Raw genomic sequence first — 71,921 nt, forward strand, 5'->3', positions numbered from 1 at the left:
TCAATTCCCAGAGAATTCTAATTCTCACTAGAATTCTAATTCCCGTTCTCAAACATACCCTGATATAAGTTGTATAATCTTAAAATACACTAGAGTTGCATGTGACAGCTAACAAAATTGATAAACATTTTGGGTGGTGATATCAGAGATATGGGGCTCAAATCTCTCCGACGCTAAACAATTACTGATTTCATTTAAAACAGACTTGCTAATAAAAAATAATAATAATACACTGCCGTCAAATAATCGAGCTAGTAGAGATTGGCACTCAATAAATCCTTGTCTGCATTGCCGATTAGCATTGTTTGTCACCAAACTAACTAAGCAAACAAAATGGATAATATTGATTTTACTACCAACTGATTGGTTATGATATGATGCATAGTGGGTCAAGTTATGGACCCATCATGAGCTAGGTACAATGACACAACACATGTTCTTGCTTGCTAAAAATAACATACAATAACATCTTTTGTCAATTGCATAATGTATAGTATGCTAGTTTGTAAATTATCAAAATTGTGATGAGAGGTTGTAGCTAGGGCTGTCAATGGATTTCAAACCCCTGATAACCGACTCGAATCAAACCGATAAAAAATAATTTGGGTTTTGGTAATTTGGTTTGTCTTGTACCGATCTTAAACCAAACCAACCCGATAAGATGACATTTTAATAATATTTATGATTAATTTTGTATATATTTATCTACTGTGTAGCTGAAATTAATTGATTTAATTTAGGATTTAATTGATTTTATAGTTTTCAGTTCGGGTCGGTTTGGTTTTGATTTGTAATATATCTTATCGGTTCGGTTCAGTTTTGAGTTCCCAATTTTTTTATCGGTTCGGATTTGGATTTTCTAGAATCCAACCCAAACCGGCCAATCCATTGAGCTCTAAACTAGGGGCGAAACTCGAGCGTGTTGAGGTATAACTTGAGCCCGAGACCAATTCCTAGTCGGTCCTTAAATTTTCAGCCCAAGCCCTAATTCAACCAATTCGGATTGGGTCGGGTTATGTCGGGTTGGTTAAACTTTTCGATTTTTTTTAGAATTATGAATTACAAAACACTGAAATTGAAATCTTTTAATGAAATAAAAAAGATTTGATTGTTTGAAAGTAAAACTAACTCTGTTAATTACATTATTCTCTCTAAAATAGAGATTTCAATATTATTTTTTACAAAAATAGAAGGAATGAAATATATACGTACATATATGCACACGAGCTTGGGTTTTTCAGTTGTTTGATACTCTAATTCGACCCCAACTCAAAACGTACTGAGTCGGATTTTGATTTTACATAACCAAACCCAGACATGTTAGCCCAATACCAACAAAAGTCCGGTTTTGAGCTAGACCCAAATTCCACCCCTACTCTAAACCGTACATATAGTTGAAGAAGGTCTTAAGATACCTAAAACGTGAAACACAGATACAAGTGTTAAGTGTCAACACTAAACAGTGGCCCTGTTTGAAAAGAACGTTCCTCGTTTTAACATTTTTTATTTTCTTTTGTTTCTCTGCAACAAAAGAAGACAAAGACAGCTTCTCCACCCCGCACCAACACCAACATTATTTCCCCCCTCTGCATTGGAAAACTCACTACTCTCTCTCTCTCTCTCATTGGCCGTTTTACTTAAAACATCTTCTGATTCCAGGTTTGATCCATGGGGTGCTATTTCACCATTTTTAACTGGTTACTTGGATAGATTGCATGATCTTGGAGTTTGAATCCGGCCCAAGGTTTCAGATTTGAAGGTGAAGAAGTTATTCATTTGTTTATTTTTATATTGATCTGTCACTGTGAACTGTTTTTTGTTTTATTAATGTTTTATCACTTTTGTTTTTACTGTTTTTACTGTATTTGAGTTACTGGATGAGTGTTTTTGAGTGAAGAATAGGGTTAGATCTTGTTATTTTCCTAGATTTGGACTGTTTATGTGTTGGGGTTTTTTAAGTTGTTTTCTTGTGTTGATTCATTGAATCATCTCTGGAAATATTTGATGAATAAGTAATGGAAAGAGTAACTAGGGTTTTGATTTAGAGATTTATTTGATTTTGGGTATTTGACTCTGCAGATACTTGATTCTTGGTTGGACTACTTGTTTATTTAATGGCATCTGAGAAAGGACTACTTGTCGTTTTGGAGAATGGTAATGGGGTTAGTGAGATAACTCCTTCTGTGGAAGGATTAGTTTTGAATGTTGATAAGGAGAATGAGATAACTGATAATGGAATAGACATTACTGAAACTTTTCCAAATGCTGACGGGCTTAATGCGTCTGGGGTGGAAGGCCAGGCTTTATCAAATGCTTCTGAGACTATGGGCTCGAATCCTCCCAAGGTATATTTGTTTCATTATTCTTTGTCGTTTTTGTGTTCCATATTCTAGATTATCAGAATGTAATGTTTCATGTTTGTTTAGAAACTTGGAGCTGTGAAGAATGGTACAACCGACAAGGATAAGAAGGGAAATAAGAAAGGTTCAACTGTAGTTGCTCAAAGCAAGAAACCAAGCCTTTCTCAGAGTCTTTCCTTTATGTCTCGTGGGGTGGCTAATGGTTTGAAGAAGAGTACTGATGGGAAGCCTGTGAAAACTGATACGAAAGTTGATGGAACAGACTCCAAGTCATCAGTGTATGCTCGTCTGAGTAATCCCACTAGGCGGGTATCCACTGGAGGCAGTTCCATCGAAACAAAACCAACTATTGACGGGAGTACTCCCAAGCGGGCTTCTTTAGCATCTGTGCCTAGCGTGCGACGGTCTGCGGTGAGTGTCTGTTTTCTGTGCCATTTGTATTTCTTCTTCAGTTTCTACTTGTGTTATTTCATCTCTTCTTTTTATACGGTATCTTATGCCGTATCTACTTGAAATTAGCCTGGAAAGAGCGATACTGTGAAGGCATCTGTTGATGGCCCAGCTTCTGAAGTTACTGAGTAAGCCCTTACTTAATAATACTTATTGGACATTTGTACCCACGTGACTGTGATTCATTGTTTGCCTTCTCTTTAGTTTTGAGAAATTATGATAAGTTGATTGAAATTTATCTCTAATTGTTATGAATTCTACAATATTGGCTATAGAAGTTTAAATAAGTATTCAGAAGAATACTTTGGAACTGCCTACCACGTTCAATTATTCATACAAAAAAACACAAATTTGAATTGTAGCTCCTATCTTACACTTCACGCTGGTCCCAATTATTTAATGCTAGCTGTATTCTGTAAGTTCTTGATATATTCTTTCTGTGTCAACTATTATCGGTTTAAATGAGATCATTTGCTTTTACTATAGATTGCATGATCAAAGTTCAATCACAACTAGGCAGTCATTGCCAACCAAAGATGATGAAGATGCTCATTCTGCTACCTCAGTATTTGTCTCCCCATGGACTTTCATTTTCTATTGATTATTTTCTTCATTTCCTATTTTTTTTTTTTTAAGCTAATGATTTCATCAATATTGCCAGAAGTACCACTCCTCATGGGTCAAGGAGGAGTAGTGGATCTGGATTTGCTTTCAGGTTGGATGAGCGTGCTGAAAAACGGAAGGAGGTCTGATCACCTTAGTTTTTCAAAGGATTTTGGACTTTTGATACTCACCAGATTAAGCTTGAAAAACTATTCAAACTGTTTCTTTGTTCTATTGGCCAGTTTTATTCGAAAATAGAAGAGAAAATTCATGCTAAGGAAGTCGAAAAAAATAACTTGCAGGCAAAATCAAAGGTATAAGGAACAGCTCTTAAATTTTATTGTTTTTCGTGGCTTTGATAAGGTATTTTCTAAGTTTCACTTTATCTAACCTTTGTGTTCATCTTTTAGGAGAGCCAGGAAGCAGATCTCAAGCAACTCAGAAAGAATCTGACATTTAAAGCTGCCCCCATGCCTACTTTCTATAAGGAACCTCCTCCTCCAAAGACCGAACTGAAGAAGGTAGACCATTGTATTTCATTTAATTTTGTGAGATGCTTTTAGGAAATAAAAGTCACCGCTTTTTTGTAGTCTGCAAGGTGATTGCATTTCGTTTAGCCTGCAGTATGGGTGATTATCTACTGCTACTCCTAAATAAGTGCCCTTCTCTAGTATTGTGTTTCATTTGTGATGTATCTGAGTATGCCTCTTTTACTATACATAAGTTAGAGCAAAATAGTTTAAGAAAAAGGGGGAAAATACAAATATTCAGATTTGCTTGTAAAGATCCGTGACTTTTGTTATACCAATTAAAAATGTAGTGAAATATTTTGTTGCAATAACAACCTTGTGGTTTTGATTTGTGCTGCTCCTCAAATAAGAGATATAAAGGTTCTTCAAATCATAGTTCGGGATTTCGGAATTCTTGGAATTTCGACAAATCTAAAATCCGAAATTCATCAAATTTCGACCCCTATATATTCGGAATTTCGGTTGATTTCGGAATTATCAAGATTTCGACTCTATATTCGGAATTCTGACGTTTCGTTCGGAATCACGAACACTGCTTCAAATAGGTGCCCACGTTACTTGCAAACATGCCTAGGTACCCTTAGCTCATATCTTGCCATTGGAGGGTAAGAAGAGAACTTGTTAGATGCCCATCAATAAGCTATAGGAAGTATGCAGATATTTGGACATAGCATGTTTTTTGTCCAAGATGATAATCCACTATCTTATTTCGTATTACTTTTTAAGTAATCTATCAACTATTTATTGCCTCTAATTTCTTCTATCTTTTGAGAAAGACCAATATTTTCGATGATATAAATTGAAGAGACCAATGTCAAACTTTTTCGTCTTCACCTCTTGTTTATAAAATGATATTAGTTGGTTGTCATTAAGTTAGCTATTGGGATGAGTATACACCTGTATATATAGCGAACACCTGTATATTCTTTTATTTATTGCACTTAATACATGGTCAGTTTTCAGCATGCAAGCTTCATGTGTGTAAATTTTCTCTTGTAGTGTTTTCTTAAGATTCTGCTTAAGGTTGATTTTGTCAATGTGCAACATGGATATAAGTTTGTAACATTCGAGAATTTGATCATGGATGTAGGTCCAGCTCTGTATCATTTATAATGACAAGACAATACTGAACCTATCTTTTATAAATAAGGAACAATGTATTTGTTCATGCAGTGGCATAAGAGCTGCATCATTAACTGGGATTCAACCAACTATTTAAATAAATGTAGTCTAAACCTTGTGACTGGAGGTCTGATGCTAAACTTATGTTGCTAGCCTAATGATCCAATATAGATACTTCTCATCTCGCTCGGTTGATCCAAAACAGATACTTGTCCAATTCCAAGCAATATAATTTCAAGGTTATCTACTCCAAACCAGAATAAGAATTTTATTCTGTTTAAGCCATCAAACACCCTAGAATTCCTTTCTTGTACTAATCATAGGTTTCACTAAGTGCATTCCAGCCTCCAGGTTATTATTTTTCTTATTCATTGTTTTATTATTTTTATTATACCATGGAGGAACGAACACCGTGTGATACTTAGGCTTGGCGAAGTTATAGAAAGAAACTTTTGACCCTATTCCACTTTTTCATAATCTATGCTTGTACTATATACATACGTCTCGTTGTTCAACTCATGTTTGCTACTACTTGCATATGCTACAGCACTGAGTACGACGCTGCACTTAGTATTAGGACATTGTTTTATTTATTCAATGGTCTGTTGTAGATGTTTAGCATCATATCTTGTATGCATTGTAGCTATTCTTGCTTTTCTTCTTAACGAATACTGTACAGCCCTTTTTAGATGTAGTGGTAAATGTTACAGGATATTGACTTTTGTTCTTCATTTCTTGATCTCTTGTAATAACCAAAATGCAGCAGAAATTATACATCTTAGATTGATGAATTTGTTTGTGTAGCATCACCTTAAGAACTAAATATTAAATTTTTATCCATGTCTTACATCCGTTCAACCACCTTTCAATTTTCTCATTTTTATTGGTCCATAGGCACCTTCAACCCGCCCAATATCACCAAAGCTTGGAAGGCACAAAATCAGTAATGCTGTGGCAGAGAGTTCAACTGAGGGTATTGTATCCTGTAAGAGCCCAGTGTCCAGCTCAAATGGGAACCCAAGCAAGTCGACTGGGAAAGGAAGCCTGGCAAACAGCAATGGAGATTTTGTTTCTGTGAAAAAGACGGTGCGGAAGTCTCTGTCTAAGCTTCCTCCTCAGAAATCAGCCACTACAAAGACTGAAGCAAAGCTCAATTCAAAGCCTAAGAGCAAAGATACAGAACTTGAATCCGAGATAGCACATGATGGCGAAACTGGAAACCCAAGCAGATCCACAGAGAGGGCTTCCGAAGAAACCGAGTGTGGTGAGTTTAAAATTGGCAGGGAACTCAATGAGAATGCTGAGACAAGCGCTAAGGTGTTTGACCCCGAGATTAATTCCGATATAGTTGCTATTGATAATTAAAAATGTTTTGGTGGTTATTTTTTGTACAATGTGCAGGAAGTTTAAGATATTGTGAATAGCGTGTGAATTTTATGTTGTTAATGTTGCTTGAGAAGTATATTGACAGTGTTTTGAGGTAAATACAGCTGTGATTTTGTTATATGTGGGAGAGTATAAATTTGGTTGTGTATTTATCACTTAGCAAACTGTTTACGCTACAGCAGTCATGAAAAGTTGTTTACTGGTGCGTAAGCCTCCTAAAATTGCACTGAGCATGTCTTATAATTAGGTTCGAGGTCGATAAGTTTACTTTATGAATTAAAACAGTAATCTGAGTATTTCAGCAGGTTTATTGAAAGTATATAGAGATCAAGGGCAATTCATCTAGTGAGTTTGAAACTCATTACCGCATCAACAAAAGTCTTTCGATGATGGTTTTTGAGACTGTGAGTCTGTCTTGCCCCAGCTCCCTTTTCCTCTCATTTCCTCTCTCCACCATGCTTCTTCCTCTTTGCAGTTATCTATCCAGTTCTCGGTTGGACCTTTTTGGATATTGGGCCCAACAAGAAGGTTTCGGTTATGGATCGGGCCCACTACTAGTCTCCTAGAATCGTAGTCATGTTAATTGCAGACGTCACCAGTTAATAAGCTTGTCTAGCAATCTTTCAACCAGAAACCCGAATCAATCAAAGAAGAATTTTTTTTCTCTTTCATCAAGTCACAATCTTTACATCTCCCACGTAAATTTCTCACCACATTTCATTCTAATTCCTTTCTACGCTTTACTCAATTTAGTCTTGCATGTTACATTTTTTTTTTGCAGAATTGTGGACATTGACTCAACTTCAACATGGTAAGCTTAGGGTTTCTTGTAATTTACATCGTTATGGAATTAATTAATATAATAATATTGATTTTGGAATATTGAATAATTGTAGTCGGATATACGAAAGTGGTTTATGAAACAACACGACAAGAACAACAATGCTACTAAAACTGATCCACCACCAGAGAAAAATGTAAGCCAAGATAGTTCAAGTAGGAGAAAGACTAGTAAGTATTTTGCTAATGATGGGAAAAAGGTTAAAGATGAAATGGAGGCGGAGAAAACTCCAGTGAAAAGGAAAACACAGAAAAGTAGTGAACAAGTGCACGATGATGTGAAACCCCCGTTGGCGAAGAAGCTTCATAAGGGTGATGATGATGATGATGATGAGGAGGATTTTGTGATGCCTAGTGCGAGTAAAAAGTCGGTTGAGGTCACACCTGCGAAGAAATTAAAGAGCGGGTCAGGAAGAGGGGTTGTTAAGAAAGTTGTAGATATGCAAGAAAATGATGGTGACGATGATGATGATGAAGTGGCTGCTACTCCTGCCAAAGGTGCTGGAAGGGGTAGAGGTGGAAGAGGTTCTACTGCAGCACCAGCTGCTGGAAGAGGAAGGGGTGGTGGCGGGAGGGGTGGATTTATGAACTTTGGCGAAAGAAAAGATCCTCCACATAAAGGAGAAAAGGTGAGAATGCAACTTCTCCAAAGCTTCAATATATTGAAGCAGTTGTTATTTCTTTATATTTTGCTATGTCAAGTGACGCAGCTATTGGATCTCTCGTTGACAATGAAGCATTCTTCTTCCTCTGTAGGAAGTCCCCGATGGTGCTCCTGATTGTTTAGCTGGTCTGACTTTTGTTATGACCGGGACCCTTGACAGGTATATCATTATTTTTAGATAGGTTTTTCTGCATTGTTGGTTTGTTTTCTACTGACAAAGAAATGTTATACATGCTCATGATATTGTGAATTGTCGAGATAACTATAATGCATCTTTAGATAGATCTTTATCTGCTGACAGTCCAATAATTAAATTGCAATTCCTATGTGTGTCAATCATTATGATTGACTTTACCAACTTGGACATGCACAATTAAATTCTGGTATTAATTCCAGTTTAGAAAGGGAAGAAGCGGAAGTTTTAATTAAACGTCATGGTGGTCGGGTTACTGGATCAGTTAGCAAAAAGACGGTGAGTCCTTACAAAATCCTGTCCTTACAACAGGCATATATTTATTGGTATAAGTTGTCAATAACATCTTATATTTGCAGAATTATCTTCTGGTTGACGAAGATATTGGTGGTCGAAAGTCCGAAAAAGCCAAAGAGCTGGGGTTTGTTATCTAAGACCAACTGCTTTTCTGTTGTGGACCTCGTCATTTTTTTCTTCACTAACTTGGGCACTGTTTATTTATCTACAGCACTACCTTCCTTAATGAAGATGGCTTGTTTGATATCATTCGTAAATCAAAGCCCACAAAAACTATTCCACCTGCTGATACGAAGACAAAAACAGTGGAAAAGGCTGCTGCATCACAACCGAAAGGAAGTCCTTTAAAACTAGAAGCGAAGGGTAGAGTCAAATTATTCAAACCTTTTTCATTTATATTATGATCATTTTATTTTTCAGATTGGTTAAGATTATAGTATAGGTAATATGAGTTACTGGCAAACTATAAGAGGGTGAGCTTGTCAAGTCTGAAACACAAAAATAGGAATCTATAGACCTCAAAAAAATTTCTTTGGATTCCAGGCTAAGTATATTTAATATTTCACAGTAATTTTGTGTTAAACTATATATATGAAGTAGAGGGGCATCACTTAGCCAATGAAATCTATTTAAGTCTTTTAATCTCAATCCCGACTAAAATCAAGTCTTTAAAGTGAACTATCTAGAATGGTAACTGACTACATCAGCGAGTAATAATATCCCTTTGATCTTCTATACCACAATGTTGCTGTTCTTGTCACTTTCTATAAAGGACAATTTTTTTCAATTTTGCTATGGCATGTAAGTGAATATACATATCTATGGTGATTTTCATAATGGTGCCCTTATGTTGTAACTCTTCTGACATGTTTGTTTCTCTATTCTTGTTATTTATACTGCTAGAATATGCTTCATATTTTTCTTTGAGTGAGACACCTCGGGAAATAATTCTTTTATGCTCTGATATGAACAATTTGATTGGAGAAGATAGGAAGGAGTTTATTTTTGTTAAGGTGTTGTGATGATATTCACTCTTATTTTTTCTGTGCCCTAGAAGCAAAAAAAGTTGATCCAAAAGGTATGGCATCAGGCGCCTCATATGCTAAGCCCAAAGGCGAAGCCTTAGGTCGTGGTGGTTCGCTGACTTGGACAGAAAAGTATAAACCAAAGGTTCCAAATGACATCATTGGCAATCAGTCGCTTGTATGTGTCTTTAATGCTGTCTTGTGCTTGCATATTTGAGTTCTTTTCTTTCTCTTTTCAGTTTGGTTGAATTGCGTTTAAGATTTTGCTTTGTATTCGTATAGGTTAAGCAGCTCCATGACTGGTTGATGCAATGGAATGAAATTTTTTTGAACGCTGGCCCAAAGGGAAAAGGGAAAAAGCAAAATGATAGTGCAACTAAAAAAGCTGTGCTGCTAAGTGGAACCCCTGGTATTGGGAAGAGTACATCAGCAAAATTGATTAGCCAGATGCTCGGTTTTCAGGCCATTGAGGTTCCTTCTTCTTAAGCATTCGTCTTTATTAAAATGAAGTGTTTGTTATTACTAGCATAGTAGCATGTGGACGTGAGTACTTATCAATTAGTTTTTTTTCCTCATGTTCTCCTTTGTTAATTAGGTAAATGCTAGCGACAGTCGTGGAAAGGCTGATTCCAAAATAATTAAAGGAATTGGTGGAAGCACCGCAAATTCTGTAAAAGAACTTGTCAGCAATGAATCTTTGAATGTTAACATGGATCGGTAGGTGATGCTTAACTGCACTCTTAAACTGGCAGCATGGCATTTATCTTGAGATATGCTCTTTAATATAATATAATTTAAATTTCAGGTCTAAGCATCCAAAGTCTGTACTAATAATGGATGAGGTTGATGGCATGTCTGCTGGAGATAGAGGTGGAGTTGTTGATCTTATTGCTAGCATCAAAATTTCCAAAATTCCTATCATTTGCATCTGTAATGATCGCTACAGTCAGAAACTGAAAAGTCTTGTCAACTACTGTTTACTTCTCAGCTACCGTAAACCTACAAAACAACAGGTAATCTTGCACTAAGTTTATACTTCTTTTAACTTTTACTTTATCTGACTGTATTCAAGAAACATCACACAGTAATTACATGTATGCCATTTATTTCCCAGATTTCCCCCCTCCTGTTATAGTTTTGTACGTTTTGTTATTTTTGTAGTTGTCTTTTTTTCTTGTAGCCATCATGTTATTGTAAAAAAATTTAAGGCCTCATATAAGCTATTGCTAATTACCTAAACTGGGGTACTTGTTTGATCTGGGGTATATGGAGACTTAGCTATTGCTAATTATTCATATGTAATCTTCTCGATTTAAATTCCAAATTATATCAATGATTACCTTTTATCTTCAAAAACAAGGTTCATATAAGCTGGGTAAGTTGCCTGCATGAGCTTGAACCCCATCTAGGTATTGGCTTTTGAGGTTAAATTTCATTTTTGACCACTTAAAAACGTAGATGTGCCTGGTAAGCTGTGTTGCATGGGTACGGGACGGAGTGTCTGGTTTGGACATGGGTACGATGATTTGGACACGGCGAGATCTGAGAATTAGGGTCTGTTTTGCTTGTGTCCGGGTGTCCGTGTCCGTGTCCGCAGGACACGGGTACGCGATACAGAGGAAATTAGGGCGTACCCATGCAACAGAGCTGGTAAGACTCAGTTTTGGCTCAGCTGTCCCCCGTATTTGCTATTGTGGATGAAGCAGGGTTACAGTTTATTAAAGATTTACAAAAGGATAGATTATCCGTTTTCCCTTTAAGTTTCTTTCTTAGTTGCATGATTCTATACAATTTAATCTAGTAGTTTTTTGTCAATGGAGCTCTCATCCATTTGGGAAACTTTTAGTCCCGTGTAGTGATGATAACTGTGGAAGGTTACTGTTAGGCTGTCCAATTCAGAGGATAGAAGAAACTTCCACTTCGGAGGGTTGGGGGCTCATGTAATAGGGGGTTATTTCTTTGTTCTCTTGTTTTGTTTCTTTCTAGTCGTACTGATACAATTGAGGTACTCACTCACAATTGTACTTCTTTTGCTTTTGCACCCCATTCTAATAAAGTTTACTTATCCAGAAAAAAGAAAAAAGACTATGGTTCGTTTGTTTAATTGATATTCTATATTTATAATGTATTTCTGTGTATGAGCTTTATAACGGCAGCATTATGCTATTAAGGTTGGATTTAAACATGCGGACTTTGAGTCAACTAATCTACACTTGACAGATGGCAAAAAGGTTAATGCAAGTTGCAAATGCAGAAGGTCTTCAAGTTAACGAGGTACATATTGAGTCGAAATAATTGTTTTTCCTTTTTTTGTCCTTTTTTGAGATTGTGTATCTGCCAAAATTTATACATTAGTTATTATGTCACCTGAAATAATATATCTGTTGTATTCTCTTTAGAGCCTAGGGTGAACTTCAAGGTTATGCATTGAGTGGCCTTACAGTATATTGTTTGGGCTTAGGGAAGATGTTTACCTTATGCACACAATGTTTTCATTTGTTCAATTTCTGTTTCAACCTACAGTAACAACACTAAATGACAAAAATTGAAATTCTAAATTATCGAAGAAAGTGATAACTTCTTTCTATATTTTTCTATTTTAGATTCTTTGGTTCATTCTCGTTCCTGCTCGATTTTCATGTTTAAAGAACTGAAAGCAAACTTTGTCAGCCCACCTCCTCTCTCTTTTAGCTATTATTATATACCTGGTTTGGGCATGCACGTCATTTAACATTCTAATTCTCGATCATCCATAGATTGCACTGGAGGAACTTGCAGAGAGAGTGAATGGAGATATGCGTATGGCTATAAATCAATTGCATTACATGAGCCTCTCATCATCTGTTATAAAATATGATGATATGCGACAACGCCTTCTCAGCAGTTCCAAGGATGAAGATATTTCACCTTTTACAGCTGTAGATAAGTATGATTACTTTACCCTTCTTTCTTATGTCTGCTGATTTACATTTTTTCTGTTGTTTTTGGATATTTCTACCTTAGTGAAATTATTACTTCCCTATTAATGCAACAGGAGGTCATGTTTGATGAGAAACAAAACATGAATATCGTTTTGTTGTGGTTAAAAATCTCTAGGTCTACAAACCACAAGTTGCTTACATGTAAACACATATCTAATCTGTGCTAAACACCCCTAGAACCTTCGACAACCTAGCTTGTTGGTCACAAACTTTTGTGGTTGATGAAAGTTGTGGTCTTAGATCAACTGTTTTCATGGTACTGTCATCTGTGTTGTTGAGTTGGTTGTTTTTTATCTTTTGTTTGTATTAAGAAACATTGTGTAGCACCCCACAAATTGGACTGGAATATACATGTTGAGGGATTTTGAGTTTTGCGGCTCACTTTTTGCTGCCCCTCCTGTTGCTTGTTAGTCCTTAGCAAGTTTAAATGGATTGGGACAATTTATTGTAATAGTCACAAAGTGGGATAATACATTGTGATTCAACATGCTCATTACCTAAACTTTGGATTGGGTATTGTTGGTAAAAAGCGAGAATATAAGGCTGTGATGTTGGGTGCTGATACTTGCATTTTTAAATGCAGGTTTTAAGTTTAATCTCCCCCATCGGTCAATTAGTTACACAAAAAACCCTCGCATGCAAACAAACCCACAAAACCTCCCTATTTTCAAAAACAATAAACTAAAACAGAAAATTGACTTAAATACCTCCGTCATCTTCACCCGCCTTTCTTTATTTCAGATTTGAAAACTTAACAAAAAAAAAAAAACAAACTAAGAACTATGCAGTTTTAAATATGCTGGAAACATCTCATTTTTTAGATATGAGACACTGATTTCATTTTCCAAAACACCACAGAAAAAATGGTTCTAAAAAAAGATATAAACTATAACTCATCAAACAATTGCAGACTTTTAAAAAAAAAATGATCTTGCAAATTAAGAGACATATCTAAGAGTTGCTCTTCTAATAAGCAAAAAAGACTTGCGTTTTATGCAAAAATAACTTTTCATAGTAGAATATGTATGAAAAATATATTTACATAGAAAAATTTCGTAGGAAAAAATAAATTTGCATAGTAGAATACCTATGAAAAATTATATTTACATATGAAAAAAAAATATTTACAAATAAAAATTTTGTATGCAAAAATAAATTCGCATAGTAAAATCCTATGAAAAATTATATTTACATAGAAAAATTTTATATGCAAAAATAAATTTGCATAGTGGAATTTCGATGTAAAAGAAAATTTGCACACAGAAATTCCCATTTTAACACATAAAATAGAGCACCAAAATTTGGGAAACAAAGAAACGAAATGTAGAAGAAGATAACCAATTGAAGAATACGCGTTCACACATTCAATTACAAATAAAAAATCCTCTCTTGCATGCAGATCAAAGTTGATCCCTAATCAAAACTATCGAAACTAATTTTCAAGTGGAATCAAAGAGGATTGGAGGAGTTAAATCAAAGAGATTCTATCTAGTTTCCTCAAAAGGATATTTTTGGAAACAAAAAGAAAAGAAATATGAAAAACAGACCCTTGATTGGTTATAACCGGGTCAAAAAGAGGGGGGTTTCATTATACGGCCCGAAGAGAGGGGGTTTACATGTAACCCAATAGCAAATAGGGGTTCAGGGCCCATCTCTTGTTTTTAAATGATTATTCAAAATTGTGACTTGGATTTTAAGCTCTTTAGATCCAATTTAGAATTGAAGAAATGGCTGAAGATCTCTTGCGAACTGCAATGTAGATGTGTGGTTAGTAGTTGGTAAAATAAATCTTGTCAGATGTATCAGTAAGGTGTTTGGGATTGGGACTTGGTAAAACGATAAAAGAGTGCATTTTTATTTGGAAAATCTTGTGAATTTGGATAGTTTTTCTGAAAAATTACTTAATGTTGTGAATATGTTCATGATAATGTTGAACTCAGGAATGTGCCAGCCTGTTGTGCATGCTTCCTGAATCCTTCTATTGTATAGCACTCGTTTTAACTTGTTCTATTTTTGCAGGCTATTTGGCTATAATGGTGGGAAGTTGCGGATGGATGAGAGGATTGACTTGAGCATGAGTGACATGGACTTAGTCCCTCTTCTTATTCAGGTTCTCTATTGTTTACGGTTTCTGTTTTTACCCAACTCTAGGATCTTCACCTTCAAACTGCGCTTACCATTTAAATTTATTTGTTTGAGGAAATCTAAAGATATACCTGATTTATTCTAATAACAGAGTGGTTCATGTTGATATATCAGTCTTACTTGAATCTAAAAGTCAAAATGCAACAGAAATATCCTTTTGGGAACAGTCAATTTAGACATGTTATTCTCCTAAAAACATAAGCTGGTTGTGTGGCATGTAAGAACCTGACAATATGTTCTGGTCTTTTGGAATTTGCAGAAACGACATGAAGATTGCGCTAGTGGTTAGTCCCAATTGGTTAGGTTCCATACGTCTAAGATCGGTAGTTTTTGCATGATAATTGAATTCTACTTTTGTACAGAGGACTTTTGAGGAAAACCTCACCTCTGATTGGGGGTGGCTAAATGGGAGGGATTTTTTGGTATAGTTGAGCAGGTTATCCATAAAGTGGTCCCAGAGCTGAGAATGGCCCATCCTGAAGGTCCTCCATTCCGACTGTGATACCCCATGGATGAACTCTTTGGTCCCTCTTTTAGGTTTCGTCCAAGACATGAGTTCTGATCTGCCGATCAATCTCTAATAAGTAATGAGGCCTCTTGAGGACTCATGGGTGGTGGTTGAGTTGGGGACATATCTGTTGTAGAGTGAGTGAGTCGTCATATGGTGAATGCTGGTGATAATGATAAATATAAATCGTTTGCTTAAGGCATGATGAAAAGTAAATGTCCAGAGGAACATAACTTGATTTTAGAAGAGTTTATTATTAGTTAAGTTATTTCTTAGTATGTGTCTAATTAGGTTTAGATTTAGTTTCTATTTGCAATTGATTAGAGTCCAAGAAACCATATCTATAAATATAGCTTTCATTTCATTTTGTAATCAACCATTTACTATGATTATTATAAATTGAGTTATATCCTAGAAGTCTCAGTGGAATTGTCTTTCTTATTATCTCTCGTTCTACTCTAATTTTTTATTTTATTCTTAGTCAATTGTCCTACATAATATGTGCCCACACCAACAATATATATGGTGTCTTGGCTTTCATATCGTTTTGTAATCAATAATATATAATATGTATACACCTGAAAATGGAATTTACTATTTTCAGAAAAAAAAGGGGAAGCTATTGAAACAATGTCAACCGTAACTCCTACATGTCACCGTGATATAGGTTCCTTGGCTTCTTTTAGGATGTGTTACTAAATTTCGAATACTAAGCTCTTCCGCCTTTCTTCTCTTAATGGTATACCTTTATTCTATCACTAGATATTTAAAGAAATAAATTGTTATTTCCAGGAAAATTATCTGAATTATCGACCAAGTTCTGCTGGTAAAGACGACAGTGGAGTTAAAAGAATGAACTTAATTGCCCGTGCTGCAGAGTCCATTGGAAGTGGAGATATCTTTAATGTACAGATTCGGAGATATCGTCAGTGGCAACTTTCCCCAGCTGGTTCTTTATGTTCATGCATAATTCCGTATGTTTCCTGATATTAGTAGTCATGAATGCTGTCTGTTATGCTAAAAGATAATTGCCCTTCTCTGTTCTGCTTTTTCATTTACATTTTAACTTTTTAAGAGCTGATCATTTTTCTTTCTTTCATTAGTGCTGCTCTGTTACATGGACAAAGGGAGACCCTTGAACAGGTAATGGAATACTTGCATCTCACAACTTGTTTCAGACCATGTTTACAACATTACGGGTGGCTCATTTAGTTGTATAAAATCTATTCCTCTGTAAAGTTTGAACCATCTAAAATGGGCTATCAGTCCATCTCAGAATTGATTCTGGATAGGTATTGATAATTCTCGTGAGTCAATTGGAAGTCACCATGTTATTTTATGTGTGGAACTGCATATGCTTTGGCCGGATATCTGGCAAATTCTCATTTTTATGAAAATTGATTTCTTTTTAGGGAGAGCGCAATTTCAACCGATTTGGTGGGTGGCTGGGGAAAAACTCAACCATGGGAAAGAATTTTAGGCTTTTGGAGGATGTTCATGTTCATTTACTTGCTTCTCGTGAAATTATCTCAAACAGGTATCTCAACTTCCAATTTCATTTACTTGGATTCTTATCTTGGTCAGCGGCTTTAGATGCTTATGGTACAGTACTACTAGTCACTTTTTTGAGGTTTAAGCTTACTCCAATTCAGATTTCCCCCATTCCTGTCCATGATCTTTGATTTCTAAGAACAATGCCTTTACGGTCTGCTTAATCTGTTTTTGTATTTTCGAGACTGGGCTTTGTCTCCTGTGCTTGATTGTGCAGTAACCAATTAATCTTTAGTCTTCTAAAGTTGTATTCATCAACATTAGTACAAGTTTCTTTATTCATCAAGAATGAAAAGCTTGGACTAAAAGCAGCCCTAAATTCGTTGTGTAGGTTAGTCATTTTAAAATCAACACAGAAGTATAAAGAGATGCTCAGATATCCTTTACCTAAATTTTGTATTGTAGCAATTCTCTTAGTAATAGCTTTCTATTACATTTATAATTACATATAAGAGGATGATCAGCATAGTAAGCTGTGTAAAGCATCATTTGAAACATTTAAAGAGATACCGTTGATTGCATCCATTTAGTTTGGCTTCCTATCTCTCGTCTCCTTCAACAAACCAAAACTAGATTTGAATATTTGAAAGTCATCAATCATATCAGTAGCATATATCTTCTATTTGTAGCTTATAGCTACTAGCCTTATAAATGATTCTGTCTAAGTTGCAAGATGCTTAATGCTCCTTTCCTACTAATTTCTTCAGGCAAACAGTTCGAGTTGATTATTTATCTCTTATTTTGAAGCAATTAATTGATCCACTTCGAGTGTTACCTAAGGTAAGAAGGATCTCACTTTTATTCAAAATTTACAAGACGGGTATAATTGAAATGAGCACTTGTTTATTTAACGTGGGAAAATATTCTAGGATGAAGCAGTTCAGAAGGTTGTAGAATTCATGGATGCTTACTCTATTAGTCAGGAGGATTTTGACACAATTGTGGAGTTATCGAAGTTTCAGGTATCTCATTCTACCCATGCACGGAATGAATTTAGAAGATTTAAACTATATTCAGTATCAATATTATGAGTTTGATGTACATTAGGGACACCGAAATCCGCTAGATGGCATCCAACCAGCTGTAAAGGCTGCACTAACAAAAGCATACAAGCAAGGAAGCAACTTGCGCGTTGTTCGAGCAGCAGATATGATCACAGTTCCTGGAATTAAAAAGGCTCCAAAGAAACGGATAGCAGCAATGTTAGAACCAGTTGATGAAGCTTTGGCGGAGGAGAACGGTGACATATTAGCAGAAAATGAAGAAGAGTCTTCAGACACAGAAGATACTGGTTAGTTTCTCATGCGATGAAAATTTGCTTATTGAGTTATTGTAGAAATGAGGCCATTTTTGCAGTTGTGTAAGGTAATATATGAAACAAAATTGGAAGCTAAATACATTAGTGTATATGTGATTGTTTGTCTTATTCATGTAGTGGTGTTTTCTGTTCTTTTGCTACTCCCTTTGTAGACTTGTGTTTCTCATTTGTTCATTTTTTTATCCTGCAAGTGGGAAGGCACTCCTTGTGGGCAGATCTAATATTTTGATTGGTTTTCCTGTTTACTCGCTTTTCTTATTACATATTCATCCCTCAGCCCTAACTTACCACTGAAATATTTTCTTGTAGATGGCATTGATAACGTTGAGAGAAAACCGCAGCTGGATCTCCAGAGTAGCAGCTCTAAAGGTAGTATATTAATAGCATTCGGCATGCATTGGAATTATATGTATACTAATTTGCTGATTCTTGTCATCCTTTCTGGTGGCTAATATTGTAGGAATTCAAGTACAGCTGGACCTGAAAAACAACGGGAGTTCTAGTGCCAAGAAGACTCCAGCTGCCAAATCAAGGAAAGCTTCTGAATCTGTTGAGAAGAAAGGGGGTCGAGGATCAGGGACTGCTTCGAAGAGGAAAAGATGAGTGCAGCGGAGATGTTTTTAATTTAACCTTTTCAGTGAGGGTGAAGGCGTACTCCCAAATTTTGATGTGTTAATAGTCAGCCGTCGTGGCCCACTTGTGTAGTCTGTATGAGGGGGTTGGGCCAGCTGTTTCCCAAGGTTGGCATCCGGCCTACACACGTTATGTGGAAAGTTACCCTTTAGAATTGACTGAAATAGCCACGAGATGGTGCACCCAAAAATATTCGATTGTGTACAGCTCGTTTCTAAGAAATAGATATCGGCATGCTAATGTATTTGCTTGGTGATATGATTTTGATAAATTACTTGCTATTCCTCGAGCAAAATCTTCTGTTCTTAAATTACTTCCTGTTATTCTTTTCTTATTTGGTGGCAGTAGCATATTTACTTCATCTAGTACTGCTTTTGAATATTTATTTGGGTTTAGCTGGGTGTTATGTCGCGCTCATTTTGGTGCACTACACTTCGTGGATTACAGACTTACAGTGGACGAGGTATATGATCATCACATTTCTGGCAACATCGTTTGCAGAAAACAATTTTAGTTTAAGGTATTCTTCCTTTTCTTCCTCAACCAAAACGTCCGAAGTAAAAAAATGACTGAACTAAAATACCTGGATCAACAAAGTTACCTGTTGAAAATGGAGCGTCCCCTACGTTCCTCTAGTGTTCATAAAGGTAAAACACTCTCTTGCACTTTCCGTTTCTGTGTTGATATTATCCGTGTTGCATTCTCATTACCAGTTGTAGCTCACTGAATAACAATGCTGTGTAGTTCAAGAGTAAGTCCGAGAGACAAGCTGAAATGAAGTTGAAGTCTGAACACGTTCTACTAATTGAAGAGTGTAAGAATGCACCACTTTTCGTTCATGTTGTGCACTTGTGCACGGGTATTTTCGAGGACTTTTCTCTTGGTCACGCTTATGTCGAGTACAAATGCTCAGACGATGGTATGTCTGCAAATTTTGATTTTATTTATTTTATTATTGATTTGCTTATTCGATTGCATATTTTTACGTGTCTTTTTATAGGTAAATCTGATTTCTTTTTAAGCATGCCAATATTGGAAGTACTTTAGTTCTGGCCTACTGCCTGATATTTGTGTACCCTCTCTCTGTATATTAGTTTTATTGTGGATTTATTCATTTATCCATTTGATGAGTAGGGGTTGTAGTTATTTACTTCTTTATTTCTCATTTCAATAGTTTAGACGTTAGAATGGTTCGTTACAAAGTTCGCTAAGTTAGCAAAAAAATTATTAATAGTGGAAATAGAAGAAAAAAAAACCGAAAAATAAAGTACGGAGTTGACAACGGATTGAAAATAAAAAACTAAATTGTTAACGAAGTATATAATCTCGTGATAAAATACTAAATTAAAAAATAAAATAAAAAATTGGTGTTGATTACTTGTCTTGCATAGCATAAGAAACTGGTCATTTTTCGACGATCAAGGGTGGTTTTGGCTGTTCCTCGTTTTGTGGAGGAATTATTAAAGTCCTAGTTCTTGAGGATTCATTCTCCTGGAGGATGTAAGCTATAGAGAATATTACCCCTTCCGTGGTAGGTCTTTAGTTGGTGTAAAGGCGTGATTAAGCTTTTCTTTACATACACAGTTGAATGGGAACTGGAATGGATGATAGAAAGGACTGAGTTCGGTTTGGTAGCGAACTGCCTACGTATCTTGCTCTCGATTCTGAGGGGAGAGAAGAATCAGGTCTGGCGTAGTTCATAGGAGGGGTATTTATAGATGTTGAGAGTGAATCCTCGCCCACCACGTGTAAAGTGTATCACAAACGTGGGGTCTTAGATTAAGGAGGTGTGCGAGAACTGTCTTTATAGGTCTGCTGTGATGATGGGGATTAGTAGTCTGGGCAAGTAGCTTGTGGCAGTGGTCAGTAGTTGGTGGCAGTGATTTGTGCATGTGTATCTCTGTTCATGATTGCTTCTAGAAGATAAGCTGAGTCACGTTATAGCCTGGTTCGCGTGCATCGAACTGTGCTGGAGCGTTTTCTTAGCTTGTAGACGCGATCTGGTTCCACAGGTCGGTGTGGTATTTCCGTCATGCTGAGTATGCGTCTAATATTCCTAAAGGAGGATATCACTCCCTTACACAGCCCCCTCTCAGTAGGGCGTGCTGGTCATGGAAGCGACCTGCTGAGAGAAAATAGTAGCGCGTGTGGATCATGCTAGATGTGGAAATATCCAAAGAGCTGGGGAGAACGATCTGTGGTATCCTGTGAGCTGGTGGGCGTAGATGTTCGACACGTGTTTGGCACGTGAGAGGATTTGAGCAGTTGCAGAGAAAACGTGCCGCCTCATTATTTTGGGATTTGAAAAGACAGGATAGTTTGTTGGAAGTCGTGTGCAGCTAGGGCTAGGGTGTAGTCATGATACCTTGGAAACTGGAGGGGCGGTTGTTGCGGTAGTGAAGTGTTTTCTACAAGGCTAGGGCTAGGGTGCTTGCATTTTTTGAAACATCACTTTGCTGCTTCGCCTTGTAGAAAACACTTCACTACCGCAACAACCTTCAGGTTAGTTTTCTGTCATTGTTGAACTCCTGTTTCTTGCTTCGTGCTTAGTCTTTGTTCTAGAGTTGTTAGGACGTTCGATTAGTGACTAGTGGCTAGAACTGTTAGGGCGAAAGGAGAGATGTCTGACTCAGATGATACGCGATCTCATGAGGTTCTCGAAGTTTCTCTTGGTTATGATGATGAGGAGGAAGAGAGAGAGGAGTCGGTGTGTGGGGTGAGTGAGGGTGGTGATGAAGATGAAGCAATTGAGGAGGCTGGAAGTGGGGAAGATGAGGCTCAATCTGCGTCTGTGGGTGCTGACGCGAGTACTTCAGGTCGCTGTGAGGGGTCGGCGTCCAGAGGTTGCCGCCTAGGGCTATGGACAGACACGCTTTGAGGGTGTTCCCTTATTTAAGGAAAAAATATGGGATAACCGTAAGCGGTCTGGAGATCCATGAGCCCGAACAGAATGCTCTGGTCTATAGCAATAGGTATACCCCACCGAACTATAGGGTTATCATCTGTGAGGGGCAGCTGAGGGCGCATATGACGATACCGTTCTCGAAGCTGGTTTGTGAGTTCTTGAACCGTTGTGGCAAAGCGCCTGTTCAGTTTGTGGGTAACACATGGCGGTTGTTCAAGGTGTTTGACCTACTGAACGCCAGCGGTGAATACCGGATAGAGGTCACTGACATTATTGAACATTATTCATTAAAGCGATCTCGGTCGCTTAACTTTAGCTTGGAGCTAAGTTGTCGAGCGTTCTGGATGGTGTGAGTAACGAGTCTTGGGTCTTTCTGCTTGTTGGAAACTATTGCGCGAGTGGGTTCAGTGTGGAAAATAAAATATGTGACTTTACTGGTGGGTACCAGTACGCTCTCTGAGAATATTGATCTTGCGTTAGCTGAGCTTGTACTGATATTACTGTTTTGTTGTCTGTGTAGATATCCCCCTAGAAAAGGAGACGAGCCGAAAGGTGATTGAGAAGTTTGCTAGGTTGACTCGAGCTGAGAAACAAGCGAAGCTTCCGGAAGTCGCGCATTTCTTTAAAGAACTGGGAGAACCTGCGATTAGGGAGAAGAGGGAGGTGCAAAAGAGCAGGGCGCGGGGTAAGGTGAGCGGGAGAATGTCGAGGAAGCATGTGATGGAAAAGCGCAGGAGTGATTTGTTCACTAGGGAAGATAAGAACCGAGGTCGTGCTGGGGTGAAGCGACCCGCCGGAGGTGCTGGTGCGTCTGGGTCTGGAGTTGGGAAGAGTCGGAGGACTCTCTCTTTGAAATCCTGAACCTCGCTTGTCGACGAGGAAGGGTAACGACCCAAAGTCTCGACCTTCCAAGGTTGCAAGGGTAGCTGAGATTGCACTAGTGGTTGGTGAAGGGCGAACTGGGGGAAGAGCGGCTCGTAGCTTGAGAGCAAGGCCGATGCCCGACTTCAGCGTTCTGGGGGAGGATGCCCCGGAGGTCGCTCCGACCAGGGTTGTTGAAGATACTTCCGGCAAGATGAAGGGGAAGGTTGGTATGAAAGAGATTGGTAAGGGGCATTCCAGTGCTGGGAAAGATGAGCTGGAGCGCAACCTGATGTATGTGGATGAAGTGACTAGTAAGAAACGCTATGTGAAGAGGTCAGATTGTAGCTACAAGTCCGCACCGATAGCTACTTGTTTGCTGGATGGGATGACGTTGGACGGTGATAGGAAAGACCTGGATGCGATGGAGCTGGAGTCGAATCTGAGGGGGATGGATAAGGCGATGTGCCTGGTGAGTAACTTTTGTGTTATTACTTGTCTGCTTTATTGTGCTATATGCTGTTGTTTGATGTTATCGTGGTATACTATCACGAGATGTCGCGGTGACTATTTGGTACCGTAAGTTTAAGACGGCCGCCAATTCACCGAAAGGAGAAGATCGAGGTCGAAGTCGCTGAGGGATGAGCTCTCGACTCTTCGAGATGTGCAACAGTCTGAGAAGAAAGAATTGGATTCTTTGAAGACGGAGCTGGTAACGCTGTCGTTGGAGAAGACGTCAGCTGTAAATGAGGCGGTCGGGCTGAGGCATGAGGTGGGCGACCTGAAGAAGAAGGTAGCGACCGCAAATGCTTATGCTGAAAAGTGTAAAACTACCACGCTGCAGGCAAAGGACGCTTATCTTGTCATCCGAGCTAAGGTAGAGGAGCTGGAGAAGAAATATTTTGATCTTCAAGAGGAGCAGGAACGCGGGACAGGGGTGAGCCGCTTGAAGATGCGAGTACTGTTCCTGCAGTTGTGCCTCCTTTGTCTACTGATGTGGTGATTGAACGATCTCGATATCACCTAACCGACCACACGACCGTGATCAATCTGCAACCGAACGACCTCTGGTGACCCGGGCTCGTCGCAAGTTTTGGATGCTCTTGTCAGTGAAAGCTTTGACCATGTTGTTTAAAAGTGGTCGTAAAAACTGTGTTTGTATGCGGCCTTAGGCCTGAAACAATAGAGCTTGTTTCCTGGGGTAACCTGGGCAGTTCGACGTTCTTTATGTTTGTGATAACAATGAATAATGGCTAACTGAGCTGGATTTCCTGAGTATCCTTAGCAGCTCGGTTAGTCTGCGAACTGAGGCTTCACTGAGGTCGTCAGTTCTTTCCTTTTTGTGAATGGGAAATATGTTGCTTTGCTTTATTCAAGTAGGATTGTGTATGATATGCGTGTTTGCATTCTGTAAGCATGTGTATGCTGTTGCGACTTGTCGTACGGAGGGTATGGTCTCGACGACCTGTGACTTTGTTGGTCTGTCGCGTTTGTTATCTGATTAAAACGTTGTAGGCGCACATATCTTGAGGATGCAAGGGTCTCACCCTGGAGCTGCTTGAGCTACAGTGTGTGTGTGGCACGTGTAGGAATATGGGCGGTCGGGAGACATGAAATGATGGTTGCCAGGTGGCTTGCCGTTTTGGCTTTTCGATGCCATCATGACCTGTCTTGGGAAGATACGTTACTTCAGCATAAGTAGGAGTGTTCTTGGAAGAGCAAAGGCATTTGCTCTTCCTTTGCTCTTCCTTTGCTCTTCTTCTTGCTGGAGCTTTTCTTCGCGCAACTGTGGTGCGTCGTTTGCTTTGTCAATTTACTCAGGTACGTTTGGCTTCTCTGTTTGGTTGTCTCTCTCTCTCTTTTTTTGAAAAGAAACCTGTGGCTTGTTTGTTTAACCGGTGTTCTGCGTAGGTTTCCTTATGGCCAGGTGTAGCAAATATGTTAGGGGAGAGGGGAGTTTGAGGGAGACCTCCCCTCTGATAATGGAGGAAATGGAGTTCCACCCGCATGTGCATGGAGATCGTGGTAAAAGAAAGGTTGTAGCCTCCGGGGTTAAGAGTAACAAGCGACCCAGGAGCTTAGGTCGCTCAACGGGTGGCATTGTCTTCAGGTCGCCTCGGCAAGTTGATGGCACTGATCAAGCTGCTGAGGGAGCTAGCGACCTGGGGCAAGGTCACCACGTCGTTGGTGAGAGTTCGCCTCCTCGTATCGGGGATGTGGAGGCGAATTCTACTATATGGGAGGACGGGGAAGAAGCGTCTGTGAAACGTTCTGACTGTAGCTTCCACTCGGCGCCCATAGCGACCAGTCTTCTGAAGGGGATCGTGTTGGACGGCGACAAAGCTGAGGTTGAGGATGAAGATATGGACACGCTATTGGGAACCATGGACATGGCTACTTGTTTGGTGAGTGTTTATTTGTTAGGCTTGTCGCTCTGTTTCGTAAGGGGTCATGACCTTGATTTTGTACTTGTAGTTTCTGGCGGGGTACGATAAGCTGAAGAACGCTGTGCAGCGCTCTGATACTAATGTCAACTCCCGAGTCGAGCTAGGATGTCTGCGAGCTGCGTGGGGAGTTGACAAGATGAAGCTGGATGTGATGACAAATAAGTATCGTGCGACTGCTGATGAGAACGCTAAGCTTGTTGCGGCGATGATTGATCTGCAAGGGAAGTTAGCGGAAGTCACCGAGTACACCAAGCAATGTCAGGGGGTTGCACGCAAAGCGCAAGATGTGTATACCACGGCCTCTGTTCAGTATGCCGAATTGGATGAGAAATACTTCCAGTTGAAGAAGGCACATAGGGACCAGGGTACGGGTATGCGCGTTGTGCTGAGATCTGCAAGACACACTCCGTCGACCAGTGCTGCCCCAAAGGATAAACATGTTGTGGCTGCTCCTTGATGGTGACTTCTCATCTTGTTTTTGAAAAATATTTAAGTTGGATGATTGTTTTGTCTGTTCTCCTCTCTATGAGAGTTAAACAATAGAGCTGTGTTTTCAGGCTTGCCTGAGCAGTTCGCCTTAGTTGATACTGAGAACTGGTTTCCACGAAAGTGGCAGTTCGTTAATTTTGCTCCCATTGTTCAAAGAACCGATCTAGATTTTCTGGGTAGACCCAGCAGATTGGTGGATTGGAACTGGCTTCCTAGCATTGGCTAGGCAGTTCGATTGGTGAATGTATATGTAATGCCATCTTTTGCTTGACTGCTTGTAGTTATTATTTTGTTTATGACGCTTGTGGTATACAGTGGCTATGGAATCTGAGATTTAGTTTAAGAAAACGTTATGCTTGTGAAGTATAGAGACATAGGTCCCCGACTAGCGAGAATTAGGGAGGTCATGATCCTGTAAGCTCCTTAGAGCGTTCTCACGGAGTTGACCCTAGGAGTATAGGTCCTCAACTTAGCGAGGTTTGGAGAGGTTATGAGCCTGTAAGCTCCTGAGAGCGTTCTGCTCGCGAAGAGCGTATTTAGCCTCTGAAGGCGTGTTACTTTCGGCCGAGAGCGCTTTTGTAGCCCCCGAGGCGCATCGCATCGCTGAAGGCGTTACGCTGCGTAGAGCATATTTAGCCTCTGAAGGCGTGTTGCTCACTGAGAGCGTTTGTAGCCCCCGCGAGGCGTCTTTCGCTTCATCGGAGCCGCGTTAAGCACGAGTTGATCCTAGAAGTATAGGTCCTCAACTTAGCGAGGTTTGGAGAAGCTATGAGCCTGTAAGCTCCTGGGAGTGTTCTGCTCGCGAAGAGCGTATTTAGCCTCTGAAGGCGTGTTGCTTGCTGAGAGCGTTTGTAGCCCCGAAGCGCATCGCTTCAATCGAGCGCGTTACGCTTTCGCGTAGAGCGTATTTAGCCTCTAAAGGCGTGTTGCTTGCTGAGAGCATTTGTAGCCCCTGGGGGCGTACTACTCGAGGCGTTACGCTTAGATAGAAATTTTAGCCTCCGAAGGCGTGTTGCTTATCGAGAGCGTTTGTAGCCCCCGAGTATGCATCGCTTCACTAAGAGCGTTCGCACGGAGTTGATCCTAGAAGTACAGGTCCTCAACTTAGCGAGGTTTGGAGAGGCTATGAGCATGTAAGCTCCTGAGAGCGTTCTGCTCGCGAAGAGCATATTTAGCCTTTGAAGGCGTGTTGCTCGCTGAAAGCGTTTGTAACCCCTGGGGGCGTACTGCTCACTGAGAGTGTTCTGCTTGCGTAGAGCGTATTTAGCCTCTGAAGGCGTGTTGCTCGCTGAGAGCGCTTATAGCCCCTGAGGGCGTACTGCTCATTGAGAGCGTTCTCACGGTGTTGATCGTAGAAGTATTTGAATAGAGTGGTTGACAATACAAATATAACTAAACTATTTGAATTGACAAAGATTAAAAACATGACTGTGTTCAAGACTGAATCTTTATTGATAAAATCTCTTTAACAAGTAAGTGTTCCAGGGTCGTGGTAGTGGTTTCCCTTCTTGCGTCTTGATCCAATAAGCCCCATTGCCAACAACTCGGTCCACTATGTACGGTCCTTTCCATGTTGCTGCTAGTTTGGAGTCATCTTGTGTCTTTTTCAGAACTAGATCACCAGGTTGGAAGGATCTAGGGTGTACTCGTTTGTTGTTGGACCTCTTTAGAATCTGTTGATACGATGCCACTCTGATAGCTGCCAGGTCGCGGCGTTCTTCAAGCAAATCGACCTATATATCGGGCTAGGACTGAGTCATTGTGTCCTAACTCGACAAGCTCAGATCTAGTAGTTGTGATTGTCAGTTCGGTGGGAATAACAACTTCTGTGCCATAACATAAGGAGAATGGTGATTCTCCTGTGCTGGAGCGAGCTGTGGTGCGATGGGCCCACATAATGTTCTCTAGCTGGTTTGGCCATTGGCTCTTGTTCTTTTCAATTTTTTTCTTTAAGTTTTCTAATATGGCTTTATTGCTGGCCTCGGCTTGACCATTGCTTTGAGCGTATTGTGGAGTGGAGAATGCGTGAACTATCTTCCACTTGGCCAAAAAATCTTTGACCGTTTTGCCTTTGAACTGGAACCATTGTCCATCACCAGGGTGTGTGGCAGACCAAATCTAGTGATAATGTGAGTCCAAATGAAGTTTCTAACATGTGACTCCTTGACATATGCCAAAGGAACTGCTTTGATCCACTTAGTGAAGTAATCGGTTGCAACTAAAACGAAGCGGAACCCGGTGCTTTTCTGTGGGATGAATGGTCTCATGATATCCATGCCCCACATGTGGAATGGCCAGGGACTTGCAATGCTGATCAGCTCGCGAGCCGGTTGGATGATGTTGTGGCCAAAGGTTTGGCATTTGATGCATTTGAGCACATATGTTTTGGCGTCGATCTGCATGCGAGGCCAAAAGTATCCTTGAGAGATCGCTTTGTGGGCCAAAGAATGACTTCCAGCATGATTGCCGCATTCTCCTTTATGAATCTCAGCAAAAATCAATTGACCTTGGGTTGGACTTATGCACCTCAAGTGAGGTCCTCCAGCAGATTTTCGAAACAACTTGTTATTCAGAACACAATAACGACATGCTTGATATGGTATCTGCCTGGCTTTGCTCTGTTCTGCTGGGAGTGTGCCCTTCTGAATGTACTCTATGATGGGCTACATCCATGTCTGGCTCATCTGATCCTCAGAGAGTGGGCATAGGTCGCTGACTTCTAAGACTTGCTCTACTTGGTAGGCAGGTCGGTCAACTACTTCAATGAGGAGTTGTCTCAGGGCGCAACTCGGTGTTTGAGTAGCCAAATAGGCTAGACTGTCTGCGTGATGGTTCTCGTCGCGCAAAAAGTGCATGGTGGCTTTCTTGAAATATAAAAGTAACTGATTAACAACTTTAAGGTATTTAGAAAGGTTACCTTCGTGGGTAGTGTACTCTTTAGCAATCTGGCGAACGACCAGTTGCGAGTCACTAAAGACTAGCAGCTCTTGTACACCGAGCTGTAGCGCCATTCTAAGCCCCATAATTACTGCCCCGTACTCCGCTTCGTTGTTGGAGGTCGCAAAGTTGATGCGAACTGATTTCTCCATCACCGCTCCGGCGACAAAACTAATACAACGCCAATGCTACTTCCGCCGGAGTTGCTGGAACCATCTACAAAGAGAGACCAAACAGTCTTGTCGTTGTGCTTGTGGGGTAGGACGTCTGTCTCTGGCTCCCAATGTAAATCGTCCACAGGGAAGTCGGCAAGAAAATCAGCCACGACTTGTCCTTTCTGCGAGGTGAGTGGGACAAACTTGATGTGATGTTCGTCGAGCTCTTCGGCCCAAACCGCAATGCGAGTTGTCTTGTTTTCCTTATGATGTATTTTCTTCAACGGGACGTCGGTGAGTACTTTGATTGGGTGCGCTTGGAAATATGACCGGAACTTCCTTGCAGAATATAATAGTGCTAAAACTGCTCTTTCGATGTAAGAGTAGTTCTTTTCGGCTGGAGTCAATGTCTTACTTGTAAAGTAGATTGGCTTCTCTGAGTTGTTGTCCTCCTTGAAGAGAACCGAACTATAGCAAAGTCTGATATTGCTAGATAAAGCCCTAGTGTTTCGCCATCCGTTGGTTTGGTTAGGACGGGAGGTGTTGTGAGATACTCTTTGAGAGTGGAGAAGGCCTGGTGACATTGGTCGTTCCATGAGAATTGCTCGCCTTTTTTGAGGAGTTGTAGGAATGGTCGGCATTTGTCTGATGCCCTGGATATGAATCGGTTGAGTGCAACGACCATGCCTAACAGCTTTTGTATTTGTTTCTTTGTCTTCTGGTCATGCATATCCAAGAACGCTCTGATTTGATTTGGGTTAGCTTCAATCCCGCGTTGTGAGACCTGATAGCCCAGAAATTTGCCGGAGGACGCTCCGAAAAGGCATTTTTCTGGGTTCAGCTTCATGTGGGTTCGACGTAGCCTGGAGAACACTTGCTCAAGGTGAGTGAGGTGGTCACCTGCTCTTTTGCTCTTGACGACCATGTCATCAATTTATACTTCCATGGTATCGCCTAACATGTCGTGGAACATGTCAGTTACCATTCGTTGATACGTCGCTCCAGCGTTCTTGAGGCCGAACGGGAGGACGTTGTAGCAATAAACTCCCTGTTCTGTAATGAAGGACGTTTTCTCTTGATCTTTTTTAGCAAGTGGTATTTGGTTGTACCCACTATAGGCATCCATGAAGGAGAGGAGCTCGTGGCCGCAGGTCTGGTCCACAAGTCGATCGATCCTTGGTAACGGGAAGCTATCTTTGGGTGTTTCTTGGTTGACATTGGTGAAGTCAACGCAAAGGCGGACCGTGCCATTTTTTTTGGAACTGCCACTATATTAGCGAACCAATCTGGATAGTCGACCTTTCGGATGAACCTGACTTGCTTGAGTTTATCGACCTCATCATTGATTGCTTTTTGAAAATGTAGTGATAGTCTCCTAGGTCGCTGTCGAACTGGTCTGGCACTAGGGTTGACATTCAACTTATGGCATGCAACGCTAGGATCTACACCTAGCACATCAATATACGACCAAGTGAAAACATCTTTATTCATGGATAAAAAGTTTACAAGCTGGGCTTTGAGTGTGGGGTCGAGGTTAGCCCCTACATAGACGAACTTAGGGTCGTCTTCCGTTCCTAGATTCACTCGCTGCCTCTCTTCAGTTGGTGCCATAGCTTGTGTTGGGAGAGCGTCCTCTGGGGGACTGAGCTCTGTGGATGCGTTGTTGGTCTGATGAGTGATGGGAGTTGCTGCAGGAGCCAGAGCGTCTTCTGTGGTTACGACCACAGGGTTTGGGATGACTTCTGTGGTCATGACAACAGAGGCTGGAGTACGATGCAGAAGCTGTTTTGGCTGTATGGGATCTGGTGGGGCGACCTCTGGGGTCTGAACAGGTGGAGCACTGATTACGGGAGCGACCTCTGGGGTCCTGACGAGTAAATCAGTAATTGCCTTGGCGACTTCGGGTCCGTCTGCATGGATAGACCTTCTTCTTTGGAGCCCCCGCCTCTCGAGTTAGTCGCGTTGCCTTTGACTTCAGCGACTAAGTCTTTGGCCATGGTGTAACTGGTGGGCTCGTTTCTTATGCTGATGGGGGCCTCAGCGGTCTTGTTCGCTGAGAGGATTTGATTACAATGATAGGCTTCGAGATGGTTCTTTGCTGGTTTCTATCATGCCGAGAAAACGGAAAACGAAGGACTTGATGCAGTGTAGATGGTATTGCCTGCATCTGATGAATCCACTGTCGTCCTAGGATGGCGTTGTAGGACGACTTGATATCTAAGACGCTGAAATGCGTATTGAAGCTGACTTTATCCTCTCTTGATCCCACTGAAACTGGGAGTATAATGTCACCGATTGGGTCGGCTCTGGAGCCATTGAACCCATAAAGAGGAGCAATAGGATCTATGAAGACTGACTTAGGTAGGTTCATCTCCTGAATGGTGTGGCAGAACAAAATGTCGCGTGAGCTGCCAGGGTCTATCAAGACGCGCTTAACTGTCCAGTCGCTGATCTTGACATGGATGACAAGCGCGTCGTTGTGAGGGAGGCAGACCTTGTTGAGGTCAGCCTCTGTGAATGTGATATCCCCTGAATGGCGACCTGAATGTCGCGGGGCATGTGCTGCTTGTGAAGAAAAATGGTACACTTCTTGAAGAGCACCGACACGCCTTCGTTTCTCTCTGGAAGAAGTAACATAATCATCTGGGAAAGTGATCATATGGATGGTTCTGCCGTTGTCACGATCTGACGAGTGCGGGCGTTGATCATGACGAGAACGGTCTATGGGGCGTGCTCTACTGCGGGAGCGAGCTTGGATGCTTTGGCATTCCTGGCAGGGTGGAGATTTGCTACGCACTCGGCAGGCCATAAGCTTATGGTGCAAGTCGCCGTCGGCAATGTTGGTGTACTGTTTGATCTGTCCCGCTTCTATGAGATCTTGGAGATAATGCTTAAGCCCCCAGCAAGCATCAGTCTCGTGACATTTTGCTTTGTGGAATGCGCAGTAGGGCTTGTCAGGTCGGTATGCTAGTTGCCTTACGTTAGGTTGGAAATCTGGCTTCACTTGATCTTTTCCAAGATGTAACCGAGAGGCGTGTCAAAGACAAATAACTCTCGTTGTTATCTAAGCGGTTGCCTGATTTGGGTGCTTGCGACCTGGATCGCTTTTTGGTAGGTGGAGTGTCGTCAGAGATCGCCGCGACTTCTTGGTCGTCTAGTAGACCGTGGTGTCGCAAACCTTCTTGCTGCTTAATATATTTGTCGACCCGAGCGTACAACTCTGATAGGGTTTCTGGACGCGACCTTATCAGCGACCTGGAGAGGTCTATGTTACGCACACGACAGGCATTGGAGAATGCCAGTGTGGCAAAAGACTCTTTGATGTCACTCTCCATGCATAACAGTTCGGCTTTGAACCGACCTAGGAACTGGCGGATGGTCTCATCTTCTCCAAATGATAACTGGAAGAGTGAATCCAGATCTGCTTTTTTATGTCTGTTGTGCACATATTGACTGGCAAACAGATCGGTGAGCTGCTCAAAGGTCTTGATCGAGTCTGACTTGAGTGAAAAGAACCAATCGAGTGGGCCATCTTTGAGATGGGCGAAAGAGAGACGACGAAGAAGGGTCGGTCAAACTCCCGAGAGTCAGAAAGGGCCAGGCTTTGAATGTAGCGGGCTACATGTTGGCCGGGGCATGTGCTGCCATCGTACATTGGGAAACGTGGCTGAACAAAATCTTGAGGAGAGGGTTTACTGAGTACCTCTGTTGTGAACGGGGAAGCGCGGTATGTCTTGAGAATTTTCTGAACGATCTGGCTTGCGTCTTTGCATACTGTGCTCTGGTCGATCCATTGCGACAGCTCGTTAATCTGTTGGTTAACTTCGTTGATGCCGTTCTCAGCGATGTTACCAGCTGGTTGTTGTTGAGCGTCAACTTGTGCACGAAGAGCAGCATTCTCTTGCCTGAGCAAGGAAATGCTCTCATTGGTTAAGCCTAGCTGGTTTGCGAGGCCTTGAACTTGAGCTTCGAGGCTTGCCATGCTTCGTGGGCTTGAGATATTTGGTTTTTGGGTTGTGTGAAAACGGTGTATCAAGTAATCGAGACCACAGACGGCGCCAATGTAAAGGCGTGATTCAGCTTTCCTTTACATACACAGTTGAATGGGAACTGGAATGGATGATAGAAGGGACCGAGTTCGGCTTGGGAGCGAACTGCCTACGTATCTTGCTCTCGATTCTGAGGGGAGAGAAGAATCAGGTCTAGCGTAGTTCATAGGAGGGGTATTTATAGATGTTGAGAGTGAATCATCGCTCACCACGTGTAAAGTGTATCACAAATGTGGGGTCTTAGATTAAAGAGGCGTGCGAGAACTGTCTTTATAGGTCTGTTGTGATGATGGGGATTAGTAGTCTGGGCAAGTAGCTTGCGGCAGTGGTCAGTAGCTGGTGGCAGTGATTTGTACATGTGCATCTCTATTCATGATTGTTTCTAGAAGATAAGCTGAGTCACATTATAGCCTGGTTCGCGTGCGTGCGCGATTTGTGCTGGAGCGTTCTCTTAGCTTGTAAACGCGATCTGGTTCCACAGGTCGGTGTGGTATTTCCGTCATGCTGAGTACGCGCCTGATATTCCTGAAGGAGGATATCACTCCCTTACAGTTGGAACTTAATAGGAGGCATTTCGAGGATACTTCGCTTTCAGTGGAGGAGTTGTGATCCATGAGCATGGAAGAATATTTAGTTATTTCTAATTATATTATTTGTAGTCATTTAAGTTAGTAGGGTTTTCTATTTGTTTTATATCTAGGTTATTTAGTAAGGTTTCCATTTTGGTTTCTAAATAGAATTAGGAATAATATTTATTATATATAGACATCTAGGCTTTCATTGTTAGTTGGTTGTTATTGAATATTATTTCTTTTTTCATATGTTGAAGGTTTAAACTTTAGTTTTAGGTGTTTGATTTATTAAATCTTATTGATGTTCATCAATTGTTGAAATTTCTGTGAACAAGATACATCAAGGTGACTGCCCTCAACTAAAACTCAAATTGGCCTACAAGTCTTTATATAGGAAAACATATTCTAATAAGACTAAATTTGGAATTAATAATATACAGGTTTGTTATTATATTTCAGCTTGTCTTAGTTGCTGGAGCTATTTTCTCGTATAGTTTTTCTGAGATTTATATTCGCCACTTTGGCTTGATGAATACTGTTTTAATGAATCTGGTTGTATATATTGTCTTGAGTCTAATCAATATTGTTGTGCATTGCAGCTACAAAAGCCAAAGAGAAATTGAAATGTAGATATATCGGAGGGAAACCTATCTGTATTAAGTTTTCAAATCTATTTTGAACTAAAAATGCTAACGCCTTTATAAAGAATTTAAGTCGAAGGAAGGATGACAAAGTGGTGTTGGAACTTTTTTCTGAATACGTTAGGATCCTTTCATGCAAGGTCATTGATACGGGACTTCTAATTTACCATGCCATACATGTGATAACTCAATCAAGTAAACAGAAGATTCAACTTTATCGGCGCTCTTTGGCGCAATAGTAAAACAAGACATCCTAAAGAGCCCATCCTGAAGATAGCCCTTTCCCACAAATACATCATTCTTAGTTAGTACAAATTTATCAGAAACAAAGACTAACTTAAAGCCATTCTTGCTCAGCAGTGACCCAGAAACCAAGTTCTTGCGAATGTAAGGCACATAGAGCACCTCATTCGAGTTAGTTCCTTCCCAAAAGTCAACCTCATCACCACCTTTCCTTTGCCTTAAACCTTGGACGTAGAAGAGTTTCCTATAAAAAGTTGTTCTTCCTTTTCCACAACATGATAAGTTGTGAACATCGACTTGTTGGAGAATATGTGGCGAGTAGCACCAGTATCCACCCACCATTCCCTTTCATTTCCAATCATGAGACATTTAGAAACCACGGCAGATAGGTTCATGTCATTAACATTATCAGAAAGCATGCCCATTGTCACATTTGCTTCAGTCTTTTGCTTCTTGTACTTCTTTGGCTTGCGACATTCACTTGCCTTATGTCCAGCTTTCTTCCCACAGTTGTAGCACTTGCCCTTGAACTTAGTAGGCGTACTACTCTCTTCACCTTGAGCTTTGTCTTGGCGCTTCCTCTTTCCCTTATCACTTGATCCTTCCACAATATTGGCCTTTGCCACCATGGGATCCTTGCCCTTCTTCTCAGATAGGCGGTTATCTTCCTCTATCCTTAGACGGACAATCAGTTCTTCAAGATTCATATTTTTGCGTTTATCTTAAGATTGTTCTTAAAATCCTTCTAAGATGGTGGTAATTTCTCAATCATAGTAGCCACTTGGAAAGATTCTCCTAGGGTCATTCCTTCAGCAATGACATCATGGAGGATTACTTAAAGTTCTTGGACTTGGTTTATGATGGTCTTACTATCCATCATTTTGAAATCAAGAAATCTGCCAACTATGAATTTTTTCATGCCAGCATCTTCACTCTTGTATTTCTTGTCCAACGAATCCCAAAGTTCCTTAGCAGTCTTGAACACACTATACACATTGTATAATGAGTCAGCCAACCCACTAAGGACATAATTTCTACACAAGAAATCAGCATGAAACCAAGCATCCTTGGCCAAAACCTTCTCCTTGTCGGTTTCATCAGGGCTTACATCAGGAGCCTTATCTCATAGAAACCTTGCCAAGTTAAGGGTGGTTAGATAGAAGAGCATCTTCTGTTGCCAACGCTTGAAATCAGTTACATTGAACTTTTCAGGCTTCTCCCCATGAGGAACAAAATGGGAAACAACAGTAGGAACAGTAACAGCAAGAGTAACTGGTGGTGTTGCCATATTCTGAAATAAAACTATACTTTGTTATTCCCTTAAACCAAAAAAGAAAAGAAAACATAAACAAATTCTGTTCGTAAAGAAGAAGAAGAAAAAAAAAATGTCTTAAGTTGTTAGGAATATACAACTTAATTGTACTTACTCTTTACCAATTACCAAACTATACAAACCTTTTGTCTTGTAAGTGTCTTGTACTTCTTAATTAAATCCGAGCCTAGTGTAGATACACTATGTCCTTAAGACAGATTTTCCCCCTCACGGTGCTTGAAGGTTGATGGGAAACTGTCTTTGTCACACCCCAAATTTCTAGACAATATTTAAAACAATTATATTCAATTATCTGAAAACCCGGGGTGAAACAAAATCCAAAACCCTATTATCAAACACGATATATACAAAACTGAAATCAAAAGAAAACTAAAGGAACACTATTCCTAAATCACATTATTAAACTACAAAGAAACTAACCAACTCTATTACATCTGTCTCAAAACAAAACCATACCCTTCAGAAAATCTTAAACCAGAAAAATCCAAGAGCAACTCCAAATCACGTGTCCTTATCCATTGCACTCCACCATCTATGTTCCCCAGAACACACCCACGTTGCAAAACAAAGCAAACATGGGTCAGCAAATTGAATTTTCTGGTATGAGTAGACTAACAACAATATATATATATATATATATATATATATATATATATATATATATATATATATATATATATATATATATATATATATATATATAATAATCTTTCAAATATAACATTACCAACCATTTCAACTTGGAAGACAATATAGTTCCGTTTTCCAAAACGGTGTGTAGTTTCTTCCCAAGTAAGATTTCACCCCCAATATACAAATTCCAAGAATCTCATATAACAGTACTCATCATTCCCACTTTTCAAAATAACTCACAACATAAATACCACTTACATTCTATTGATTAAATGCACATATGATAACTTAATTAAATATGAGTTTGGTATACCTTACCTTTAAGCCAACACGTCGTCTTAGGGTAGGATATTTACGTCTCTGCAGAAAAGATTAATAGATCCTACCCTCCTGCAAAACAGAGTTAGACATCACAATAAAATGATTTATCTCAGCCAAGTCAAATTTCTATTCATAACCAAACCTCATTTAAGACATTTAAGTCTAAGTGATATAACCTGGTTCGTCCCGCATATTCGGGGAATACCACTTATCATAATACCTATATCAAGGGTAGTCATTCATATGACATCATTACGTCATAAAGTTTCCATATATCTCAGACTATTACAAGTCATTAATGCTTTCATAATAACATATCATTTTACAGTCATTCCACAATCACAGAAAAGATCACAAGCATTCAATAATATTATTTTCAGTCATACTTCACATCCATAACCTCACACAAACCACCTCTATATTTCTTTGTAAGAAAGCATATACATCATAATACATAAATATTCATAGGCAATAACTCACTCATACGTAAAATCAATATTTTACTTTGCTTATTAATTATCTTGTTGACTCATTTATAAACAGACTCAACCCAACCTTTAGTTTATACTCCACGATTTGCACTCCACACATTTGCCAAATCACACATACACGTGTGCCTCTCTCCCACCGAGTATCACTATATCACAGCCATCTCTGGGATTTCCATACACATAATCACAGCCTCTTTGGCCATAAAATCTCAGGTCATTCATGACACATTCAATGAATACCTTGGGTCATTCTCGCCACATTCAAGGAATACCCATCATAACATTAATGGGCCATTCATGGCACATTCAATGAATGCCCTGAGTCATTCCCGCCACATTCAAGGAATACCCAAACCTACATTCTCGTACATTCAAGGAATACAACCAACCCGCAAGGCGAATACCTTAGTTCCTTTCTAGGGCAGTCCAAACTATTGGGTTATTCATGACACATTCAATGAATACTCGGGTCATTCATGGCACATTCAATGAATACCCATCTATCACATGACATCACAAGTCATAATATCTCATTACCAAATCCTGAGGCGTGGAGAGTTCTAAAGATGTGGACGACACATTAAAACATTATTATCACTTATAATTATACTAGCATTACTCATATCAAAACAGACCACACATGTAGAGAGTCATTTTCGCGCGTTAAGGCAAATCAAGCACTTAAAATATCATTGAATGTAAACAGACTTATAATCAAACAAATACAATTTACATAACCACACTCATATACACAATATCGTAAATAAATAGTTCATTAGCCCAAATTCAAGTCCACACACACTAATGTCCAAAATAGATCCACATATACTAAAGTCTATATTCATATACAACTTCTATCTCACACATATATATTTATGTAGTCTCAAAACAACAGTAATTTCTAACACAATCACATAGTTATCACACAAACTAATAAATATATTATAGATATAGTGGCTGCACTTTTGTTCAAAGCTGCATACGTATCCAAATCTTTCAGGATTGGAATCAAGCCTTCGTAGTTCTTAACCAATTCTCCAAATATTTTAATAATCACGATAAAAGAAAACATATAGATATCTTTTCATTCCACACCAATATTTCCACAATAGTAAGAATATATCGAAAGTATAATAATCACTGACCATCTAATGCCATCATGTAACCACCCAACTATATCCATTTTAAACTTTAGCTAATTCTAACAACCTTGTTAATCCGTGCCTTGACAGACAACCCACCATTGGATCAGCCTAAAATTTGTATATGTCATTTAACTGGATATCAAGAATCTACGTATTTAAATTTGAGGTCAATCCGATAATAGGTTGAGCTCCATCTAAGCAGAAACAAAGGATTGCGCCCATCAATTTTCTGGTGTAGTTTCTACTACGACCACTCCCACTAATGGAAGCCTCGACAGATATCAAGCCGTTGGATAAATCTAAAAATCTAATATGGAAGACTACAATGTGTTAGGAAACTATGGATTTAATTTTATACAAATCCGTGTACGGAAAGGTCACCATCTAAGCAGAAACAAAAGACTGTGCATTGCAGTTTTTCTGGTGTAGAAATACTACGACCTGTCACGCTTATGCGCGCCTCGACAGAAATCCAACCGTTGGATCTGTCTAAAGTTTTAATATGTCAGACTACAATGTCTTATAAAACTACAGATTAAATATGAAGTCAATCCAATAAAGATTTGACCTCCATCTAGTAAGAAACTTCTGACTGCGCAGTGTAGTTTTTCAGGTCACCCTTTTTCTGTTCATCTTCTTCTCAAATATTCCTAGTTAATATAAGTAACCAAACCTTAACAAAATTTAAGAGGAGAAATTCAGCACGCACAAGATAAGTGTATTAATACATACGAAATTATCCAACAGAAAACCAACGTGGAAATTACCCATTATATTTTAATTATTAACCTTGACACCATATCAAACAACACTTGCATTATCCGTTCTAACCGATTTTTTGTCAAACCACAAGATATTAATAATTATGATAATAGATCGTAGAAGCGAATATATATCAAAGATAAATAAAAAGAAAAATCCACTCACTCGTGATACGCTTCTGTTGCCAGCAAATTCCCAGCAAGAAACCTTCATTTTCTTCTTTCCGTAAAACTCTCTCTCTCCACTGTTTAAAACTCTCCGTGTAAACTCATGTGTAAACCATTTTTTTTCAAAAACACCTTAAAAATAGGGAAAGGGGTTTATCCTCTTTACCTTATCTCTTTCTAATATTTATCCTTTTATTTTATTTTATCTCTTATTATTATTATTTTTTTTTTATTATTTATTGTACTAGGAAAATATTAAATAAAAACACGAGGTGTTATAGTCTTCCAAGATAGAACGGATTTCCTTCTATAGAAAGCTAGTACTTCAATTCTATAGAATCAACGAACACAACATAGTATTTGACTAAGAACAGAGAGAGAAGAGAAAGATTAGGCTCTATGTGATCTTGTGTGTCTTTCTCTCCAAATTCATCCACTATTTATAGGTGAGTGGTGCATCTTCGAAACAACACAGTGACTTTTGAAAAAAAGTAAGCAACTCTTTGAAAAATCACATGTTTCAAAAAGACATACCATTTCAGCATAAAGCATTGTTTCGAACCAGTGCCTATTTTGAAAGGTCACACCTTTTCGACATGATGCACTGTTTCGAACCAGTGCACATTTCGAAAGGTCGCACCTTTTCAGCATAATGCACTGTTTCAAACTAGTGCATCATTTTAAAAAGGTTTTTCTCACTTTACGTACTATTTCAAGAGAAACCCATTTCATCTCAAGTGGGATAACTTGGGAGACAAATTACTTATTCATATCTGAATGAATTTGTCCAAAACAAATCCATTTTTCTAACAATATCCATGTTTTATTTTGAATTAGAGCATTGTATTCTGATGCCATAGCTGACCTCCAATTAGAATCTTTCATGGCTTGAGTGTGACATGTTAGAACTTGAATGTGTGCATTAGCTTCTGAAAGGAGAGCAGTAATAGGATGTTTTGCTGAATAAACTTTCTTTTTGGAAATTCCTTCCTTAGCTCTAGTAGTCATTGTGTGAATTTGTGGTTGAAGTTTTCTTAGAGCTCTTACAGTGACTTGTTTTTGTGTAGGAACAGGAGGTTGATTGTTTGCAGACTCATGAGTAGAAGATGCAGGACTTGAATTGGAAGTGTCAGAAGCTTGAAAGTTTGAAGTTATATGAAAGTCAGGATTATGCTGATTATAGTAAGTTGGTAGGACTTGTGTAGGGATTGAAAGTATTATTCATGTCAGTTGAGAACAAAGGTGGAACAAGAAATTTTGTAGAAGATGGAATGGAGAAAATAGAAGTTGGAATATTATTTTTGAAAGGAAAAGATTGTACATTGAATATGACATGTCTAGACACATATATTTTATTTGTGACAAGATCCAAACATTGGTAAGGACTATAACCAATGAATATGCACTTTTTGCTTCTAGCTTGTAGTTTATTGGTTGTGTAGGGTTTGAACCAAGGAAAAGATGAGCATTGATACACTTTGAAAAAAGAATAAGATGGGGATTGTTTGAAAAGAATATGAAGAGGAGACTTGTAGTTCAAAAACTTGGTAGGTGTTATGTTTATAAGATAGACACAAGTTTGAAAAATGTGAACCCAAAATTTAGGAGGCACATAACTTTGAGAAATAAGAATTCTAGACATTTCTGTAATGTGTTTGTGCTTTTGTTCTGCCATGCCATTCTGCTCAGGTGTATGTGGACAAGAGTATTGAGCAAAAATACCATGAGAGTGAAGAAAAGCCTTTAGTTTATTGCTAATATATTCACCCCCTCCCCCCTCCATCTGATCTAAGAGTTTTGATCTTTTGATTGAGAAGATTCTCTACATTGGTTTTAAAGGTTTGAAAAACTGTAAAAAAATCAGACTTATGGAATAAAGGAAATATCCATGTGAATCGAGACCAATCATCAATGAAAGAAACATAATACAGAAAACCATTTATTGATGGAATGGAAGAAGAATCCCAAAGGTCTGAGTGTATTAACTCCAAAGGTTTTGTACTTATAGAATTTGACAAAGCAAAAGGAAGCTTAGTCATTTTACCTAATTTACAAGCAGTACAAAAACTTGAATTATTACAAGTGTTAGAAGACAACTGAAAATCAGAAATGATTTTATTTAATACAAATGAGGATGAATGTCCAGTCCTTTGATGCCAAACAAATGAGATGGCTTTGGCTCCAAGAAAAGTAGTAGGAAAGAAATTGCGTAACTGAGATGGTCTGGAAGGAAGTGAAGTAGAGCTTGAGTTGAACTTGAATGTTAGGGGATATAGTCCATTCTTATGGTTCCCTTGGAAAATAATCTTGCTTGAAGTGTTGTCCTTGACATAAAAAGAAGATGATGTGAATGTGATGGAGCAATTATTATCTTTAGTAAATTTGTGTACAGATAATAAGTTATGTGCAATAGTAGGAACATGTAGGATGTGTTTAAGATGAAATGATGAATATGGTGCATAAACTCTAGAGTTACCAACATGAGAGATTGACAAACCTTTACCATCTCCCACAATGACTTTGTCATTTCCAACATAATCATATCATATCATTTGACAAAGATAGATTGCTCAACTCAGGAGTCAGGTGGTGTGTTGCTCCAATATCAGTTATCCAATGTGACTCATTTGCAGATGTAGAGTTATGATTTGAAGTATAAGCATTATAGTTCTAATAATATGGGTTTGAAAAGTTACCATCAGAGAACTGTGAAGAGGGAGCTGGAGATTGTGATGCCGAGTATTGAGCAACCATATCTTGAAGTATGGCAAGTGGAATCCTTCCTTGAAATGAGTAGTTCATGCGGTTGTAGCAGTCAATTGCGACATGACCAAGCTTGCCACAAATTTGACATGTTAGCATGGAAGATTTAGTTTCATTTTGCTGCCATTATGGATTTTGCTCTCTTAGTTGTTCAAGAGAACTAGAACTAGATCCAGGACCTTGCATTGGATAAAAACCTCTTCCAAAATTTGAGCCTCTTCCTTGAAAATTTCTTCCTCTACCTCTGTTATAAGAACTTCTACCACCACGATTGCCATTATAACTTGTAGTAGCATTGCCAAAGCTTGAATGATTAAAATTCATTGCAAATGCTTGTGGTGAATTATCAAGCAACAATTTTTGTCTATCACTGATGTTGATTTCCTCACTCAACAAAAGACCGTGTAATTCCAAATGGATAGAAGTACATACAGAAAGAATCATATTCATGAGTAAGGCCACGTAGAACTTGATCAACTAAATCGCCATCAGAAAAAACAATTCCAGCTGCCATCAAGTTATCTAAGATTTGTTTAATTTGATGTAGATAATCTGACATAGTAGAAGCACCTTTCTTGATAGCTTGTAACTTGTTCTTGAGTTGAGAAATGTGTGAACGAGAGCATGCTGAAAATCTTCTTTCAAGTATTAACCAGAGTTCACGAGCAGTAGAAGAACCAATCACATATTGGAGAAGTGTTTCAGATATTGTGGCATTTAACTATATAAGTAGTGTTTGATCACTCTTTTGCCATGAAAGATACAGAGGATTAATTGTTGTAGTCTCATTTCCAGACTCATCAGTCAAGAACATTGAGGGACACACACTTGATCCATCAACAATTCCAAGTAAATTGGTGCTACGCAAAATAGGTAGACACAATGATTTCCATAAAAGAAAGTTATCTTTCGTCAATTTTATGGGAATGAAATGGGTAATATTGATCGATGTCATTGAAGTATTGGTTGAAGCTTCCATTAATGGAGTTTGGATAAAAACGAAGCAATTACTGAAGAAATTGAATGACTTAGAAATAAAATTGAAAATTTTGTTATAGGAAGAGAAGCTTAGCTGATTCTAATAAATGAATTTGATTAGTGTTTGAAGTGATGAAGAGAAGAATCATTTGTAGCAGAAGCTTTGATGTGCGTTAATGGTGGATCGCATAATCGTCATTAGAAGCAGAGCTCTGATACCATGATAAGATAATGAGACATCGACTCAAATTACAGTTCATTTCATTAAGCTTCTCTACTTACATTGTTCTCTTTATATAGAAGAGTATTGAAGTTAGTTACAAAACCATAACTGAATCTGTTAGAACTAATAACTGAATAATTGTTAGACTATTTTAGAAATTTGTTATAACAGAATTTGTTATGTTGTCACATGCTTATGCTGATGTGGACTCTCTCCAATACTGATGTTACTGCTAAAGCAGTATGTTGTTCTTAACCTCCTACATCTACAGTTGTACATATACCTATTTGGTTCGGAGTTTGAGGTCTTATATGTATTGTTGTGTTATTTTGGATAAAACAAGAGGTGAACTTGGGCTATATGATCCTTTATCTTGGTAAACCATTTTCCTTAAACTGTTCCGGATAAGTTTGGAAACAGAATTGGATATGGATTGGGAAACAAATGTGATAGACTTGTAGAATCCAATTCTTATCGGGAAACTGGATCAGTATCCTATCTCTGGATCTACTAAGTGCTCCACGTTTTTCCTATATAAATACTCCTAAAGCAGCAGTTAATAAGATGTGTGAAAAACTATTTTCTATACTAAGTCGAGGGCTTTCATAAGATCAGTATCGTAGTTCTTCTTTTTTTCTTTGGTTTATCTGCAGTAAACAAATGATAGTCTATCTGGCTGTTGTATCCTGGAGGTTGACGCGCTTTGTCTGTATAAAGAGGAACAGACGCGAAACAACCTTAAAGAAAGCGTTTGATCCATGCTTCAGCCAGCCTTCTTATTCACAGTTTGTTCTTGTTGCAGAAATTGTTACCAACAATTTTAAGGTTGTTTGACAGTGAATACGAAAAAGGGTTAAAGTTTGTTTCTCGGTTTTCATTTATGGAATAAGCGATTAAGAGTTGTACCATCTTATCTGATGAGGCCGGTTGGTTGGGGTTATGGGGTTACTGGTATGTGACTTCTTGATTCAGGGAAGCTATGAGGATCATGATCCTCGACTACCACTTGCTAGGGGAGAAACAAGTGAAATCAGAGCCGACAAACCTGGTCTGACTCTTCTAACTTATTAAAGTAAGGGTGCCATCTAAGATGAGCAATGGGAGGATTATTCTGAACTTCAACTATGACATGTACGGTGGTATGGTCACATCCTCATCTAATAATAATAAAAAAAACTCAATCTTTGGTCGGTTTTTAGAAACTGGTGTTATGAATCTTTGGTCGTTGAAGATAGAAAGATAAAATTGAATCTTTAGATAAGTTATCTTGGACTCTTCTTCTAGCGATACAGAAAAGTGTTTCATATGGATACTTGTATAGGCTCTTCAGCCAGCATGGTGATGGTTACATCATGAGCTTACTAAGCAAGGAATAAGGAATGAACAAAATCTGATTTCGAGATTTGGAGATTATCGGGAAAAAAAATAGTTCGAAATTCGGAATTGGAGATTATCGGAAAAAAAGAAAAAATAGTTCAAAATTCGGAATGGTGGGACTATTCTGACGAAAACGGCTATAACGTTTTGCTCGATGATCGGATTCATAATCCGCTTTTTGCGTTAGAAAGCTAACTCAGAGATGTTTCCAACGGTGTATGGCTTGAAGCCTAATTCGTCCAGAGCCGATTCAGTTTTACAGTTCTTTATGGGCCAATTTCTCGTCGAATAGCGAATCGTGGTAATCTGATTTTTCAATCGGATAGGTATCGTATTCTTTACCAAATCTATGCAATTCTTTGTTTTATATTGTGAGATGGATTAAAACATAGAATTACATGCTAGAGTTTTTAATTTAAGGAAATTTAAAACCTAAGTCTATATGTTCTAGTTATTTATCTAGTCAATATGTTGTGGCACTGGGTGTTGGTTAACATGCATTGAAAGTTTTTTCATTGACTAGATATAATTGTTTGAGATTAATTTCTCATTTGTACATATATGATCACCAAGGTTGGTGTCTTTGCTGGTAAGGGATATGCATGTAAGGAGATATTGAAGTTTGTTGATCCCATATCTAGTAGTCATGGAGCTACACTTCTATTGATATAGAACCCCACACCTTAGATGAGGTCCAACTGAGATTTGGGCCAAGTGATGGCTAAGGTTGGGGACAGTATCAGTCTTGGGTGAGACATCTGTGAGGGTACCATGGATGGTCCCTAGGCTTGGCCCTAGTCATGTCTGACTGATGAGACAAAGCCGATGGTTCGGTTAGACCAGTTTTGGTCCAAGGTGGAGATTGTTAGGTGTATGGACCGAATTGGATGTTATTAATCTTAATAATCTTATACATCTACTGACATGATTTTTTGTTCTGTTAATGTTGGCATTGTAGATTATATCATATTAATAGGAAATATGTTAAGAACATGAGCATACTTGATTTAATTCCTTATTTGAATGATGATGATTTTGTACACGGTGGATCTTGCACTAAGGCCAAAATCACAAAGAAGTGTCACAAATCAGTTGAAAGAAATACAAATATGCTAGACTTGGTATACATTGATATTTGTGAGCTTGAAGGTGTTCTGACTAGAGGTGGTAAAAGGTATTTTATTACGTTCATTGATGGTTGCTCGAAATTTACATATGTTTAATTGCTGATGATAAAAAGTGGTGTTTTTTATGCTTTTAAAGCTTATGTACTTGAGGTTCAAAATCAACATGATAGGAACATTAAAGTAATTCAAAGTGATTGAGGTACTAAATATGGTTATGTTTATTTTAATCTTTTTCTTGTAATCACATGGTATTTTTCATGAGATGACAACTCCTTATTCACCTGAAATGAATGGAGTAGATGAACGTAAGAACAAAACACTTCAAGGGATTAATTGTTGCTATGTTGCTTAGTTTTGGAGCACCTTCAAATTTGTGGATGAAGCTGTTTTGATTGTTAACTATATATGTGTTGGATAGAATTGCTAATTTTAAGACAAAAGTTACACTTTATGAGCTATGGAAGAACAAGAAGCCTAATTTGAATTACTTCAGAATATGGGGATGTCTGGCTTTTGTAAGGAAGCATGATCCCAAAATCTCAAAGCTTGAGAGTAAGGCTTTTGAGTGTGTCTTTTTAGGCAATGCTATGGAGAGCAATGCCTACGTTTTTCTAGATATGATGAGTAATGTTTTTGTTGATTATCTTATATTGAGTTTCTTGAAGATAGATTTCCATATTTATCTAGAAATAGTGGGGGTGCTAGTGGGGGTATTATCCTCTGAGGCCCCAAATATTGATGTTTCTGACACTGACATATCTAGATTGCATGATAGAATCATGGACACAGAAGATGAACCTAAAAGATATAAAAGAGCTTAAGGTCACTAAGGTTTTGGGACCCGACTTTGTCACTGTACTTTGGAAGGAGCTCCCTCCTCCATTGAAGAAGCTCTCATATATTTTGATTTCGAGTTTTGGAGAGAAGTCATTCAAGTGAGATTGATTCACTCGTAGAAAACAAAACTTGGAAACTTGTTGATTTGTCTATTGGTTGTAAAACTATAGGAATCAAATGAGTTTTAAGAAGGAAGTTTAAAAATCGATGGTTCAGTGGATAAGTTTAAAGCAAGGCTTGTTATCAAGGGCTTTAGAGAGAGAGAGAACTTTGATTTCTTTGACACATATTCACCTGTTACACGGATAACATCCATTAGAGTATTATTTTCTGTTGATGTTGTTCATAATTTTGTTATTCATCAGATGGATGTTAAGACAGCCTTTCTAAACGGGGATTTAGAAGAGGAGATTTACATGGATCGATCAGCCAACAAGTTATGTGGAACCAGATAATGGTAAAAAGGTATGCAGATTACTTAAGTCACTTTATGGGTTGAAACAGGCACCTAAACAGTGGCATGAGAAGTTCGATAATTTTATAATTACCAGTGGGTTCAAGATAAATGAAAGTGACAAGTGCATTTATCATAAGTATTCTGATGGGATATGTATTATTATATGCTTATATGTTGATGATCTACTAATCTTTGGTTCCAATTTACATGTTGTAAAAAAAACCAAGAACCTATTATCTTCTAACTTTGATATGAAGGACTTAGGTGAGGCTGATGTAATATTGAGAATCAAAATTACAAGATCGTCTGATGGCATATTGCTGGATCAGTCACACTACATTGAGAAAATGTTGAAGTATAACTACTTCGATTGCGTGACTGTGAGTATTCCTTTTGATCCCTGTGTTAAATTATTTGCGAATAATGGTGAACCTGTGAATCAGAAGGAATATGCAAGTATCATTGGTAGTTTGAGATATGCTACAGATTGTATCAGACCTGACATTGCCTATGTAGTAGGTGTTATTTTCAGGTATACTAGCAGGCAATAGATTCGGATTGGAACATCCTTTCAGAAGAACCAGTGGCTATGTGTTTAGCATTGGTGGAGGTGTTGTATCTTGGAAGTCCAAGAAACATACCATAATAGCATAGTATGTTATAGAGTTTGAGATTATTGCTTTGGCTAGTACGAGTGAAGAAACTAGTTGGGTACTAGGCTTTCTTACTCATATACTAGTCTAAGATAGACGGTATTAGTTACAATGATACTTTGTTGATAGCATTACAACTATTATTAGGAGAGTCCATATTATTTTGATTTTGTGAGATCTGAAGATAACCTTGCAGATTCACAAACCAAAGCTCTGGCCAGAGATACAATGTGGATTGCTCCACTAGCATAGGACTGAAGGCAATTAAAAGATGAACATCTATGATGGTAACCCAACCTAGGGACTGGAGATCCCAAGAACTAGGTTCAAAGGGAAGAACAAGTCATAGAATGTTGGTTGTGAGACATACATTGTTACTTATCTGTCCCGTAGTTAGATAGTAAAATGTATGAAATCCTGCAGCGATAAATAGAGGTTAAGGTTTTCTGGGAAAAACTCTTAATGAAGTTCTATGGTCCTTATGGGCGGAGTGCATAGCTACAGGAGCACTCTTGATAGACTCACCTAGTGAATGTGAAAGTAGAGGCCGCTTTCTATAAGAATGAGGGTTGATTCTCTAGATCATTCACGAATCTAGGAGAGCACATGGCCTTTAATGTGCAGAACATGAAAGGAGAACACTGGATATGTTGTGCGTGATTATAACTTATTGTATACTCAAGACCTAAGTTTAAGACTTAGCCACTTATGGCTCTTATACTTTGAGTAATTTTCACTACGTAAAAGTTTAAGTCGTGAACACCTTCATCTATGCATAACATGTTGATACTAATATTGATTGCCCTTAAGTATATTTTATATTTTGTTTTTATCAAAAATAAGTTGGGGATTGTTGTGTTATTTTGGATAAAACAAGAGGTGAACTTGGGCTCGGGCTCTATGATCCCTTATCTTCTTTTTGGTAAACCATTTTCCTTAAACTTTTCCGGATAAGTTTGGAAACAGAATTGGATATAGATTGGGAAACAAATGTGATAGACTTATAGAATCTAATTCTTATCGGGAAACTGGATCAGTACCCTATCTGGATCTACTAAATGCTCCACGTTTTTCCTCTATAAATACTCCTAGAGCAGCAGCTAATAAGATGAGTGAAAAACTATTTTCTATACTAAGTTGAGGGCTCTCATAAGATCAGTATCGTGGTTCTTCTTTTCTTCTTTGGTTTATCTGCAGTAAACAAAGGAGAGTCTATCTGGCTGTTGTATCCTGGAGGTTGACGCGCTTTGTCTGCATAAAGAGGAACAGATGCGAAATAACTTTAAAGAAAGCGTTTGATCCGTGCCTCAGCCAGCCTTCTTATTCACAGTTTGTTCTTGTTGCAGAAATTGTTACCAACATGTATGCACTTTTTTTAATAGGTGAATGAAATGAATTGAAAGATTATTGTGGAGAAACCTCTATATGTTGCTTTTTTTCCAGCGTAAAAAAGATACGAAGGGTGAAATAAACAAAGCAGAAGTTCAAATCTGCACAAGAAAGAAAGAGTGAATTAGAAAAACTACAAGGTGCTAATTTATATTTGAAAAATCTTGATGATAGCTTAAATAATGAAAAATTGAAGTTGTTTTTGAACTTGATACGGTAACGTCCTACAAGGTATGTGCTGGCAAATGGATGCATTAGATGGTCTTTTGCTTTTTCGAGGGGGACAAGTATGTAACTTCATAATTCTTTGTTTTTGTTCAGGTGATGCTTGATTCTCATGGGCAGAGCAGGGGCTTTGGTTTTGTTGCATTTTCTACTCGTGCTGCTGCTAAAGCAGTATGTTGTTCTTAACCTCCTTCATATACACACATACTGACATACATATTGGGCTGCAAGTTTGAGATCTTACTAGAGTGCACCTTTTTTAATAGGTGGATGAAATGAATAGAAAGATTGTTTGGGGAAAACCTCTGTATGTTTCTCTTTTTCAACAAAAAGAAAATAGAAAGGCTTTGTTGGAGGTAGGAAACTCGATTTATGCAGTGTACTTGCACATTCTGTAGTAGAGTAGTGAGTGCAACTGTATTATTATTATTATTGTTTTTGTGTTTGTGTTTGTTTTTTTTTTTTTTTTGCAGTTAAAACTTTATTCCCTTAGAGCATCTTTAATGGTGAGACCTGAAAAATACCAATTTTTTTTTTAGCAAACCAACACCAAACCAAATAAACACCAAACAATTTCAGTGGAAACATCAAAGAGTGAGCACCAAATGTACATCGCGGTGTTTCCAAAATCGCGTTAAATAAAGCCCAACACAGTCGCTGCTTTCGGAACACCGCGAGAGAAAAGCCTACAATAGAAGCTTGTTTTTGTCTAAAAAATGAGAAAGTGTTTTCGCCCACGCGGTGTTGGGAAAACCGCGTGGTGTTCAAAACACCGCGTCGTACATTTGGTTCAGTACCAAAGCAAACACCAAATTTCAACCGATTTGGTGTTTGGTTTGGCATTCAAGGGTCTCACCATTAAAAATGAAAAACACCAAATTTTCAAGAATTTAGTGTTTGGTGCTCAATAGGTCTCACCATTAAAAATGCTCTTAAATTCCCTTCCGTAGTGATAGAGGGACTAAAGCTAAGAATTTGGTCCCAACTCCCAACCTCCCAAATCTTTACCAGTAGGCCACTGGACAGTGGACACTTTCCTGATTTAGATATATATGTGTACGATACAGTGATACCCTTCTCTCTTAGCGTTTCCATTTCTGTAATTGTAATGTGACTGGAATGGCTTATTAACATGGCCCCTTTAGCAGTCCATTTCAGGAGTATAGTCTATACTCCAAGATCATTTATACTCGTCTATATGACCAAAGTAGGTGTCCTTTGATAATGTCTTATCAAGTGGGTGTCCTTTATGGCTGTTTTATGTCAATTTCTCCATGTGGCGTTCTTTGCAATTATGATTTGGTGCATGTGAGGACTTCTCATCTGTCATTAAGGAAGTTATTGTTAATGGTGATGGATTGATTATCGAAAAAAAAAAAAGTTAATGTTGTTGGACAATGGATATCAATAGCCTCAGGTGCTTAACGCACGTTATGTGCCCATTTGATCTCATATTTTCCTCCCTCGATGGACTTGACTTTGATTACTATTACTCTATGTGAAAATTCCATTTCTACGGCTTGGAAAGTTGGAATACATATTTAGTCTTTCAATGTAAAGGTATTAGGGTATGGTTTAGGCTTGGTTCGTTGAGCGTGGACGTCGTGGGCATTTATAGTGTCCATATGGGCATATGACCCTTTGGTCTAAGGAGTTACGTGCCAATCTTTATCTTCAAGTACATTGGAACTTCTAGTGTGGTAATTGGGATACTTCTCTTTTTGGTAAAATTAATACTGGTGATGCTTTTCTGTAACTAGTGTGCGCTGGTATGGGATATTTCACTGATAAAAAACAAAAAACACAAAAAAATCTTTTGTGGTAACTCTGCCGTGGGATATGAGATTTCGCGGCAATCTGATGTTGTGGATTGTGCGATCTCACGGTAACTGTCTACCCAGGATATGGAATCTCGCGGCAATCCGATGTCGTAGAACTATCAGACATGTGAGGTGTAAAATGACATATAAAGAATAACCATTATTCTTCTACTTTTTGCCAAATAGGTGTCAATCCTGCCCCTTTTTTAACCAGCCCAAACTTATGACAGGAACATATAGAGACCCACACTGAGCTTTCTTAAAAAGATTTCATATTCAGCTGCAGTTATTTGTTCTTTTCTTATTTTAGGCCCGTTTTGAGGGATGTGCACTTGTATCCACCGATACACACATATATGAACAAGTGGGGGCATATGCTTGACTCTTGTTAGATTCTATGTTAGTGGTGATGCTAGGAGAGTTGTGACATTGATGTATTAGAGAAACCAAGAAGAAGAACAATAGAGACTAGAGATTGATTAGGGTTAAAGAGTTCTTAGGTCTGAGGGAATGTTCTCTACCTAGAGTTACATACTTATCTACTATCTATATACTAAAGCAGAGACCTCTCATGGAGCATTTTCTTTTTCCTATGTGGCACTCTAATATGAGAGTTAGTTTTTTTTCTCTCCTATGTGTCACTCTAATATGAAAGATGGTCTTTTCTAATGACCTATAATCCCACGTACATGGAACCTCTTTGAAGAGTTTGAGTGCATTTATAATTCTTATATTTGGAGAGTTTGAGTGTATTTCTAATTCTTATATATTTGATCAAATAAAAAAATTGCTAAAAAATAGGTGATTTGTAAAAAGTAATTTCCTATTACTAATCAAACACTTTTAGGGTTCCAATTCTCAAATATTTAATCAAATAAAAAAAATTATTAAAAAATAGGTGATTTGTAGAAACTAATTCCCAAATCATATAATTTTAATGTCTATGATAAAACACTGACTTATTTCGAATATATCCTTAATACGGCCTCAAATCATAGTTAAAAACAATTATACAAAAAATAACATCACAAAATATATAATAGAAAATGAAAAAAAAAAAAAAATAACGGCAAAACAATAATGACAAATATTTTAAAAAATATATAATACTGAATGAAAATAACGTCAAAAAGCAATTAATGGGGAATCGAAAACTGGATGCAAATGCATCGAACTAACCTCAAATAATATTTAACAGAAAATTAGAAACTGGATACAAATGCAAGCATTAAACTAATCTTAAAAAGAAATTAATAGAAAATTAGAATATGGATACAACTGCATTAAACTAACCTCAAAGAATAATTAATGAAAAATCAAAACTTGGATGCACATACATTAAACTAACATAAAAAAATAATTGTCGGAAACGGGATGCAAATGCATTCAGCTAACCCTCAAATATTAAATTAACGGGAAATCGGAAACTGGATGCAACTGTATTGATAAATTGGAAGTTTTTGTTATATAAGACAAGTTATTGGAAGTACTCTTGGGTGTAAGTGATAAATTACAAAGGACAATGTTATTTTAATTGAAAATATTTAACAAAGAGTTGGACAATTATGGTATGTGTATTTATAGTGAAAGTGTGAAACAGGGCCGGTTAGGGCTTGGTTAGGGTCGGGATAATGAGGGCTGAATTAGGGTCGGGCCTATGTTTTAGAATCTTAGCCCTAGCCCTGCCCTAGAAGGCATTAGGGCCGGCCCGGCCCGGCCCTAAACTCTGTGAGGGCTTTAGTTGTGAGGGCTTTATAGGGCTTAGGGTCGGGTCGGTCAGGGCCGGGTTAGGATCGTTAGGGCCAAATTCCCACCCCTACTATAGATGGATCAGTAGAAGTTGGTATTATACACCACATTGGATAATTAAAAGAAAATTGGAAACTTGATTCAAATACATAACTGAGCTCAAAGAGTAATTAACGGGAAATCGGAAATTTTATGCAAATGCAATAAACTAAACTCAAAAAATAATTAACTAGAAATAAAAAACTAGATGCAATTGCATTAAACTAACATCAGATAATAACTAATGGAAAATTAGAAATTGGATGCAAATCCTTGAAAAATATCTAACGGGAAATCGAAAACGGTATGCAAATACATTAAACAAACCTCAGATAATAAATAATGGGAAATTGAAAATTAGATGCAAATGTATTGAACTAAACTCAAAAAATAATTAACAGAAAATCAAAAACGGAATGCAACTGCATTGAACTAACCTCACAGAATAATTGGTGGGAAATCGGAAACTAAATGCAAATGCGTTGAAATAATTTCAAAGAATAATTAACGGGATATCAGAAACCAGATATAATTGCATCAAACTAACCTTAAAGCATAAATAATCAGAAACTAGATGCAGATGTATTAAACTAACCTTAAAGAGTTATTAACTGGAAATCGGAAACTAGATCCAAATGCAATGAACTAATCTCAAAGACTAATTAACAAAACATTGAAAAATAGATGAAACTGCACTAAACTAACCTAAATGAATAATTAACGGAAAATTATAAATTTGATATAACTGCATTGAACTAACCCCAAAAAATAATTAACGAGAAATCGAAAACTTAATGCAACTGCATTGAACTAACCTCAAAGAACAATTAACGTAAAATCGAAAATTAGATGCAACTGCATTGAACTAACCTCAAAGAATAATTAATGGAAAACCAAAAACTAGATGCAACTGCATTAAACTAAAATAAGAGATTAACTAACGAAAAATCAGAAATTGGATGCAAATGCATTGAAATAACCTAAAAAAATAGTTAACTGGAAATCGAAGTCGGATGTAACGGCATCACACTGACCTCAAAGCATAAATGTCTGTTTTTTTAGCCTTCTCACATGAGTAATTACGAGTAATTAGGAACCCAAAATGAAAGTGAGTTTATAAAAAACAGACTCTTACATGTATGCAAACTGTATAGAAATTATAAACTATCGAACTAACCAAGAAAAACAATTAATGGGAAATCAGAAACTGGATGCAGATGTATTGAATTAATCTCAAAGAGTAATTAATGGGAGATTGGAACATAGATGCAAATGCAATGAACTAATCTCAAATACTGAATTAATGAAACATCGAAAATTGGATGCAACTGTACTGAATTAACCTTAATGAATAAACCTCAAATAATAATTAATGGAAAATCGGAAATTTGATGAAACTGTATTGAACTAACCTCAAAGAATAATTAATGAGAAATTGGAAATTGGAAATTGGATGCAACGTACTACATTAAACTAACCTCAAAGAATAATTAATGGAAAATCAGAAATTTGATGCACATGCATTGAACTAATAACCCTAAAACATATTTGTATTATATGTAAGGGGAATAAATGTCTTGACAAATATATTTTTGCATTTTAAGTAGTTTTTATCATAATTCTTTTACTGTGATTGAGAATGTCTTGCTATTCAAGTAGCTTCAATATTATCTTCACCACATTGGGCATTCTCACAAAACTTCAATCAAACTTCTATTATTAAACCTAATAATAAAAAGAAGTCGATGAGTTTTATCAAGGTTTGATGCTTCCTTTTTTTTATAGAGAGTGGTGCAAGAAATTTAAATGAGTAATTAATATAATTTTCATATCTCATAGCTATGCATAGTTGCTAATATTTTTTAGAATAATTTAATATAACGGTACCCGTTCGTAGGACACGTTCATGTGATAAATCTTTTTAAGTGGGAGTAGCGTATTCTTTGAGGATATGGAAACAATCAATCTGTTTTAGTGATTTGTACATATTAGTACGTAAGCCAAGCGGTGATGATTTACCGCTAAATCATCATAAATCTAATAAAACTATTATACAAGCTAGATCGAGTTTAAGATAATTTCATTTGAAAATTACGGATTAATATCCTAAACCACAAAGTGAAGAGGCTATCTCAATTTGATTCCTTAGTTCCCAAGTACTTATGCACCATAATCGCTGCTCATTAACGTATTTCAGTTTATTTTCAATAAAAATATATTCTGATTCGAAAATTTGCAACTAAATCACCATAAATCTAATAAAACTATTATGCAAGCTAGATCGAGTTTAAGATAATTATATTTGAAAATTATGGCTTAATATCATAAACCACAAAGTGAAAAGGCTATCTCAATTTGATCCCTTAGTTCCCAAGTACTTATGCACCATAATCGCTGCTCATTAACGTATTTCGGTTTATTTTCAATAAAAATATATTCTGATTCGAAAATTTGTATAAGACATTTTGTAAAGCCGGCCTTTTCAGCACACAAAATATTTAATAGATCCCGGGCGTATGCCCAGGTCCAAAATCTAGTACTAAACTAAAACATGATAATAGAAACTACTAGATCGATATGGATGTCCACACTTATAGAAATGTGGGACTTTTCATATTGGGCATATTCGAATACTGACATATTTTAATACTCCCACTCAAGCTATAATTACACAAACTATGCAAATTACAGTTTGGATTACAAAAAACAAAAGATAAGACTGCTCCCCCTTTCGCATAGAACTGTCTTTAGTTGAAGAACTCGAACAACTGTTGAGACATTCTGGAGGTGAAATTGTCGATGTAGGCAATGACCTAACCTGAATACTGAAGGTGTACCACAGTCACAAACTGAAATCATAACACCGATTTAGTGGCGCGCTGCTTGGCTACTACTCACTCCATTCACTGTTATGGCTGTCATAATATAAATTGAAAATAATAACACTGATTTGATGTGCGCTTATTGGTTGCTACTATCAATATCACTGCTAATTTCAACAAAATACTTTTATGGGTACTCTTGAATACTGAATACTGAATACTGGTGCAGTTTAAGCTTGATTGCTACCTGAAACATACGTGCAGTTTAGGCATGACTACTACCTGAAACATACTTGTAGTTTAGGCTTGACTGCTACCTGAAACATATGTGCAGTTTAGGCGTGACTGCTACTTGAAACATACTTGCAGTTTAGGCTTGACTGCTACCTGAAACATACATGCAGTTTAGGCGTGACTACTACTTGAAACATACTTGCAGTTTAGGCTTGACTACTACCTGAAACATAATGCACGTGCGGTTTAAGCTTTGACTACTAAACCGAATATTGAAGACCGCTATTTAGGTTTAGGCTTCATCGCTACTTTAGGCTGAATCTTGAAGACTAAATAATGGATATGCCTTGTCATGAAGAGTTCGTCAAGGCATGCTGGAATATGGAGACATGAGTACTCTTTCTCATACATCTCCATATCTCCCTATTCCCCCTCTCAAGTTGGAATATACAAGGCGGAGTAGGAACATACAAAGACTTATCTATTCCGACTTGAACTTGGAACAGAAAAAACTAAATACCAACTTATACAACCAACCAATGCCCACTTCAAAAAACAATGCTTCATACTCCAATACACAAAAAAATTCTAACATAACATGCATCAAACAATACTCACTATAGAGGGTGGGGGGTGGGTCGCGCCTTTTTATGATTGCGAACTTCTGGAACAGTGGAAGATGGAAAGAATAATTCCTTGTAAGATAGAGGTCATGTGCCCTTATAATACTTCAAACAAACAACTTGATCATGTTCTAGAAACTGAGACAGAAGACGACATCAATATCAAGTGCGCGGAAGCTAGAAACCCAAACATCCATAACGATATACAAACAATACAACCCCTCCAATCCTGGACGAGAGTGTAAACTACCTTCCAAAGGCTTGATACTTCAAAAATCTCGAAACCTGATGTGTGGAGGCTAGAACGCGGGCGCGCTTTTGGCAAGGCCAATTTCGAGCACGCGTGCGCCCTCTATACTGACTTTTTTTTCCCCAGCATGGGCGCATGCACCCCTTGGGCTTGGCTATAGTTGAGCGCATCCGCGCCCTTTTCGTTGCATACAAAACGAACAATACTGAAAACAACTTTTGGCGTGCGGACTAAGCGCATGCGTGCTTCGTCCAATACTAACTTCAAAGATTCCTGGATACAGAGAGGTTGTGCCCCTCTTATCAGTACTAAGACAGAGAAATTGCGGAAGCGAAACAATACTAAGAAACCAATACTGAGAAACTTTGGATCTTTCTTCTAGCATTCTTCAAACAAACTTTAAACACTAGCGGAATCTTGAAAACTTACTTTAACATGACGATGAATAGTACATGTGAACAGTGTCGGTGAATAGTGCTGGTGAACAGTGCAGTGAACAGTAAACTCACAAATAGAGAAAGATTGAAACTTCAATTGAGATATAAGACCTTTTTCTTGTGAGAAAGCTTGAAACTTGACTTGAATACTATACTGAAAAACTTAAAAAGAATTAATTGATTTTTTTTTCTTGGTGAGGGATTATTCACATAACATACCACTAAACCTCGCTCCGATACCATGTTAAATTCTATATTAGCGGTGATGCTAGAAGAGTTGTGACATTGATATATTAGAGAAACCAAGAATAAGAACAATAGAGACTAGAAGATTGATTAGGGTTAGAGAGTTCTTAGGTCTGAAAGAGTTACATACTTATACTAAACTAAAACATGATAATAGAAACTACTAAATATGGATATCCACACTTATAGAAATGTGGGACTTTCCATATTGAACATATTCTAATACTAACATATTATAACAACTCTCAAGAGCTTCAATTTGGTCAAGTTTTTCATCGTCCAGTTTCCTCACATTCTGTAAGGTACTAGGTATAACCCGTGCCTACGGCACGATTGGTTATTAGGCATTAATTATATCGAATGCAGTTGCTTAGTATGTTTTAAAGACATGTACACCTTGTGATCCCATGTGAGAAAGTGTCTTTTGATTTGCCATACTGGAATAAGAACTGACAACCAGAATTAACTTACTAAAAGTTGTCTCTCAATTTATTCAAGGAAATACCTTTAGTAATTAGTGAGAACAGATACCTAAAATTCAAATTTCATGTTTGGTAGTACTTAGGTAGTCAAGACCGGAATAAGAAGCAACAAAGAGGACATCTTTAATGAAGGCTCTCAATGGGAAAAACCTAAGCCACCAATTAATATCAATACTTAGGTAGTCAAGACCAGAATAAGAAGTGACAAACATGACATCCTTAATGAAGGCTCTCAATTGGAAAAACCTTAACCACCAATTAATAGCAAAACATCCTGCATTAGATAAGAAAATGGGATTTGAAGTTCTTATTAAAAAAGAGAACTGCTTTAGTGGTGAATTTCTTCCCAAATCTTGTCTCTTTGGTAGTCAAAAGTTGGGTCGAGAAATAAAACGTTCAGATGTGGTAATTTGAATGACTAACATTTAACTCACTGTTGAGGATGGTCATTTTATGTTTTGATATTAACTGCTTCCGTTTCTTTGAGAGCTTGGAAAGTGGGAATGAAGGAGTAGAGAGGCGAGTATAGACGGTGCAATTTCGCGTAGCAAATTTGGGGCATTTCGAAGCCCAACCCAAGTTCATAAATATTTAATAATTTGGTAAATATTGATTAATTTGGTATAAATGTGCATTAAATCAATCATTAAAGCTCAAAGGCGTTAGTGAATATAGTCCGAAATGAAAAATAAATCACACACAAATACAGATAATAGGGCAATAGTCGTCTGAAGCCTTTTTGGGTTGACATCGCGTGGTTGTGAGTAGATTGTTATAATCCTATGCTCATAGCTGGTATTATTGATCAGTATAGGGTTAGATTGCATAAGCCTGAAAACAAATTCATAAATCAAAAAACACTACAAGAAAAAATGTTTTATATCACTGTTAAAAACAGTGACAAAAAGTCTTTTGTCACTGTTTCTTTTTTCCAAAACTGTGACCAAGTGAGTTATTTTTTTTTCCCAAAACCGTCACAAACACTTTGAAAAACAGTCACAAAAAAGTTAGAAGCAATCATAATATAACCACCTTTTAATGACTGTTTTTATTGAATAGTGATAAATGTTATGCATAACCGTCATCAAAAGTAATCTTTTTATACCTGTTTTCACAAAACCGTGACAAATGATTAAAATTTTTACAAAAAAAAAAAAACAAAAATTCACTGAATTGATTCTGCACTCCAATTTTTACAAAAAAAAAAAAAAATATATATATATATATATATATATATATATATATATATATATATATATATATATATATATATATATATATCATCAATTGGTTCTGCACTCCATATCTCTGCTGAATGCTTATACACCTTTAAAAAAATCTTAACAAACATAATCCATTAAATTTTCAAATATCATTCACAAATACTAATTCCATTGAACCAATCAAATCCAAATTAGACTTAGATAATTGTTATATGTATTTAAATAAAAATCAAAATGAAACATCTCAATAGTTAAAAAATAAATCATCCTAGCCCACCGGAGTCATCACATAAATTTAAACACACTTATCATTCGTTTTGAACATAGTCCTCAACACGTTCTTGGATGAAGCCAACAAACTCGTATACTTGCTTCTCAGTGTAGTACACTTCTAACACGACTACAATATTCCGGTGTACCTCACAAAATGGGGACTACTCTTAGTATAGCTCTCTCCACAACTCGCTTATGATATTCAATCCCTCCTGTAAGTAAAACAATTAGTGAGCGCAAATCAAAACTTCTATAGTGTAGAAATTACAAGGAAATACCTTAAACCATTTTATAAGATTCTTGTTTGAATCAAACATATTCACAAGTGTGAATTTCAAAATATAGAGAAAACAAAGAATAATTTCAATGGACGTACTAAAAAAGATTAAAGAAAATATACCTTCAGCAAGTCACCGGCCACAAGCATTATAACGGTTCTCATCCTGAAAAAGCACCATGTCAATAAGACAAAAAACAGGAACAAATAAAAAATCATTCATAGCCTAGTTACCGCAAGATAGAAAACTTAATATTGCAACAATGAACTCACCACCTAAGTCATAATGAAAATGTATTGCTGCAAAAACCAACCGAACACCAAAAATCATAATGGGTGTCTTAAGATTTACTAAACAAGTCTGGTCAAGGATAAAGAGAGCCATAAGACTCATTGCAACAGTAATGAACTCTAATAACTTTAACATTTTGGCTACTTAGGGCAACAAGGAAAACTCAAGCTAAGCAGATTTTGAGATCACATGGTGTGTGCGAGTGTATAATATATAAAATGAAAGGAACTACCGACTGTTTGAAGGAGGGGGACATAGTGTTGATGTAGTGTGTACTTACATTCTTACAAAAAGCTATACAGGAACCGACTCGTACTAGTGCTGCAAGAAACATTATTATCTCCCAACACAATGTACATGGAACAAACCACCTGTAAGCACTATGAAAATAAAGACAGTCGAATATATGAACTAAAATGGAACAGGTTATGGTGACCTAATTGGAATCCATAATGGCGAGACTATCTTAATGTTTTGTGTAAGCTAAGATGCAAGATGTTGACTATTTTAATCACTACACCATAACAACTTTTTTGTGACGCCTATTTGGCATCACAAATAATTTTTGTGGCACCAGGCTTGGCGTTGGCCCAAGTGATATGGCATATAAGTGACTTGGATGCAACCTGACATGGCCTAATACGGCCTAGTGTTGGCCTAGTGCGACCTGGCAAGTGGCTTGTATGACTTGGTAATGTGGCCTGACGTGGCTTATTGATATGGCTTGACACGGCCTTTGCTTTGCGCGGCGATAAAAACGACCTTTATTGTGGCTTGCATGGACAATGCCTAGTGGTCGACCTGGCACGGTCTGACAGTTTGTTCGATCATAATAACTTGTATATATATAAACTAATAATTAATAATCAACTTAATGTGAAATAATATATTTCGCAAAACACCATCTCCATATATTCTAATATCTAATATAAATTTCTTATAAAATTAATATTAGAAACGGTATTGCTTATACTAGCACAAACAATTAAATTAAAATATAATGGACTTAGCTATTACTGTTTAGAAAAAGACAATGTACATGGAAACACAATTCACTTACTTGATGACTGGTATACATACGCCTTGGAAATACATACCTAATAATTACAATTTTTAAAGTTGCCATCACTAGGGCTGTCAATGGGTTTCGATAACCCGATAACTGACTCGAACCAAACTGAAAAAAAAAGTTTGGGTTTTAATAATTTGATTTATTTTTTACCGATCTGAAACCGAACCGAACCAATAAGATATTGGTTTGGTTTCGAATTTGCCCTCCACCGAACCGATATGAACCCAAACCGATAAAATGACATTTTAGTAATATTTATGATTAATTTTGTATATGTTTATCAATTGTGTGGTTGAAATTAATTGATTTAATTTAAGATTTAATTGATTTTATAGTTTTTCTGTTTGGGTTAGGGTTGTTCACTAAAACCGGAAAACCGAAAAACCAAACCAAACCGCTCCAAACCGGTCGGTTCTAATGGTTTATTCACAGTTCGGTTCGGTTAACGGTTTTTATTTTGTAAACCTGAATCATTTCGGTCCGGTCTTCAATTTATGCTCTTGGTCAACCGTTTAAACCGAACCGAACCGGCTATATACAGCACACCCCAAGAGTTAGTATTGAAGTTTGACCGCACTTATGAAAAGTCCAGCCCAACAGCTCATGAAATGTGGTAAAAGGGTAACTCTATTTATTAAGAGTTTTGTCTATATATGGTGTTCTCTTGCCCATGTGGGACTAAATTTGTCTCAGCAAGTACTCCTCTACCTAGTCCACCGTAACTTCATTTTCTTTTAGTCCCACATCACCTAAAATTACAAAAAAACTGTTGGGAGAAGTCTTTAAAGAGGTTGGACTTAACTAAAAAATATTGGACCATGTACTTGGGCTTTTCAATTTGTACGAAGGCTTTTAGTGTATGGGCTTGGTGCAAATCAGGCTTAAATAAGAATTTTTAGAAAATGGGCTTAAGCACCGGTTTTAAACCGAATCGAACCAAATTTATGGTTTGGTCTATACCCGGTTTTTGCGATCTATCGGTTTGCTACCGGTTCTATTTTTTAGGAACCGAGTACTACCGGTTCGGCTTAAGATTTACCTAAAACCGGACCGAACCGAACCATGGACACCCCTAGTTTGGGTCGGTTCGGATTCGGTTTACAATATTTCTTATCGATTCGTTCGGTTCAGTTTCGAATTCCTAATTTTCTTATCGGTTTGGTTTGGTTTCGGTTCCTAATTTTCTTATCGGTTCGGGTTTGAATTTTCCAAAACCCGACCCAAACCAATCCATTGACAGCCCTAGCCATCACCTTACCATACATATTAAAGCACTACTCCACCTGATCTTCCCTTTTACTAAAGAAATTGTTATCTCTCCTTATATGTGACCCCTTAACTTAAAGACTTTCATATTCAAATGAGCTCCAATAATGACACCCTAACAAATCTATTTTCATCAAATTCATGGACCAATAAATACAACTCAATCCAACATATCAGTATCACTAGCATTATTTAAACAACCTAAACTCTTCAATTCAATCACAAATTGCAACAACCATACCAATCCCAAGCTTTAATCAAAATTACAAAACAGAAATAAACAAAGTAACATACTTGAGATATGATAAACTTGTTTAGGAGTAAGCTTAGCAGAAAATCCACTAACAGCAGCCTTATAACTGTAAATTATAGCATCTTTCGCAGCTTCCTCACTATTTTAACCAAAATAAAAATAGCCCATCATCAATTACACAGCCACCATAATAAAAATCTGACCTGCCAAGAACAGAAGCAAGAGTTCAAACATGATAAGCTTCAGATTCTTCTCCTTCAGGTTTTGAACAATAAACAATAGAAGGGGTTGTAGAAACTCTGTCACCCACCATATCGGAGCCTCTTCTTCATCGAAAGTGGAAAGGTATTTAAGGATGAAATCGATAGCACGTGTAGTAGGTAAAGAGAGACGGGTTTTGTTATCTGCAGCTATAGAAATGGGTATGGACTTTGATGGTTCAGATTTAATGAGGTTTTTGAGTGAGCAAAATGCTATTGGTTAGTTCATTTTCGCAGGAACTTTTCCCACTCAATAACTCTAATCTCCCCCCAACACACACAATAAAAAAAAAACTTTCCCACACTAAAGAGTTGTGAAAAGTTCCCACAAAACCTATCAAGATTGGAAGCGGTTTCAATTTGGATATTTTATGTAAACATCAATTAAGTTAACCAAATCAAACAACCCAATCTCTAATTCCTCTTTTACTGTTCAAAACTTGGTATAAGTGACGACTTTATTTAATAAATGAAAAGGGAGAAAAAGCTTGAACCTTGGAAGTAAAAGAGATCTTCGACGTTGCTCAAAGCTCGAAATTCGCAACAAAACCTTGGAAGTAAAAGAGATCTTCGACTTTGCTCAAAGCTCGAAATTCGCAACAAAACGGCGTATAGAAGATAGAAAACTCATTTGTTGTCAAAAGAGATGAGAGAGACGGAAGGGAGAGCTTGAGTTTGTAGGGTTTTCCATTTGCAGGATTGGGGGGAGAGAGTAAAGGTGAGAGAGATGAAGTCTACGCTTGCTTGCTCGTGTTAAATACTTAAATGAAAGCCGTGAACTTATTCAAAAGCCTTGATGCTGGTCTGCCGTCACTTAAGTTTTTGAACTTTTAACAATCTAATTCCCATAATTATCGGATTATTAGTGACCACAATTAGAAAGAAAAGCGGCAGTGAGAAAGAAGAGAATCTTTATATATATATAATAGCAGTCCTTTTTCCTGTTCTCTGAGGGTGTCCACGTAGGCTAATTTTAAGTACCCTTTTTACTCACGAGAAATCAGGAGAGGAAAAAAAAAACCCCCCGAAAAAAGGAGAGAAAAAAGGAATTATATATGAGTCCCCCACAAATCCGATTCTATACCCCACAGTCCCCCCAAAACCTTCTTTCTCCACTTCCCCCAAAACCTTCTTTCTCTACTTCTAAATTCACGTAGAAAAGCACAACTATATATATATATATATATTTTTATTTTTTTCTGAATTTGGGGTTGTGATTTGGCAGGAGACTCGACGGGATCATACTAGGCCTTTACCAATGAGAATGGAGAATCTCACTACCAACACTGAAGAGCAGGTATGGCCCTTAGGAACTGTTGGTTTTGTGCAAATAATCGCAGGGCTCTTCAACCTATAATGCTAATGTAATAAATGTGAAAGCAGTACCATAATATGTCTGGAGCTGTGTCGAGGAAGGCCTAACAGCTATGTTGGCATGGCATGCATTTCTCATTCTCGCATGGATTACAATTAAAAAACATTTGACATTTGATGGTGTTCCGTGAACTACATTTTGATTTTTTTATCGATGCTATAAGCTCATCTGCAGTCATTTTTGTTATTTTAGTTAGTTAATTTCTCTATGCCTTAGTGCCTTATTTGTGAAGGCAACATTCTGGATGTTATTAAGTTGTGCGTTCTTAGTTATGCGCATTATATCTCAATGACTGAACCATAACTTCGGCATTTCCGTGAGCATTTTCATCTTAATGAGGAAGTGATATATTTGACTTTTGAAAAGAGATGGTTATTCTTATTCGTCCGACTGCATGTTGATTTGCAATTTGGTATCCCCTTCTCTGATTTAAGGGTAGTCCTTGCAGGCAACTCTGTTTGATACTGCTGTCGTTTCGGCTGCCAAAATTGAGACTTCTGCAAATTTAGATAAACAGGTAACAATCTGCTGGTAACTTATCTGAGTTGAGAGGGTTTGAAAATTCTCTCAGAAGTTGCCTTTTTAACATGCTCTCATAATCCATGTTTGACAGAGATATTGACTTGCACATGAGAGCAACCAGCGGGGGGACTGACAGCAGTTCGAAGCCATATACCAAATTATCGGTCCATAGCTGGATACGAGGCTCACATCTGGTCCCTACTGACATAAGTTTTCGTGGAGTAATCATACAATCATATTTCACTTCTGTTTACGTTTTTGGTGACACTTAATTCAATTGATGCTCAACTAAATGCATCACTTTGTTACAACAGATTCGGCACCATGGTTGTCAATGAAAAACTTTTGAAGTAGTCGGCCGGCACAAAGGAAAACTGATGTATCATGTGAAAATAGAAACACGTAAGTTGATGAGGTATTTCCGACTTAACCAAGATATGTGTCATATACGGTTCACATCTTTGTTGGACTTTACATTTTTTACGCATTCACCAAGAGTGGCGTATAGCTTTTGTGTTAGGACTTTGAAAGTTTGGTGCCTTAGAGTTAGATACCTTTGATGTTTAAAGTTTTTCAATATAGTGGTGTGCTTTGACACAGTCACTTGATATTTTAATTTTAATTTTAATTTTAAATCACTTGCACCTTTTTTTGGAGAGTGGTTTACATCTATGTGTTTAGAGCTTCAGCCTTTAACACATCCCTTGATATTTTTGCATAAATAACCAAAGTCAAATGCACCAGGCCTAACAAAACTAACATATGCTTCATTTTTTTTACAACAATTGAATTACAGTGTAAAGAAAATGCAAATGTGTAATGTTTTATATATATCTGAATCTATTGGATGGATCTTCTAATTATTTACTGGCATAGACATGCTGTATATTATATGGATATCATCGAATAATGAATACATCTAACTTTTTTGTTCGGGTAGCCGCAATCAGATGAAACATACCATTTATCAGTGTTCGTGATTCCGAACGAAACGTTGGAATTCTGCCTAATATTTCGGTTTTTTAAAAAACCGGAATTTCGAATATAGAGTCAAAATATCTGAAATTCCGAAATCATCCGAAATTCCGACTGTGATAGGGTCGAAATTTAATGAATTCCGGTTTTTGGATTTGTCGGAATTTCGAAAATTCCAAAATCCTGAACTATGCCATTTATGATTGTTAAGAGCTTGACTGAAACGCAAGGAGCAGAACTGTTGGACAACCAAGTATGAGCTCGGCATTGATTTTCTTCTCTTATTCTTCTTCTTCTTCTTCTTCTTCAAAAAAAAAAAAAAAAATGATCTATGGTATGCTACCACTCTTATCACATTCTATTTTGCGGTGATGATAGATTTTATTACGAACGTGTTGTCTTAATTCTTTATATTGCTTTGGTTTATAGTTTAATTCCAAATTTTAAATTTGTCTTACTATGATTTATATAACGGATGCTTGATGAGATATCTTAAGTAGATAAGTTGAATAACAAATGTTGCTTATGGCTTTGGTTAGTTTGTTTGTGCTTTTACTTGAGATATCAACAATTTGTATCAGTATATAACATAGTGTATGGTACTACTCAGTACATAGAGTAACTAAACATAGGTAGGTATAACTAAATAGAAAACCGAGTGCTTATTTAGCTCCTAGGTAACTGAGCAGTATTTTCTAATAAAAATAAACTGGAAGCTGTGGGGAAAGTTGTAAAATGTCAAACTATAAACATTGCTGGACTGTATAAACTAACTATAAAGGCCTGGCGCTGTCATCCATGAGAATGGTGCTATTGTACACTTTCCATTCAATATCATTAATGAATTTTTTGCCATTCCATAACCCAATATAATAGACTTGAACAAGGATTTTATTGTTAGTTTTTAATACAAGTTGCTTCAATTAGAGACCTTCTATGATACTCATACTACTATATTCGCTCTCACAATCTTTATCAGGGTGCTTGATGTTGGATGAAAGGGTTTATTGAGTTTTAGTACAGTTGATTTGTCAGTAGTGGTAAAATGGCCTGATTCATGTCACGTAAAATAAAGAGTAAGGAGAGAAAAAAAAGGAAATAAAGAGAGAAAAAAGAAATTATACGTTGAGTAACCACAAATAAGATTCTAAACCCCACCAGTCCCTCAAAACTCCTAGACCGAAAACTCTGAAAAATGAAAAAATTGAGATGGTCGCACAATTAAACCTTCTCACAGCAGCCTCTCTCACATCTCCACTGTGGTGCTTTTCTTTGATCATCAAACTGAGATGGTCGCAAGATACACTGATTTAAGAAGAGAAGTTGTTCTTTGGTTAGGCATGATATCTTTTCCAACTTCTCCGGTTGATTATAGGGTTATCCCAAGTTTTCTAAAATTGGTCCTTCAATTGTTAGCTGGGAGAGATTAATGGATGAAGAGATAAAGAGCAAGCAGAAGCTACACCGGTTCTCTCACTCAATACTTGATTCGGTTTGTACCTTGACACCATCTATTGTCTATAGTGGAACGACAAGAGAATGGAGAATTGGACCATCTATTGGTCAACTTGACATCGGCATAAGTGATGACGCTTATTTTTACCGAGTCTTTCTACCTGGGGTGGAGAAAGATGCAGGTTAGTACGATTGTTATCCACTTATTTTTCTCCTCCACTTAATTATGCTTATTTTATTTTTATTTTTTCTAAGGAAGTTTATTCAATTCGTTTCTCCACGCCTTCACATCCCTGAATATATACGATATCATTACTTGATTTATATGTTCATATTATGGTTTCTTTTATTGTTAAGTTGACATGTACGTAATTTTTCTTATAGCAGGTAAATTGAGTTGTGAAGTTGAGCGATGTGGAAAGATCAATCTAAAAGGCTTCACAAAGACAGGTGAACAATTCGTACGTTCACGTCTCTTCAAGATGAAGACTAAGAGTTTAGCCCCTCACGGGGGAATTCACAATTTCATTTGATCTGCCTGGGCAGGTTGATCCCACATAATTCTTTTCTTCCCTTCTTATTCCTTAATCTATACAGAAAGATTAGAACTCCAACTGCACCCAATAGCTGCATTAATGTTTACAGAGTACCTTCAAGCAGATTAACTAATCATATAATCCCGTACTCACAAAAATAATATTAATGCTAATTGAGTAATGATATGGATCGCCCTGTGATTTGATAGTTTACAGATTTTAATATAGGTTGATACTGCAAATTAATCTTTGTTAATTTTATTTTCAGTATCTTTAACTGCAATTGGGCTACTAACATAGGTTTATAGAGTTAATTTCAGTTGATGGCGAGTCTGAAACTGCTACCTTTGAACCTAAGGTCGAGTAGACCACATTCTTGCATCATTACAACGTAAGGTAAGTTGATTTTCTTACCTGTTATCTAAACTTTGCTCCAGTTGTAAATCAATAGCCATTGTTGTAGTTATCATAATTCTGCCAGCTAAATATTGAGATTAGGAGAATTGTGATTTGCGTAATATATTATATTCACACAGCTTGGACCAGCCCATCCTCTACCACCATTCCCAGAAGGCTATGTGCCTTCAACGTTTGAAGCAGAAACAAAATCAAAAAACAGCAAAGGACTAAGACACAATTACCTGTGGACCCTATCATTGACCAAGGTCCATCTAAGAGGTTAAAATATTAGACTCGATCTCCATGGTTACATAATCTTATGTCGCATAGGTGATCGAGATTCTGCAAACTTGATTGCTCAGATGAAAAGTGATTCATATACATGCTAAGGTTTAAAATTCGACTTTAGCACAGTGGAGAATATGAAAGCATACAATGAACCTATAGGGTTATACAGTACAAGAATTCTTTTCTAATATAGTGTTGCAATGAATCAGGTGTTAATTATACTCTTTTCTTATATTAAGTTTGCTCCAAAATGGAAAAAAATTAGGCGTAGATACCTCTTTTCCGAACTCTCTCCCAAATTAGAAAGTTCACATAGAAAACCCAAACATGGGTTTTCACGGCTAAAACTTTAATCTTTATCAATTCTCTTTTTCCCCTTATCTTATTTGGTCAATACCCATGGGCTACTTTATCATTAATACCAACAACATAACTTCCTCCAATGACGTTTCTCCATCAAGACGAAGGCACCAATGCGGTTCTAGGCAGTTCAACAACTAAGCATTTTTTTTTTTCATAAGCATTAATTTCAGATGATGATGATGGTGCCACTCTAAGCTTATGTTTTCACTTTGTACTGCTAGGTTAAGATATCAGATCGTATACAGAGCTTCTTCCTGTGTTTGTGTTTTCGAAAAACTTATAGATGGTGAAACTTTTTAGAATCACATTGTATTAAATTGCTCTCACCATTCCCCCTAAAAGTCATTGGATACAATTTAGATTATGCTTTCTTCAAGAAAAGAGATCTATTCATCATAATGGTTACAATCTTAGTTTCTTTGATATTCTTTTAGAGTTATACAAAGCTTGACAATGGTAATGGAACTATACCAGTAGCCTCGACCAATATACTAGATGAAGTGGAACATTCTATCCAAATGCCTATTTTATAAATTGATTGAAATATTATATTTTATGTGAATGTTGGCTAAAACATCGGGATTCATGCACACTTGATATGAACATGTCATACAAGTAAATTATATGAACCTTATTTACAATAAATTTACAAATTTGAGATGTCATTATCAAACTTTCTGTTTTAGTCTTAGATATATGAATTGTTTAAATATGATCTTTTATGCAATTGTAGGGCTTCAATCTCATGATGATAAGTGATTATGAACGGGTACCTCCATCTTTTTGGGATTTCTGCACAAGCCACAATCATTGATTTAAAATTCTCCAATTAATAAGGTATTTCTCTTCTTCTTCTTCCAGTTTTTTCTAAATGTGTATATTTCGTTAGAATCACATACTTTGAATAAAGATGGTCAATGTTAAATGAATACCATTGGCCCTATCTTGAAGAATTACTGAATATCAAATTCTACGCTCAATTCTTCAAATATGTATGCCCTCGAGTTAACAAATATATCTTTTTGATTATGTACTATGCAAAATTAGTAACTTTGACTTACTACAAAATCAATGCTTACAGGTTTATCTTCACTCAGATAGTTTAAAATGTTTTTGGATTAAAATATCATTTTAGACATTTTAAGTTTTAGAGCAGATTGGCTAAAGTAAAACCAAGGAAAACCACAATATACATATTTTTTAGTGTGTTGTCCAGATTTCACAATTTGTTTAATGAACTATTGACATGCACTATCGACATGCTTGAAAATTTTGATTGGCACATTCAAATCAATATAGACACATCAATATGCTTTTTAGTGTGGTTACCACATCAATAAGCTATTCAACACTGGGTTTGAAAAGTAGCATGTTTAGAAGAAATTAAATAACATACTTAGACTTTACTTTATTAGTATTTTTTGTTTGTAGAAAAGGTTTTTTGTTGGACTTGATCTATCTTATGGTTCTATGTATCCCGAAAGGATCTTTAGCTTAGTAGAAGAGTGCTTGAATGTGTTACTACATCTTAAGTGATTGTTAGAATGTCTCGCTGAGTTTGTTTTAAATACGTTATTTTGAAACTCTGTTTTGCTTTCAATTATCTACAGCCAAGTCCTTTGATGTGGTAAAACCAGAAAAAACCATTCAATCGTCGCTTCCTCGCAAATTCTCAAGTTTGTTTCATCAATTCTTATATGACTTTTTTCCTTTCTCTTTCCTTTAGTGTTTCAAAGATTATATAATTATTATTTTATTTTCTTTGGTTTCACTTTGTTTGAGTAATACAATAAATTGGATGCATGTTCAGTAGATGGGGTTCGTAAGGACTAAGGACTTTTGATTAGTATCAGAGTCTTTTCTGGGATGAAAGAGAGGAGGAAATCACCAGTAGATTGGTGAATATGAAAAGTTCTCAAGTTTTGGTTTGTTTCATTGCTCTTATTGTTTTCATGTTTTTTTAACAGTTCACGAAAGATAATGAAAGACACATCAAATTGAAGAAATCAAACTGAGAGTCGTTCTCCTCAGTCGATCCCATTCTCCAATATGACTAATATCCCGTGATCTTTTCATTTTGTAATGTATATTATATTAGAGTACTTATATCTCTTTATAGGAAATCGTTATATAGAAGTTGGTTTTTTTTTTGGTAGGTTGCCATGAACATGAAAGTACTCAAGGATGTGTAGGAGTTGAAACAGGATGTCGAAGAGTTGAACATAACTAAGGATGTGGATGATGAGAGAGTAGCTAAGGCTAAGGGGGAATCCAAGCTGGTCGGGGATATTGAGGAGTTAAAAATTAAGCTAAGAAAAGTGGAGACGAAGCTAAATAAGGTTTGTCAGTCATTTGTAGTTACATCTCATTTCCAAGTAAACTTATTAATGGGTGGCTTGAATTTGTTGGAGAGGTACAATATGAAATTCTGTTTCAAAGAACAAAGTAGATTTATTCCAGCTTATGTTGCTGGACTCTGTGTCCTTCTCATCCTCAACATTTGCAGTTACAATGGGGATTGTTATCAGTATACACTGCATATGAGACACCATCTCAATCAATATGCGCATTATATTAAGCATATCACCTATATGAATCACGACACTATCTTAAAAACCTTTTTCTGTTTTGATTGATTGTTGAAAGTTACAATGGGGATTGTTACTCTAAGGTATTTTCCATCTGCGAATTATTTCTGATAAGCCTACCTTTCCCTAGGCAAACCGCCTCCATATTTTATCTTTATATATGCTGCGTTGCACAGTGTTGCAGAGTATTGGTCCCTGTTGGTGCATGTTGCAATAACATAACTCACTCAACAGTTTTGTATGTGAAAGTCATTGAGAAATGTGGATTGCATTTGTAGGATGAAAGATAGTTACGAGGCTAAGAGAAGACAAGCGCATAGTTGCTACAGAAAGGCAGAAGTTAATACTATAACCAGAAAGTTGACTTCTAGATATCATAGAATATTGTATTCCTAAAAAATGAGTTATAAGTACGATTGCTTTTCCATGTTGATTGATGGTCTTATGCTCATATTATCGGGAAGAAAAAATTGATATTAAACCTAATAGTCCGCGAAATGTTTCATATCAAATTATTGCATTAGTTGTTTTATCTATACGACTTTTTTCTTTTTCTGTAAGTAGAAATGCAATACTTTCTGATTACATATTGTCTTTCCCATTGCAGGCAATATTGGAAACACAGATTAGTCGAAAAAAAATTCAAGTGGATTTCCTCTTTCTGTTTGTTTGTGTGATGGCCCTCATTAGTCTGGAACTTGGATACCAATTATTATTAGGCTCATAGAAAGAACGTTGCTAGAAACAACTCAAGAATTTGGAAGGTCAACTTGCCTTATGAGTGGAGAGTTTTCCTACGGCAATGCATGGCTGGAGTTGTGTCTACAACAGACCGCTTTGCTTCTCATAGTTATTGTCGATAATGCTTGCTTTGCTACCGAGAAATTCAGAAGGTACATTCGTCATTTCAACCACTATTTATGGATATTGAAGAGATTTGTAGTCAATCAAGATAGTTAACATTACAGTGGTGGTATAGAGAGGCTGACAAGTTAGCAGTTCAATGACAGGATTTA

At 37.4% G+C, this 71,921-nt stretch overlaps 2 protein-coding genes and 5 long non-coding RNA genes across 9 annotated transcripts in view; 6 read left to right on the forward strand and 1 right to left on the reverse strand.

The window, feature by feature from the left end:
• Window positions 1-1,435: 1,435 nt before the first annotated feature.
• On the forward strand, window positions 1,436-6,569 carry LOC147485902 (protein WVD2-like 4). 2 transcript variants are annotated; one of them, XM_086571258.1, is made up of 9 exons: window positions 1,436-1,759; window positions 2,080-2,345; window positions 2,427-2,771; window positions 2,880-2,938; window positions 3,297-3,374; window positions 3,472-3,556; window positions 3,656-3,727; window positions 3,824-3,934; window positions 5,960-6,569. In XM_086571258.1, exons 2-9 carry the CDS (start codon window positions 2,115-2,117, stop codon window positions 6,428-6,430), a joined length of 1,452 nt encoding a protein of 483 aa, XP_086427384.1. In that variant the 5' UTR covers window positions 1,436-1,759; window positions 2,080-2,114; the 3' UTR covers window positions 6,431-6,569. The 2 variants fall into 2 exon arrangements, with proteins under 2 accessions (XP_086427384.1, XP_086427385.1); XM_086571259.1 differs by lacking the exon at window positions 3,297-3,374 and having other exon boundaries at window positions 1,522-1,759.
• A 454-nt stretch (window positions 6,570-7,023) lies between these two features.
• Window positions 7,024-18,901, forward strand: RFC1 (replication factor C1). Of its 2 annotated transcripts, XM_086571256.1 has the most exons (22): window positions 7,024-7,149; window positions 7,233-7,262; window positions 7,348-7,920; window positions 8,048-8,115; window positions 8,352-8,427; window positions 8,508-8,569; window positions 8,657-8,808; window positions 9,500-9,648; window positions 9,753-9,941; window positions 10,066-10,187; window positions 10,276-10,483; window positions 11,691-11,744; window positions 12,227-12,396; window positions 14,471-14,561; window positions 15,897-16,078; window positions 16,208-16,247; window positions 16,517-16,641; window positions 17,363-17,435; window positions 17,525-17,617; window positions 17,703-17,946; window positions 18,283-18,342; window positions 18,434-18,901. In XM_086571256.1, exons 2-22 carry the CDS (start codon window positions 7,260-7,262, stop codon window positions 18,574-18,576), a joined length of 2,877 nt encoding a protein of 958 aa, XP_086427382.1. In that variant the 5' UTR covers window positions 7,024-7,149; window positions 7,233-7,259; the 3' UTR covers window positions 18,577-18,901. The 2 variants fall into 2 exon arrangements, with proteins under 2 accessions (XP_086427382.1, XP_086427383.1); XM_086571257.1 differs by having other exon boundaries at window positions 7,037-7,262; window positions 9,503-9,648.
• Window positions 18,902-18,907: 6 nt separating this feature from the next.
• LOC147485904 (uncharacterized) lies at window positions 18,908-40,130 on the forward strand. The gene is made up of 3 exons (XR_015201284.1): window positions 18,908-19,253; window positions 19,351-19,525; window positions 39,825-40,130. It is a non-coding gene; the product is annotated as an uncharacterized LOC147485904 (long non-coding RNA).
• Window positions 40,131-58,841: 18,711 nt separating this feature from the next.
• Window positions 58,842-63,308, reverse strand: LOC147485905 (uncharacterized). The gene is made up of 4 exons (XR_015201583.1): window positions 62,348-63,308; window positions 62,186-62,283; window positions 59,385-59,427; window positions 58,842-59,196 (listed from the first exon to the last, which is right to left on the reverse strand). It is a non-coding gene; the product is annotated as an uncharacterized LOC147485905 (long non-coding RNA).
• Window positions 63,309-63,597: 289 nt separating this feature from the next.
• On the forward strand, window positions 63,598-64,544 carry LOC147485906 (uncharacterized). Its single transcript, XR_015201610.1, has 3 exons — window positions 63,598-63,701; window positions 64,228-64,296; window positions 64,393-64,544. It is a non-coding gene; the product is annotated as an uncharacterized LOC147485906 (long non-coding RNA).
• A 2,582-nt stretch (window positions 64,545-67,126) lies between these two features.
• Window positions 67,127-69,297, forward strand: LOC147485907 (uncharacterized). The gene is made up of 3 exons (XR_015200703.1): window positions 67,127-67,277; window positions 67,576-67,663; window positions 69,051-69,297. It is a non-coding gene; the product is annotated as an uncharacterized LOC147485907 (long non-coding RNA).
• Window positions 69,298-70,486: 1,189 nt separating this feature from the next.
• Window positions 70,487-71,921, forward strand: part of LOC147485908 (uncharacterized) — a 1,596-nt gene continuing 161 nt past the window's right edge. The window contains exons 1-3 of the long non-coding RNA XR_015203142.1: window positions 70,487-70,656; window positions 71,513-71,798; window positions 71,905-71,921. The exon at window positions 71,905-71,921 is cut by the window's right edge and continues 161 nt beyond it. This is a non-coding gene — a long non-coding RNA (uncharacterized LOC147485908). The remainder of the gene's footprint in view (window positions 70,657-71,512; window positions 71,799-71,904) is intronic.

The sequence above is a fragment of the Coptis chinensis genome, chromosome 7 (assembly GCF_015680905.1).
Source record: "Coptis chinensis isolate HL-2020 chromosome 7, ASM1568090v1, whole genome shotgun sequence".
In the NCBI taxonomy this organism is placed as follows: domain Eukaryota; kingdom Viridiplantae; phylum Streptophyta; class Magnoliopsida; order Ranunculales; family Ranunculaceae; genus Coptis; species Coptis chinensis.

Excerpts from the sequence above, each read along its gene's own strand:
- LOC147485902 (XM_086571258.1), top strand. The coding sequence starts at position 2,115 with ATGGCATCTGAGAAAGGACTACTTGTCGTTTTGGAGAATGGTAATGGG. Across the intron at positions 2,346-2,426 it reads TGGGCTCGAATCCTCCCAAG|AAACTTGGAGCTGTGAAGAA; the intron begins GTATATTTGTTT and ends ATGTTTGTTTAG. Across the intron at positions 2,772-2,879 it reads CTAGCGTGCGACGGTCTGCG|CCTGGAAAGAGCGATACTGT; the intron begins GTGAGTGTCTGT and ends ACTTGAAATTAG.
- RFC1 (XM_086571256.1), top strand. Across the intron at positions 9,649-9,752 it reads TCATTGGCAATCAGTCGCTT|GTTAAGCAGCTCCATGACTG; the intron begins GTATGTGTCTTT and ends GTATTCGTATAG. Across the intron at positions 12,397-14,470 it reads CCTTTTACAGCTGTAGATAA|GCTATTTGGCTATAATGGTG; the intron begins GTATGATTACTT and ends CTATTTTTGCAG.